The following is a 72,089-nucleotide window of genomic DNA, read 5'->3' as shown; positions in this document are numbered from 1 at the left end:
CTATCATTTTTCCAAGAGGAAATGGGGATGGAGTAGGAAGATCCAAATTTAAAAAATGGAAAAGTCAAATTATATTTATTTCCAATATCTACTTTCAGATAACATTACCTAGAGAAGGAAAGTATTGAAGCTCCAGATGACCCTAAATGCTTGGTCTCCTCAGGCACTGATTTGCATACACACACACACAAAATGATAAAAGTAATTTTTAAAAACAGCACGATCCTATTTATCCTACTGAAATATAAATTACCACAGAGTAAATTTAACCAAAGGAGTGCAATATAATTTCTATGCATATAAAACACAAATGAAAGAACTGCAAATAGAATTCCATTGCACATATATACCACATTTTCATTATCCATACATCAGTTGATGGATGACATCTATGTTCCTTCTATGTCCTAGCCATAGTGAATAGAGTGGCCATGAACATGGCTGAGGAAGTATATCTGAATGGGTTATTGGATATTGATTTCTTTGGGTTTTAGCCAATGAGTGGTATTCCTAGGTCATATGTTGGATATATTTTTTTAGCTTTTTGCTATTTCTTCTTACTGATATTCTGAGAGATATCATGAGTTTGCCATCTGACCAACATTGAATGAAAGTTCCTTCCCCCTCCCCACATTCTCACTATCTTTCATTGTCAATTGATCTCTAGAACTTAGCCATTCTGACTGGAGTAAAATGAAATCTCGAGGTACTTGTAATTGGCACTTCATGACTGTTAAGGATATTGAACAATTTTAAGATATTTCTTAGCCATTAGTACTCCTACTTTTGAGGACTCTCTGTTCAGAGCCATAGCCAACATTTTGATTGAGACTTTTGCCTTTTGATGCCTTGATTTTTAGTTCTTATCATCTCATTTTTTTTAATAGCTGAAAAATATTCTTTCCTACTCTTTAAATTTTCTCTTCACCTCTGACTGCTTTTTTTCCTGTATGGAGTTTTTTAGTTTTATTAGGTCTCACTTGTCAGTCCTTGAGGTTAATCCATAAGCAAATGGATTTCTATTTTATCATTTCACATGTCACATTGAAGTTTGGAGTTAATTTTGTGCAGGATAATAGACTAGGTCTAATTTCATTCTTCTACATGTCAATATTCAGTTTTCCCAGCACCATTGTTGAAAATGCTCTTTCCTCCAGTGTATGTTTATAGCCATCTTGTGAAATATCATCCAATGACTGGAAATTACTGCATACCTATTTGAATCATCTCTTTTGTTCTGTTGATCTACATATTTGTTTTGTGCTAGTAGCATACTGTTTTTACTACTGCAGCTCTGTAATATAGCTTAAAATCAGGTATGGTAATCCCTACCTCCAGCACTGTTCATTTTCTTCAGGATTTCTTTGGCCATCTGGAAACTTTTGTGATTCAATATGTATTATAAGACTTTTTTTCTATAAAGAATGTCCTGACACTTTAATTGGGGTTGTTTTGAATATAAAAATTGCTTTTAATAGAATGGTAATTTTAAAAATATATTCTACCAATCCACTTGCATAGAACATCTTTCCTTTTTCCATTTTTTCCTCAATCTTTCTTCATTGACTTAAGTTTTTATTACAAAAGTCTTTTCCCTCATTGATTATATTTATTCCTAACTTTCTTGATGCTGTTATGAATAAGAGTGTCTCCATGGTCTTTGTTCAATATGCTTGTTACTGGTATTCAAAAGGCCTATATTTTATTTATTTAATTATTTTATTCAGAATACAACTCAATTGTTATCCCATCACTTGTATCCTCACATTCCTCCCGCCCTCCCATTTTCACCCTATTCCCCTCCCCTAGGTCTAAAACCAATGGAGACCTCCTCCCCAATTATATGGTCATAGTCTATCAAGTCTCATATATAGGCCAAAGAAAGAATAAGCAGGCTACCAAGGCCTATATACTTTGTATTTTTGTCTATTGATTTTATATCCTGATATTTTGTTGAAATTCGTTCATTTCTAGAAGTTCTCCGCTAGTATTTTTTTAGCTCTCTTGCATGTAATATATTTTCAAATGGGTATAATTTGACTTCTACCCTATTTCTAATCCATTTAATTTCCACCTGTTATCTTATTGCTCTAACTTGGACTTCAAACACTATATTGAAAAAGTGTGGGCATAGTGGACATCTTTCTTTTCCTCCTTAACTTTAATAGTAATGTTTCAAATTTATTCTCCTTTTAAGTTGAGGTTAGCTATGTGGTTGTCATGTATTGTGTTTATCATGCTAAGGTACATTTCCTCCAGTCCTACTTTCTCTATGACCTTTATCATGGAAGTACATTAGACTGTGTCACAGAATTTTTTGCATTGAGATGACCATGTGATTTTTGTCTTTATGTTCATGTATAAGGTTTATTGCATTGTCTCTCAGATAAAGCCATCCCTGCATCTTAGATATAGAGCCATGTTGAATGTGGTGGTTGTGATTTATTTGATCTCTGTTTATATTTAATTTGCAAGAATTTTGTTGAGAATTTTGGTGTATGTTTGTCAAGGATACTGAACTATGTTTCTCTTTCTTTGTTATTTCTTTATATGACTTTGATATTAGAATAATCCTGTCTTCACAGAAGGAGTTTAGAAATATTTCTTCTGTTTCTATGTTTTGAATAATTTAGGAAGTGTTCATTGTAGTTCTTTTTTGAAAGACTGGTAGAGTTCTGCTCTGAATTCATCATGACATAGACTTTTTTCATCAAAATACTTTGTGTTATTATTTCAAACTCCTTATACATTATGGGTCTGTTTAAGTTATTGATTTCTTCTTTTCTTAACTCTTGTTGTTCAGCAGTTTCTAGGAATTTTACTATTTCTTTTAGGTTTTCTAGCTTAAGGGAAAATAGAATTTTTACATATTCCTTTGTAATATTGTTCATTTCTCTGGTACATGTTATAATGTTTTCCTGTTAATCTCTCATTTTATTAAATCGAGATTTTGTTGTCTTTCTATTAGCTAGTTCACTTAAAGATCTGTCAATTACTTTATCTTTTTACAAAATCAGCTTTAGATCCACTATTTTTTTTGGTAGTGTTTTTGTTTGTTTCTATTTCATTAGTTTCTACATTGGTTTTATATCCCTGTGTAGTGGATTAGGAAGAATTTTGTTCATATTTTTCTAAACTCTTAATTGCATCATTAAGTTATTTTTTGTTAACTAAACATTATTTATTTTTACATATACATTTATATTATTACACATATATACAATAAACTACCTATAGCAAGAAGAACCATGACACAATCAGGAATTATGTAAATGTTACATTCTTAGAGTTTTGGCTATTTGTATTTGACAGCCTTGAAGAAAACATCTTTCCTACCTTGGTGTGTCTAAAATTCTGAATGTAAATCAATCTCCATCACATCTTGTCATTATCACTTAAAGCATCTATCTAGACCTAAAAACATCTTTAACCCCTAAACAACTAAGCTTCATTGTAAAACTAAGATACATGGTCTTAAACTCCATCAGAGATTTGAGAAGGAATAAACTTGATTACCCAAGTATGTCGGGAGGCATCATTACATTATTTATTGTGCTGTTTCTCATTTGTTACTATAGGCTATGTATTTTCCCCTTAGATTTTAATGTGTTTCAGGGGTTTTGGTGTATTTTCTTTTCAATTTTGTTTAATTCCAAGTTTTCCTTATTTAAAAAAAATCTTCTTTGATCCATTCATCATTCAATAATGTGCTGTTTAGTGGTCATGAGCATGTATAATGTCCAGAAATCATTTTTTTTATTTATTTCAAGCTTTACTGCCTTGTGTTCATGTAATATTAACAGAGCAGTTGTTTAGGTTTTCTGTAAATTTAGACAATGTGTGTGTGTGTGTGTGTGTGTGTGTGTGTGTGTGTGTGTGTGTGTGTGTCTGACTCGGGATGTGCTTTAATTTATAGACTTCTAAAACTGACCTGATGAGTAGAATGTTGACTTTTGGTATTTGGGTAGAATATTCCCAGACTAAACCACCAATATAGAAAATAACAATTATTAAGCAAATATAGTAACATTACAGAGAATAATATTAATTTATCAAGCCAATGAATTAATAACATGACAAAAATAAGAATTTGAATTTGAAATAAAATTGTCATTTACAAAGCACAAATTAAACTAGGGGAAATTCTAATATAGTACATGGGTCTCTCTTGAGTAAAATTAGAAAGATCAATGAAAATGTCAATGATCATATGAATACAGACAGATATTTTCTTTTCATGGGGTAGAGTTGTCAAGAGTATAAGGATGGCACTTTTTCACATATTAATCTAGATATTTAATACAATTCAAATCAAATTTTTGCAAGGTATTTTTAATATATTTACATAAACTGATTTTAAAGTTTAGTTGGGAAGACAATGGTCAAATATAGCCATCATAATATTATCAAAGAAGAAAAATTCTGTGTATTCATAGTCTCCTGTCAATAAAACATTGACGAAATTACAATACTCAATAGAGTATAGTTTTCATCACAGAATAGTGACCATGGGGCAAAGGGATGGGGGAGAGCGTAAGAGGAAGGAGGAGGAGGGGGTAAATAAGAGAGAAAGAAATGACAGATCTTGAAGAAAGATCTAGCATTTGTCACACACACAAAAACTAACTCCAAAAGGAACAGACTGGAATGGGACATTTGGTACAACAATTAACATATCTATTGTAAATTATAATAAGAAAATATAGATGACAATGAGGTTAATAATGAGTTTTTATGCATAACACTAAAAACATTATAAAAAAGGTAAGCTGTACTTTATTAAGGAAAACTTCTGAATCGAATACAATGGTGAGTGGTCTTGGAGAGTAAAAATAAACAGTGATAAAACATACAGCTGACACATTACTTCTACCCAAAGTACACAGAGACGTTTTTCAAGTCTCATAGTAAGAAAAACCACAAACCAAATTAAAAATGGGACAAAGTCCTTAGCAGACATATCCACAACGAAAAAAATTGAGTGTAGTTAAGCATGTAAAGATGCCTGCCATCATTTATAGGTTGGGAATTATAATACACAGAACAATAAGACAACACAAACCTTCTAGAGTTGTTAAAACCCAAAACACAGTAGTAGGCACTGTGAACTGCTGATTAAACTTGTGGAAAAATATTAATGCCCATTGTTTATTAGTTGGAGTGGGTGTGTAAACTGGACAACATTATGGAAGATCACTTTAATTTCCAGCAACCCTGCTTCTTCACATGCCCTCCTATGTGGGAACTCACCCAGCACTGCAACCTGCACTATGAGTGCTTCTGTCAGCTTTATTCATAGCTACTGCAGCCTTGAGGCATCCAAAATCTGCTTCTATATACAAGTAAACAAGAAAAGGGTAGTATATCTACAATCTAAAAGTTGATCAATCCAGAAATTCAAGGAAAATAGGTAAAGCAGAGTAGGCAAAACACAGGAGAATTTTTAGGGTAGTGAAACACTGTGGTGTGAGGAAAATGACAGCATGCATTTGTCAACATCCATGGGACTGCACAACACCTGATGTGTGCAGATTAAATAAAGTACCACTTAGAAGCTTGGAAGAGCTCCAAGATGTAATACAGACAAATAAAGGTGGGGCTGGGGCTGGGGGAATATAGCTATTACAAATGTTTGAAACAACCTCACCCCAATAAGGTTGAAAATATTGAGAAGTAACTTTGAAACATGAATCTAAAATATAAAGTTTAAAAAAAGGGTATGCATCAAAATGTGGTTTTATTTAATAAATTTGTCTTGTGGTACGGTGGTTTGGATCAATGACTGGATACTTCTAAGTATATGGAAATAGAATAGTTAATACTTGTGGAATGCTGGAAGCCATGCTTCTAATCATTTGATTGGGAAGTTGAAACTAAATAAACAAAGAGTAGAGACTATACTGCTCCCTGTTGTGATGGACTTGTGTTGGGCACACCAGTGTGTGCATCTGCTCAGTTTACTCTGGACACACAGATTGCCACAGATCTGTAGATATTTAGCCAATCATGTTCCCTTCTTCTGTTACCTGAGATGACTTCCAAGCAAAGAGAGCAGCATGGATGAGCACACATATTATAAACCTAAGTCTCTAGTGTTCTTCTATAATAAATGAAACAGTCAATTGCAGCAAATGAGAGAATCTAGAACCATGCATGGAACAGAATATATGTGCCGAGAGCATCTTGTTGTGCCCATAAATAAGGTTTTTTTTGGAAGAAAAGCACTCCAAAAGAGCAACTCAAAAGCAATCAATTATCAAACAATTTGAACACCAAAATAAAATATCACTGGTTTATAACCCGAACAAAAAAAGTAAAATGCATGTATAGGCATTGATGGGAAGAAGTTATAAACCAACTAAATCAATGAATAAAGGAATCTAAGTCATTTATGTAGAAATTCTGTCCATGTGGAGATGATCTAGGATTTCTTCTCTTTCAGTTTGGGTTGTCCACTGTAATTTCTTTGCAAGAAATACAGTATGGCAAGGAGTAGGCATGATGCACTGGACCATGCAGAAACCTAGGAAACCTACCTGAACCAACTGATTCAGGCCTGCATTGGGTCAAAGACCATGCACTTCAAACATGACTCCACACAGGGCATAAGGAAACTGTACTTTATACCATCACCATGAATCCCAGTCTGAACTTGAGAAAAAAACTTCTCAAAAATCCCAACTAAGAAACACAATCTACAAAATACCTGATATAGCCCCAAACTACCAAATTCCAAAACTCTGCCAAACTCTCACAACCAAGAAACACATAAGGAGACATAGCGCTGGTGTCCTGGGAAGAACCTTGGGACAGAAAATAAATTGCCTCAGAAATATGAATAAAGTACAGATTTTGATTATACAAAAAATGATTTTAAAATATAAACAAAAATTATAGTGAATGCATACTTGGGACTTCATAGTCATCTATTAAGATGAAATTACTGTAGCCCTCTACAACTTGAACTTAATTTTATAGATAAGCTTGAGGCACGTCCTGCTTTATTTGCCAATTCTGCCCCCCGTTATCATAAGTATTAATGACTTCTTAGCCCAAGAAGTAGTGTTAGATTTGGGACCATACTATTTAATTTCCATTTATGCGGCTTTCTTGCCTAATCTCTTTGTACTTATGAGATAGCTCTCAAGGAAATGTTCCATGGCTCTATAAACTTATTTTGCATAGCAACTATCTCTTAATATAATTCCAGGCTCAGATTTTGAATTGATTAAAATTTATTGGGTAATATAAATATCGTAAATGGTGTGAACAGGGATACCTTTTGCAGCTCAATGATATGACTATCAGCAGAAGTTGTTTCTTCTGTGAATAGCCTATTGGGTTTTGGGATTTATAGAACGAGCGAAGATTGGCTAGTCTTCTTTTTCAAAGGATTACACATCTCCCATAGGACTGAAATATAAAAGCAAAACTCAGTGTGTACATGATCGAATTCTTCCAATTATTTCAGTATTATCTCCTGATCGTCTCCCATGTTGACCATGAGCTCTAAACACAGGAAATGAGTCTGCCGAGAAGGTGGAGAGAGGGTAAATTAGCATGTTCTCTCTTCTGTCTTTTCTTGATGAACATTACTTTTACAAGCCAGTTTCCTCAGTAGGGCCATGCCTCATCCCTTACTCTTCCATTTTTTCAGGCTTGGATATTTTGAATCCTACCCTGTTCTGAAATTCTGTACCATGCTAGTTCAAAAAAAAAGTATGATAATGTTCTTTATGTGGATGTATTTGTGCTTGCTATGCATCTTTTAAACTATATTGAGAACTCTTCATTGCAAAAAAGGGTATTTCCTTTGCCTTTATATTCCTAGTAATCACGTTGTAGTCACCACATAATCCATCATTAAACAATTCATTTGTGGGGTAAATGAACTAACAAATACAAATATGGCATGTGCAGAAAACAATATATTTGCACAGGTATGATTGCCACTAACCTATAACCCATAGAAAGAGGCAGTATTGATACATTAGCTACAATATTCTAGGGAAAACACCAATTTTCCTAAGAAAAAGACCTTTCCTAGTGAAATCAGAAAATCTTTAAAACACGTATTCCATGGACAGTATGTTAGTTACTTTTGTTGCTATGGTGTACAGTTCACCATAGCAGTGACAGCATCACAGCTGAAGTGGTTTAGTCCAGGGTATCAAAGGCTTGTAGTGGAGCTTGTTCTGGTATTGGTGCACTAAGAAGCAGAAATTGGAACTCAGTCGGTACTTCTGCCGGTAGAATGGTGACCTGGCAAACATGACACTCTAGGTTCAACCCTTAGTATTACATAAGCCAGGTGTGATGACAAATGTCTGTAATCTCAGAACTCCTAAGGTGGAATCAGAAGATGAAGACTTCAAGGTCAGGCTTGTCTACAAAGAGAGTTTGAGGGACCTCTGAGCTATAAGATAACAGGGATCTAAACAAACTAGATATAAGAAAAAGAAGCAGGATCAGACCTATTCTCTCAATGACCATTCCTAGTGGTCTACCTCTACCAGGTGTTCCCTAGTTCCTGAAGGTTCCATAACCTCCCAAATTAGTACCAACTTCTTGGGGAACCAAAATTTCAAGCACATGAGCTTATGGGGTTCCTTTTATATTCAAACTATGACAAATAATAAGATATAGATATAACCACTCACTATGACTTTATGTTAATTATTCCTGATCCATTTTAATTTTTATATCAACTTTATAGTCTATAATTCATTAACATGGACTATCTCCACCTTGCATTTCCTACTACATAAATCCCAAGCAAAGGAAAAGTATGAAGTAGAGATTTTCACTTTACACCAACATCTCTTTGGTAGTCCGTGTGTGTGTGTGTGTGTGTGTGTGTGTGTGTGTGTGTGTGTATTTAAAAGATTTGTTTACATATTACATATATAGTATTCTGCCTGCATGTACACCTGTATGCCAGATGAGGGCATCAGATCACATTATAGGTGCCTGTGGCCACCATGTGTTTGCTGGGAATTGAACTCAGGACCTCTGGAAGAGCAGCCAGTGCGCTTAATCTCTGAGTCATCTCTATCCAGCCCACCTTTCATATTTTTTATAAGACTTCAGACTAACACGTGAAGGAGTGATTCAATCTCTCATCAGCTTCTGAATTAGCACACAGCATTTGCAGACTTGTTGACTAGAGGTGCACAGCCAGCCTCTAAAGACACAAACAGATGGTGGTTTTCAAAAGGCGACTTAGATTCACAGAATAGTACATCTCTAGTCATACTGTAGTTAGAGGGAACAGCAACTATAGGCAAGCAAAGTGCTAGGCTCGGGGGCATGATATTACCTCCTCAACAGCTGACTTTATAGATGGGAAGAAGACAGATCCAAACATATGATCTGATTAAGCTTAATCACTATGCCAATTAAAGATTGCACATGAGGCCTCCAAAATCCATTCACTAATGTTTTCAATGTAAAGCGTCTGATAGTGCTCTAAAAATATTTTTTAATAATGCTTGTACTTTCCAGAGTGCCTATAATACTAAAATTCTCACTGTCCAATCCTTAAATTAAATTCTCTCTTCTCGGTATAGCTCTTCTATGAGAAGAAACTGAACAATTTTTACTGACCAATATTTAGATGTTATTTGTTTGGGAGAATGATGTGTACATACCCTCAGGGAGGTGTGTAGACATCAGAGAATAACTTGCAAGAGTTAATTCTCTCCACCTGTAACGTGGATCCCAAAAATCCAACTCAGGTCACCAGGCTGGGTGGCAAGTGTTTTTTCCCGCTGAGCTAAATCAGTCCTGGAGAAACTAATTTACTTAAAATCTACAATACCTTAAAAAAAACGTTACTTGTTAAGTCTGAGAGCAATTGGGACAGCATAGATGGACAAAGTCCACAGCAGGGACATGCGACCAAGAGTGAGAAATGGGAGAAAAGAAGAAACATTTGTGTGACTCAACAAGGCAGATGGAAGCCAGTTACCTCACAGCCTTGCCTGGGACCAGCCGGTCCTCACACAGAGTCCAACAATTACCCATTGAAGCCTGAGCCAGAGCCCTTGGTTACTCTGTGAGAAGATTTCCCTAAATTTAGACAATTATTTCCGTCTTTGGGCAAGCATACTTGGCAAAGACTCACGTGTGACACGAGTTTTGCTGTTGCCTGACGAGCATGGTTCAGAAGCATTCCTGGCCTGAGGAGGAGAAGCAAGAGGAAGAGAGGGAAGAGGATGTTGAAACAAACAGTTGTTAAGATGCAGGCAAAAGCTCTAGTCAGACCCTAGCTATCCTGGACAACTGAAACTTAATAGGGTGGTGGTTAGGCAGGTGGTAAAGCAGCTGAACACATGATATTAAAAGAATGAGGTGAAAGCGCTCAGAAGGCTCATGTAGCAGAAGTCATTTTTCTGTTACCTTCAAAGAAACACCAGCTATTAAAATCTAGGGACCCAGCTGGCAGGAGTGGTTCATGTGAGCCACCCTGCCTTCAGAGGTTTGGTGAGCAGCATGTGTGGGGTGACTGCTGAACGCATTCAACCTCAGGCTTCTGGCAGAAAAGGACCCTTGGTGCAAGGACATTGACAAATGGATCCTGTGTGGACTGCTCTGCCACACTCCCTTGGAGCCTCTGCTTGCTCCAGTACAGAAAACAACTTCTCAGACAGTCTGATTTAAAAGGAACAAGGAAGATGGATTGGATACTCTTTGGTGCCATTGTAGTTAGAAATGCCAGCTTGCCTTTCAAGGCTGAACTGTCAGAGAAAGGAGAGATGGGGTTGACTCTTTTAACTGGAGTCTAAGAACTTACTAGAGTTTTCACTGGAATTACAGTACTAGACCACTCTGAGATCTAAAAAATATAGAAAGATGTGTTGATATCCTACTGAAGCCTGCACTTCTCTTCTTTCATCCACTCATTGCTTTAAATGTAGAAGAATCCAAATGTAGTGTTTGTGTGTGTGCGCACACACACACACACACACACACACACAGTCTATACATGGAAGTATCCATGTACCCATTATGGAGACTTAAATACTCATTGACACCCAATAATTTTGTTTCATGTCTTTGTCCCATCCCTCTCCTTACCTCTCTGGGCTATTAAAAGGAAGCCTCTGACATAGCATCATTTTATCATAAGTGACTTACCTTGGGCAGCCTTTAGCTCCTAAACTTAAGAAGTACATAGCTGGCATGGGTTATCATGCCTGGTGCTCTAGGCAGAGAGATGCTCTCTTCTCAAAGTACTCTCTTCTCTGTGCACAGATGTCTTTACTCTATTCATAAAACAAGTCTAAATGCTTCTGATAGGTAAGTCCAGTTATACTCAGAAAAGTAGACCAAATGATATCTATCCCCCAATCCATGAACTGAGATGATTTCTCTTTGGTTTTAGAAGGAAAAGAAAGCTGTTGGGACAGCTCTTATATCATACTCTGTCTGAATACAGGGTTAAGCCTAGTGGCCAGAGGTGGGCATAGTAAGAACACTGGTCAAAAGTAGTACAGTCAGCCCATGGCATCATCAGAAAACCATGCATAGGATCCCCATCAGATGCCCTATATCTTTCTGTAAGATAAAAAAAAAATATGTAAAACATACATCCTTCCATATACTATAAATAATCCCTACTAATAACAGTATTTGAATACCACCTTGTCGTTACAATGTTCTGTTAGGAAATGGTGATAAGAAATGTATGTTCTTTGATTTGGTGGTGTTTAATTTCGTGAGTTCTTTATATATTTTGGATATTAGATGTTTGTCTTATGTAGGGTTGGTGAAGATCTTTTCCCAGTCTGTAGGCTGTTGCTTTGTTCTGTTGACAGTGTCTCCTGCCTTCCAGAAGCTTCTCAGCCTCATGAGGTCCCATTTATTAATTGTTGACATTAAGGCCTGGGCTGTTGGTGTTTTGCTCAGGAAGTTGTCTCCTGTGCCAATGTATTCCAGGCTCTTCCCCACTTTTTCTTCTAAGTGACTTAGTGTCTCTGGTTTTATGTTGAGGTTTTTGATCCACTTGGATTTGAGTTTTGTGCATGGTGACAAATATGGGTCTAATTGCATTTTTTTACATGTAGACATGCAGTTATACCAGCACCCTTTGTTGAATAAGCTATCCTTTTTCCATTGAATATATTTGGATTCTTTATCAAAAATCAAGTGACCATATGTGTGTGGATTCATTTCTGGGTCTTCAGTTCGATTCCACTGATCAACCAGCCTATTGCTGTGCCAGTACCATGCTGTGGAAGCATGGGAAAATGGGGAAATAGAAGGATCCAGAAGGTCCTAGAAACCTACAAGAAGAACATTATGATGGGCAGATCTGGGCCCAGGGGTCCTGCTCAAACTATGGCACCAGCTGAGGACAATACGTGCAGTAAACTTCGAACCCCTACCCAAATCTAGCCAATTGACAGGACGTTCTCCACAGTTGAGTGGAGAGTGGGGTCTGACTTTCACACGAACTCTGGTGCCCCATATTTGACCACGTCCCCTGGATAGGGAGGCCTGGTGGCACTCAGAGGAAGGATAGCAGGCTACCAAGAAGAGACTTGATACTCTATGAGCATATACAAGGGGAGGAGGTCCCCCTCAGTCACTGTCATAGAGGAGGGGAATAAGGGGAAAACGGGAGGGAGGGAGGAATGGGAGGATATAAGGGATGGGATAACAATTGAGATGTAATATGAATAAATAAAATATATTTTTAAAATAGAAATGTATGTTCATCACAGACAAATGTTTCTAATATTTTCAAGTCTGTAGTTCGTTGGCTATAGACAGAGGACTCATGAATACGGAGAGCTGGCTTTACAACTCAGGGGTCACTGTAGGACATGGAGCTAGATAAAATGCCATGCTTCAGACTTCTGTGTGGAATTAAAAATGAGAAAGCATGGCACTGAGGTCCATAAATAACCAAAAAATAATTTCAGTGGCATATTTTATGGACTTCACAGGGGTACTATGGGGTTCTGGCCTGAGATGTTTGAACAAGGAATAAGAGTTGCTTTGGTTTTCAAAAGAAGAGTCTGAATTCTACATAGTCAATTAGTTCCAGGGTAATACAATCAAAACAGGCTTTGTGAGATGCAAAGGCTAAATCTAAGAATGAGACAATAGGATGTAACCAGATGTAAGCATCTTAATCAAACAGAACTGATTGGATAGATGCCAGGGATATGAGAGATCTGAATGTATACAGGGATGTCCTTGACACATATGAAGGGTATTACATTTGTGGATAATGCAGATCACTTTAGGTGCTGTTAAACTCCCATTAATTCTTTTTCCTGTTCCTTTGGTGTCATTAAGTTATCCCTTTGTGTTGCTCTTTCCTATGAGTAATCAAATGTACAATATCATTTCCCGTATCTTCTTCTGATGTACCTTCACCCTGGATCCTTATGGCTCTAGAGGATCAAGCTCCTCCATGATGCCTTTCCCATGTCCTAACATGAGCTAGATTTCACTCGGCTTGGAAGATGAGAGTGACAGGAAACTTGAAACAGAGGAAGAAAAGCACAGAGAGTTCCTCCTAATCCTCCTACCTTAGTTGGCATCCCCAGGAGAAACAAGGACCGAGGAGAGAGCTCTGTGGCATGCTCACCTGACACAGTTAAGGATGGGCAGGCGAGACTACAAAAAGTGACTCAGAGGAAATAAGATCTCCAAAAGAATGCATCATTTCACTTAAAAATGGGGAGGGGTATGATTAATGGTGTCAAACACTGCCTAGAAGTTGACTAAGAAAGTCACATATTTGGAGATCAGTTCTGTAAGAAGAATGGCTTAGTTGAGTTTGTGGAGAGGGAAGCTTGATCAGGAGGGATTAAGGAAAATATGAAACGTAAAAACTATTGGTAACTTTTTATGAAAACAGAAAGATGACTTACCTTGATAGTAATGTGTGATTCAAAAAGTAATAATAGAGAATTTCCAAAATACTGCCAAAACTTTTATAAAACCATTTGTGCCTTCTCCAGGTACTAGAAGAGCTGGGTGTCAACAGGAGCACCTGGAGAAGGCCGTATCTCAGCACGTTCAGGCAGCTGCTTTCTTTTTCCTTCTATCTAGAGACAAAGGAAGGGAAGGTGTTAGTGGCACCAGCATCTAGAGTCATTTCAGAAGAGTTGGATCTGTAGGAATCATGTCAAGTTGAAGCTGAAGGCCAACAGGCCCAGACTCCACCAAACGTTCTATGATTTGAGTGTCTTCCTGGTAATAACTCAACAATGACTTGGGGGATTATTATACCTTTGGGCAATGGTTTTTAATATCTAATATGCTTGTGACAGTTTAAGTCTTGAACATCCCCCAAAGGTCTATAAGTTAAGATGTCTATTCCTTGGGGTGGTGGTGGTATTGGAAGGTAGCTGAACCTTTAGGGAGAATGGGCTTCAAGGGGGGTCTTTAGATCATTAACAGTGTGATCCTTTGAATGGGATTGTGGGGCCCTAGACTCTCTCTTTTTGCTTCTGGTCATGATGGGAGCACGTCTCACCACATCGCTCCTGCCATTGTCTTCCAGTGTCTCCACCAGAGGACCAAAGCAATGAGTCCCTCCGGTCCTTAAGTGGAACCCTTAAAACTGTGAATTACAATGTACCTTGATCCCTTCTATGTTAATCGTCCCAAGGGTTTCATTATAGTGATAAAATTCTGACTAACACAATATGAATCATCTCACCAGCTCTCAAAATGGTAGAGTTCAGATAGCTGTATCTCTGCTGAATAAGTCATAGTTCTTAAATGGTGAAGTAAAATATTTTTAAAGATTTACCTCCCGCCCCCCCCCCCAAAAAAAAGTATAGATGGGTTTGAGAAGAATGGATTTTTAAAAATCTGCATTGCAAAACAATTGTAAGTTTCTCTTCTCACACAACCTCCTGGACTGCATGAACCCAGAACTAAGGTGTCTATTATAACCACAAATGGTGAGAGAAAGCCCCAAACCTGCCAATCCTGTTGGGTTAATTTCCATAATGAGTCAGGCTTCCTGCATGCTCTTTCTCTTTTACACTGTTTTGAGGCTGTGAAAACAAAAGAGGAAAAGCCAGAAGCAAGAGATTGTTTGCTTTCACTGTAAACAGCATAATTAAGTGATACAGTGAGTCACATGACATTGATGGCATGTTTTCCAGAATGCTGTAATCACAAGTGACCAAAGCAGAGGGGCTGCATGCTGGGCACTAGGGTGAGGGCATTCGGTCACTTCTCAAACCACTGAAAAGCCTCTCAGAGTAGCTCCTGCTTTTGCTCTTCGCTAGTTGAGGTTGAACTGTACACCTCATAATTAGAGACTGTCCTTTTCTTGGAGCCCGAAACATTTGTCACTTTTAGGGAATCAAAATCCTGAGTCTGTGGATCAGAAATAAGCTCCTACTCTCTTACTGAGAATCCTGCATTTCAGCTAAGTAATTTCCCAAAGCAGCTGGGATTTAGTCAGTGTTCTTAGTTATAATTAAATGATAAATCTTCATGTGGAAGGCATCCAACACCAAATATGTCAGTTCCACCGAAGCAGAATAGAGCACAAGATACATTTACCTAGAAAAGTGATTCCTCTTTGGAAAACTGTATTCTCCTGTCAGAAGCCAGACGACAAGATTTCTTCTACCAACAGTCAATGAAAAAAAAAAAAAAAAAAAAAAAAAAAAACACAGCAAAGCCTTTTTGGAAGCTTATAACACTTCCGATGGTACCAAACATCTTTTAAATATCTAGCATGGGATGGCTAATGTGGGATTACAACACTGACTGTGACATGTTGGTTCATGTATCTTATGGGTGCTGAATGTCGGTAAATTATCTTCTAAATACCTTTAAGTGCAGCCATAGACAAAATTCATGCCCCACCCTTAATCATAGAAGACTTTTCTTGAAATGAACTATGGTGAGAGAGTATGGATGCCCAAGAAGCACAAAAATCAGTAACCAGATTTTGGCCTATCTCTGAACAAATCTTTTATACTACACCTCCTAAGGCCTAAGAAGCACTGGGGGAGAGAGATTGGAAAGTACGTAAGAGCCGGAGAACAGGGTGAAAGTCTGTAAAATGTCGTTCCCTGGATCCAATATATCTACTGTAGTCAATAACCCACATCCACTTAGCTGCACTGGGCCCACACAAGATCTGACATGTCAACAATATGTCAAGGAAGGGTGAGGGGATCATGGAGCCTACCCTTTGCCTCTTGACTGTCAGCTGTTAATAGATCCTAAAAGGGTGGATCATTGCTTTTTAATTTAATTTTTTTATTTTTTATAATTTATTCAGATTACATCTCACTTGTATCTTCCCATGACCCCCCCTCCCGAAATCTTTGACCCTACCCCCTCCCCTAGACCTCTGACGGAAGGAGACCTCCTCCTCCACCATATGACCAAAGCCTACCAGGCATTACCCAGATTGCTTTGTTTTTTTTAATTGTTCACCTTCTGTTAAGCCCCCATGGCTACAACAATTAGTTTTAAACACAGGATCACACAGATGGGCCTGGTTAATCCTGGTGGGTCACAAAACAAAGAGATTAGACATAAATGCGTGAGAGAGATTTGTGGGGAGAGAGAATAGACAGCCGTAGTAGAGCTGCAGGAAGTGTGAGCCCCTAGCATGGGAAGCACCGTATGTGAAATTGCAAACTAAAAGCATATTTTCTCTCTTCTTTTGATATTCTAATATAATCACATCATATCTTCACCTCCTTCCTTCCTCCAGACTGTCTCATTAACCCCTCTTTTTGTACTTTTTAAATGACAGGCAACTGGAAAAGTTGAGATTACTGATTTAAAGGTTCTTTCTAGTTGGCAAATGATACGGTAGTTCTGTTCACATGTGTGCACATACGTGTATGTCAAAATGCTTTCATGATGTTCTACTTGGCGTACTTCTGTACCCCATGTGCCTTAGAATGAGGTGTTGGAACTACACATGTTCCCCAACATGTGGTAGGGTGACAGCATGAGAAACCCACCAGACAGTGAAGATACTGTCTACGCTGAATATGCTGAAAATACGTTTTGCGTAGCTAACCTGAGAAACACCATAGCTTACCCACTCAGTCTGTTTATAAAGGGGAGTAAAGGAATTCCTGGATACTAGACTTTCTGCTGGTACCCAGCATCATGACAATGCCGTGTGACATAATACTAAGCAAGGGAAAGATCAAAGTTCAGAATTTGAACTTGTTCATAACCCTCTACCTATCATAAGGTAGGAAAGTGTCAAGCTACTGTAAATAGGAAATGTTGGTAGGAAGACCGAACAATCTTCTGGAAATGCGTTTTATTGATGGCATAATTACTGAATTATGATGATTAGAAACACATGATTTAAAGATTTTTTTTAATCCTAACACATGAGCTCTTTACTATGCTCAAAACATGACTGTACATAACCTAATCTCCCCAGATCACTGGAAATTCTGTTATTTCCATTTTAGGGACCAAGAAACTCATCAACACCCTTGGAGCTAATAAGAAACAGACCTCCCAACTCAGTATTATTTCCAAAGAAAACCCTCATTTTCAATGTGTGTAATAAACTACGTTTTGGTGTGGTCTGGTGATGTTCTTACAGATAAAGGAACACAAGGCCCTGGAAATGCCTGTCTTGGTAGTCTCCTATGTCACGTTGTTTTATTGGTTTGGTTTGGTTTAGTCTTCAAAAAAATAATTTTGCTTATTTGAGAATATTATGCATGAATACTGATTGTGTCGACATCCAATTAGATACATCTTAGACTCTCTCAGGCTAAAAGTGTCACTATTGCACTCTTATGGATATCTTGCGCATCCAATTATTATTGTGGCTTGTAGGTTTTGCAGCTAAGCAGGAATACTGGTCATATTCATAGGCTCTTCTAACAGGAGAAGGGATGCTCAGAGAGGAGACTTCCAGATCAGTTACAGCTTTATTTCACCAAGTGCTGTGCTCGAATTGCATGGTGTCTTCAGCAATATGGTCTTACCACTAAACTCTTGGGGGCAACCAAAGGCAACAAACAGCAATAACCTATATTGTTTGGGGAGTCTCTTGGACTCCCCTGACCAGGAACTTGAAGGGAGGTTTTTCCATACCTGGTATCAGGTCTTTTCTTACTTAGTACATGACTATTGTTGGGTGCATTATCACCCAAGATACTTAATTTTTTAAAAAAATATATAATGTATTTTTAAGTAAACATAGCATATTTCTTTGTGGCTTTCTCAAACATCTTTGATGTTCTATCTTGCCTTCCTCCCTCCTCCTCTGTCTCCCTCCCATTCTGACTGGTGTAAGATGGAATCTCATGGTTGTTTTAATTTACATTCCCCTGATTGCTAAGGGTGTTGAACATTTTTAAAGGAATATAAAGCTGCTTGCTGACCACTGTTTATCATTATGAACATTTCTGAGGTCTTCCTTATCCAGTTCGCATTCTGTGGGCTTTCTCCTCACTCAATTGTTTTCCATTGGTATAAGAATTTTGGTTTTAAGAGGCCTGTTTTTCTACTATTGGCCTTAATTCCTGAACAAATGAAATCCTATTAAAAAAGTCCTTTCCTACACATAAATCCAGTAGGATACTGCCTACATTTTTGTCTAGCTGCTTGAGGTCTCCAGTGCACTTGAAGTTGATTTTTTTAGCATTGGCTTGTGAATATAGCTGTATACTCTTCTACATGTGGACATGCAGTTTTTGCAGCACTCTTTGCTGGAGATGCTTTTTTTTTTGTCCAGTGTGCATTTTTGTAAAATACCAGATTTTAATATATACAGTTTTGTGACTATAAATGAATTTCTGCATCTAATGGAGCTTCGGTTTCTGAAGAATAATGATTAAACATATTAGAGCCAGGCTGCACACTTGAAGAAGAATCCCAGCCTCTATGACCTCAGTTCCCTTGTTTTTAAGAGTTTCCTATGGAATGTTGTATAAAAAATAGAAAGTAGCCATGTTTATTTGTATTTATGACTATACCTATACTTATGGCCTTTATCTATTACCATACATACATTTATATAATATCTGGCATCCAGTAAATCGTATACCATGGTTATTATACCACTACAGATTGTGCATTATTTTTAGGGTTTTTCTATACTGTAGATGTTATTGACATCTAGGACCAATCTTTATGTTTCACCTTGCAGTAAATTGAACCCTCTATTGTCTACTTAAGAGTTTATTCTATGAAGCACACTATGGTCCTGCAACCCCCTCTCTTCCCAATCATTACAATAAAGATGGTATAATTCTACCATGTTGAAGAAACAAATGTTACAATTTCAGTCCATTTGTTAGCCTTCTGTTTTTAATAAAACAATATTCCATTTAAAAATAGTTGTCCATATTTCTTATTGCCACCTTTTCTCCTGTAATCTATTTTAATTTTTTTATTACAGAAAATACGTATAACACAAACTTTACTATTTAAAGTATATATGTGTAAATAGCATGCATATTCATATTGATTGATTAATGAATGACTGATTGATGTCTATTTAATGACCATCTCACCCTACATCACTTTTCCTGTTTCTGTGAAAAAATACCCTAATAAAACCAAATTAAGGGGGAAATGGCATCATTTCTGAATTCTATAGTACAGTCTATCATAGTGGGGAAGGTATTGTAGCAGGAAGAACTCGAGGCAGCCGTTCAGGCCTCATCTTTGGTCATGAAACTCAACTACATTTTTTCTTTTTATTCTGTCTAGTACCCAAGCTGAAGGAATGGTGCTACCCACTTTTCCTCACATGATAAACTCTCCCTACCTCCCTAGATAATCTAGATAGCCCAGTTAGTCTAATCTAGATAATCCTTCATGTTCACACCCAAAGGCTAACCTAATCTAAATCCCCCATAGGCAAGGGCAGGCATTTGTCTCCTATGTGGTTGCAGATGCTGTGAGGTCAACAATCCACACTAACCTATTACAACCACCACCCATCTGCAGAAACGTTTTCATGTGCCAAAACTGAGTCTTTCTTTCCTCTTATAAATATTCCCTTCATCCTTCTGGCCCTAACCCCAGTTAACTCCATTGATTGATTTTTCTAACTTTGATCGCTATAATGTCTTGCCTAATGTGACCAGGATTGTGTAGTGCTTGTCTATCTGAGAAAGACTTTTTCTCTTAGAAAAATATATTTGGCGTTTGTTCATGTTCAAGCATGTCAGCTTCATGTAATTGATGGATTAGGTACCCAAGTATTTATGACTCCTATACTTGTAATGGTAAAGCTTTTATTAATTTATTGTGACTGCTCTGTCGTTAACTTTCTTCGCTAAGCATGTGTTGTCTGGTACTTGTATAGCTAGCACTATGCTCCCTTTGGTTACTATTTTCAGGTAGTATGTACGTTGAGTCTGTAGCTCTGGGTCTAAGTAAAGTCCTCTATGGACTGCAGGTATTAAAGGCACATCACTGTGATAAAACACATTTGATAAACAGAAGGAAAAATGATCAATCTGGGTAGTGATTCCAGAGGTTTCCATTAACTATGTGTTCACAGTGAGACAGAACATGAAGGCAACATGAGCACATGACAGAACGTGCCCAACTTGGGGCAGACAGGATGCGGAAAGAAAAGAAGGAAGCAGACATTAGACATAGCCTTTAAATGTGCTCCCTAAGTCCCCTACTGTCCCTGGTCTTCCACATTTTTCTACAAATTCCAAAATAGCAACACCAGCTAGGAATTAAGCATGCAACAGACAAGCATGTGGGGAACGCTTAGGTTCAAACAATAGTGCACTGAATAACATCATGGCTTGATTTGTGGTGTGAGGGTCCTGCTATGTGGCCTGCGATGGTCTCAAGTACATGATTCCTTTGTCTGGACCCTGAGATTGCTGAGATTGCAGATACATGTCATCATACATGGCTCAGATCATACTTTGCACTTGTCTGCTTTGATTTTAACGTATAATAACATCTTTTGTCATTTGATTGGAGAATTTAATCCACTTATATATAATTACTATTGAGGTGATACCTATTTAACTAGTAATGTATTTTCTGTATATTTTATATACCCCAGTCTCTCATTTCCTTTATTATTGTCTTCTTTTGTATTTTGTTAGTTTTATAGTGAAATGCTGGAATTATATTTTATTCATTCATATATATTCTATAAAATTTTTGTAGTCACCATAGAGGTTATATTTAACAATCAAAAATTATAATGTTCTGAACGTTATTTTCATCAGCTTACCTTCACCTACATGTAAAACTCTGTTCCTGATCAGCTCTATCCCCAATCATTTCAATAGCCAATGTCAGAAAATTCCAGCTTCTGTACTATGTGTCCACCATAAATTAATCATGATTTTTATACACTGTTAATCTGTTCACTAGGGAAAATGTGGATTTATAAGCCAATGTTACAATAACATTAACTATGGGGCTTAATTTGCAGTACATCAGTTTTTAGGTAAGTAGAAAAGAATGAGTTGCAAAGCATTACTATAGTAAATCTCCCTGTAATCGCTACTGTCATGCTTATCTTTTCTGAGAACTTGTTTCTTTGTATCTCCTTAAATCACAGTGTAATATCTTTTGCTTTACACCCCCAGGAATCTTTTTTTAGGTTCTAGACACTCCCTCCCAGCTTTTATTATCTAGAAATTTAATTTCTCTCTCATTTTTGAAGGAGGCATTTTATTAGATTCAGAATTCATGGCTGACTGGTTGTGTTTATGAGGACTTATTTATTGTTACTACCTTGAATGTGCAATCAATTACATTATAGCCTCAAACATTTCTGATGATAAATATGGTCACATCTAATCACCTCTTCTTTTCTGTGATGAATCCCTTTTCTTTGGTTTCCAACAGTATGAATTCATGCATCTGACAATAATTTCATCCTATGAGAGTTCATTAGACTTGATAAATATTTACATTCATATCTTTCATCAAATCTGTAACAGGCCACTAAGTTTTTGTAATACTATTTCTATCCTTTTGTCTTTATTTCATACCATATTGCTGTGACTCACTTAATAGTGTCCTGTGGTCTCTACTCATTTATTTTTCAACATTTTTCTGTCTGCCCCTCAGACTCAATAATTTCTAATACCTTATGTTTGACACTAACTTTTCTACCCTCTCAAGCCTGTCATTGTATCCCTCTGTTGAATCTGTCTATCAAAGTTACTTTTATTTCCTCATATGATGGGACGAGATGAGAACCATACCCAAGCCTTACTAATACATGGCTTGGGCTGAGTCTAGAGCTCTTTTATCTAAATATCCCTAGGCCTAGCCCGGAAGCTTCTAGCCTCCATACAATCTGATCTTCTGCAAGCCCAGACCTTGAAGGCTTCAGCTTCTAGCCTCCATCTGCTAACTGAAGCCTAGAATGTTTTCAGCCTCTGATATTTACTGGTGAAAAAAAAAATTAGTTTCCAGTTATTTCTGCACTCTGACTGATTCAACTCAGATGTTCTGCCTCAAAACTCCTTTCTAAGCAGACTGACTCAAACTGACTTCTCTTGACTTCTCACTGAATTGCTCTGCTTAGAAAAACTACCTCTGAATTCCACAAACTGAACCGAACTGCACCAAATACTGTATTAACTGTATGGACTCTACTGTATTATTGTACTGTACTCTCTTGCATTGTACTGCGCTCTCTCTCTCTTGCATTGTACTGCTCTCTCTCTCTCTCTCTCTCTCTCTCTCTCTCTCTCTCTCTCTCTCTCTCTCTCTCTCTCTCTCTCTCTCTCTCTCTCCCTACTCAAATAGCCTCTCTCTTGAAAGTTTTGTGTATCCACACATTCTGTCAAATCTTTCTCTGATTCATCACCAATTAGACATTATTGTTTAGAATTAAAAGTATATATAAAAGGCAAGTCTGTATTCAAGTTGGATCCCACAGAACTAGGTCTTTGGTTGTGATCCCTTTCCAGAGCGGCCAGGTTGCTGGATTAAAATTCCTCTACATCTTTTATTTCACGTATTGCATTTTTGTCTATAGTATGTCCTTTTGGATTCTTTTGTTAATGTTCTTATTCTTATCCATCTCTTTACTTAATTTTGTTCAGCACATTATTTTCTCAAATTTCTTTAAACCTTTCATTAGTTCTTTGAACATCTCTAAGTCAATTATTTTGAAGTGCTTTTCCAGTAAACAAGTTTTTCTCAGGGACATATCTTACTGACTTAATTTGGTTTTTTTATTTAATGAAAATGTTCTTTGTTTTTTCTTTGTATGTGTGTTATATTTGTTGTTGAAAACTGCACAGTCTAGATATCCCATGTTTTTTCCCTTTCTGGGAATGCTCTACTTTTTGTTTTCTTCATCATATAATCTTGTTTTGTCTCTAACCAAAGACAATACTCAGAAGGGTACTCTTCAGTTCTTTCTGTACCATTCTGTAAGCATGTATAGCAACTTTCTATTTAAACCCAAACACACTGTTGCTTTGGAATATTTCAGTCTTTTTGTCTGGTTCCTACAAGGAAAAACAGGACAAGTACCAGCAGCTAACAAAGGCACAGACCTTTAACTCTGCTGGCATTTGGTGATAAAGCTTGAGAAAGAAGGGCTTGTTACTATAAGAGAGACTGTGGCAGTGTCTTTTATCTTGGTGTGTATACTCCAATCAAAATCTAGATTCCAGCTGCTAAGAGAACCAACCATTTGCCATATAAGTGCTGACAAGCATCACCAGGGGCATATGGACAACAACCTACTGTGCAGCTGGTAGTGAGGATGAGAAGTTCTGATGAGCTGGAGAAAGAGTGAAATAAACAAACAAACCGGAGTTTCCCATCTGCCCCTTCACCTGCAAGTGCAAAGTAGTCAGTAGATCTGTGGTTTGAAAATCATGCACATTCTGCTGAGGCCAATTTTGTCTCCAGCTGTTCTTTTAAAAATTTGACACATTTATATCATATTTCCAGTTTGAAATGATGTTTCAAATTTTTAACAAATAGGTGATCACAAGGCCCAACATGTTCCATAGGTACTTACAGTGTCCTTGCATATTCCTAACCCTATAAAAACTGTTCACATTTTCTGAGTCCTCTTAATTTTATGTTTGTTTATACAGTGTTTTATAATTGAAATAGCATACTATGTCATTCTCTTTCTGACTTCTACTTAGAATAATGAATACAAGATTGCTGATTAATTACATACTGCAATATTCTATAGGAAAGTCCCACATGCTGTTTATCTATTCACTAATAGACATTTGGGCTGTTTTAGCTTGGAACAATTAAGAATAGTGCTGCTATCATCTTATACTTAGAGACATCAGTTCTCTCTCTCTCTCTCTCTCTCTCTCTCTCTCTCTCTCATAATAAGACTTGGGTTTGATAATCAGCAAGCTAAGGGCTTGATGAATGTTGTAAGATCACTTTCATGCAGGCACTGTTCCATACTATACACCTAACCAGGATGATTGAAAGAGTTGCTTCCTGAAAAACTATTTTAAAAGGGCAGAAATGTAATTACCTTATGATTTAATATACACTGCCTTAATGATTATTACATTAAGCATCTTTCATGTATTTATTTACCTTTTACATATTTATTGAGGTGAAATGTCCATTCTAATCATGTGTTCACTTATTATTGGGCTATCAGTTCCTTGTTGTTAAATTTTTAGAATTTTTATGGTTGTGAGCCTAGCCTTTAATGGCTGAGCCATCTCTTTTTTCTTTAGTATTACTTGGACTATGACCTTACAGGAAATAGGACATTAAACAATTTCACACCCATGTTTTCTTCCAGAACATTTATGTGTTAAAATTGTATGCTTAGAACTATGATATATCCAGAGTTGAGTAGCTTTATGCTATACTAAAATGGTACTCTCTAGTACCTTTCTCAAAATGCATCTGTAAGTTTGCATAACATTTTACATCGATTGTATTCTAAGAATTTATGTCTGTATGCTTAGCCAAGAGCTTACAAAGTATTGCTTATCAGAAATCTTTACTATCAAGTAACATGTTAGTTCTCCAAACCAAAGAGTACTTGAACAACTCAAATTCAGCTCCATATATTAAAAAAAAAAAAAAAAGTAGAACACAAAATCAGGTGGCTAGGAAAGGATGGTAGTGAATGGAGCTAGAAGGTCAAGAGTAAATATGATCAAAATTTATGAAATTTATATTTCAATTTGTTCATTTATGAAATTTTGATTTATTAAAGTATCATATAAATAATAAAATATTAGCATTTGTTTAGAACAATACCCAGGCATAGTTGACAACCACAGAACAGATTCCATCTTGCTTTTGTGTATGTTGTTTTGCTTTGTTTAGGTAGGGTTTTGGTTGTTGTTGTTGGTGGTGGTGGTGCTACTACTGCTGCTGTTTGTTGGGATCCCTGTAAACACCATCATTGGCCGAGTAACATTCTCATAAAGCAAGAAGGAACCCCACAACGTGTTGGTTCAAACTTCTACAGTCTGACCCTGAGCAATTTGTTATGAGCATATTTAAATACAGTGCAATTTAGGGAAAATTTTTTTCCCTAGAGTAACACATAGAGTAATCCTCTATGTAGAAGGAGAAATAATGGCATTGAAACTTTTCTCATAGTACCTGTGCCATCTTCCATGAAGATGGGTTCTATAAACAGGCCATATGTGTTATCTTAAGCACCTAGGAGGAAGTTCTGATGTGGTCTCAGTCATACAGATAGCATAGAGGTCATCTGGTCCATTAGCCACTTCCGGTCCTGGTGGTGGGAGCTTGGCTGGGGCTAAGGACACTAGTCATACGGATGATTCGAAGGTCATCTAGACTATTAGCCATCTCCTGGTATGGCCCGGCCCTGCAAAGAGCATAGAGCGCCAGGCTATTTAGCTCCTCCATTGCAGGTTTTCTGCCTGGAAAACTTGGTCTTTTTCTTTTGAAAATACGACACTATGTGTTTAATATATGTGGTTTCCCTAGTTCAGTCTGTGAGCTTTGTGTGTTTAATATATGTGGTTTCCCTAGTTCAGTCTGTGAGCTTTGTGCCCCCAGCAGCGGATTTTTGGAGGGATTGACAGAGAGAAACAGAAAAAGAAAGAGAGAAAGTTAATATAAAGTTGAGTTGTAGAGAGGGGGGGAGCTATGGTCAAAACATTATATGAAAAATAAATAAATAATAGTTTGTGAAGCTGTATAAATTAATTTGGGGAATGCTGATGTTCTAACACTACTTCCTTTTTCAAACAACTGTCATAGTTTCTCTCTCTATTGACTTTGATCTCATTCATTTTCTCTCAACAATTTAGTAGTTTTCAGTACATGTCCAGATTTTATTAAAGATAATCTATGTAAGTTTAGTGGGTTTGTTAACTTTATAAAACATTTTTGAAACTTCTAGTTTTATGGGTAATATATGAGACGGAAATCAACATGGTATCCTACAAAACAGCAGAATTCATTGCCTGTCTCAGGTGGGTTCTGGTGCTTTCTATGTAGACAATGGTGTATCTTGAACAGATATTGTTTTATGTCTCCATGTTCAATCAATATGGCCTTTATTTCTTTTTTGTGGCAGCATTGCACTGGATGTACCCACTTGTTTTAATGAGGATAGCATTGCTAAAGGCATTCATTTTTGCATTAAGTACAATTTTTTTAAAGTTCTAAATCTGACACTATTATTAATTCATCTACAAATTTTCAGTAAGAAACTTTCTTTAATTTATAGTTTTATGAAAGACTTTTTGTCATGAGTAAATGTTTGTTTTTGTTTTTGTTATTTTGTATGTGTTAGCATTGTGTATGTTCATTTTCTTCCCATCAGGTTCTCAAGTTTCCTTTCTTTTATTATTAAAATAAACACATGACTATAGATGCTCAACTCCCAATGCATTTCAATCCTGATGAGCATATCATAAGCTGAAAATAATCTTAAATCAAAAGTACATTTAATTCACCCACTGTACTGAACAATGTAGTTAATGAAACAACACAACACAGTGTGTTACTGGGTTGTTTTCTTGATTTGTCTGCATGCAGTGTCTCACTGCCAATACCCAGCTTCAAGAGAACATGCCTTATCTCATATTCCACATAGTGCCAGTCCAGGATAAAACTAAAATTGTAGCCTTTATTAAAGAAAAGTTAAAAGGTACCCAAACCCAGAAGTTCTGTACAAAATTATTTAAGTTTAATTTAAGGTAGAGAGAGCTGAAAGTCTCTCAGTTTTTCATCATCAGAAAATAATGAACCAGATAGAAAGTGTGCCATATAAAATGGGATACAATTCACTCATTAGAAGGAACAAGCTACTAATAACCATTGGGTAGTCTCAAAACATTATGCCAAAAGAAAGAAGTATTTCAGCAATCAGATCTTACTTATTCTATTCATAAAGGTTCTAGATTAGGCAAAATGAGTTCCTACCATGAAAAAAAAAAGGGGGGAAACCAGTGTTTTCAAGTGAAGGAAGATGTGTAAACACTGGTGAAGGAGAGATATCCCATAGTTATAGAAATAGTTTACGTTGTGAAAGAAACTTGAGTTTAAGTGGCATATGTAATTACTAACCCCTTTAAATAGTGCCTTAAAGTTTGTGCATTCTATATTTCAAGTTGTTCACTTTTAAAAGTACAAATACACTTGAGCACAAAAATCATACAATGAATAAATAACTAATCGTTTTAGCCTGCCTTATGACTAAGTAGACTTTACTATTTATTAATACTATATGACCAACAGCAATAAATTTAGATAGATATACAGATACACAACAGAACAGTGGATGAATAGCTATATAAGCAAGCAAATATCTGTAGCTAATTGTGGAAATTATATAACAGGTATGTAGGTATTAACTGTGAACTTCTATATTTTCATAACAAAATGGGGGAAAGAAAATATAAATAAAAACACCTTAAAATGTTTCACCCCATGCATTCAATGTATTGGCAAAATTGGAAGTATATTTTTCTTCTTTATTTATATTAAAATGTGTAAAATCAACGAGGAACTATCACATTAAATCTACACACACACACACACACACACACACACACACACACACACACACACACATTTGCAGTTCCTTCTATAGAATAGATGAACAGTAGAGAAGATGAATCCAGCAATTATTCTCTTATGTGGGCATGAAAGCAAGCATCATAAAAGAGTCTCCACAAGGCTCTTAACTCCTGCCAACCTGCAGTGTTGTTTCTCTATTAGGACTCTAGACCTACAATCCAGGGAAACGTATAGAAATGCTGATAATGAGGGAGCAGTCACACCCTGGAATTCTCCAGTCAAAGCCATCTGTGTTCTTGGAGTAGAAGGGGTGAGGGGTGTGGCGCCAATCAACATTCTAGCCTGATTGCAAAATGAAGGGCTGACTTCGTACAACAAGTCTGATTGCAATTTGTACAAACTGATCAGTGATTTTTTACCAAGTAAGACCTAAAAGGAAAAAACAGTGGCAAAATTCTTTTAACTTTCTGGTGGCAATATCAGAGAAGAAATGAAAACATCACCTATGTCAGAAGGACTTATACGAATGACTGCACTAATTATTGTGAACTTAACAATAGATATACACTATTATCATCTAACAAGGGATGGTTGCCTCTTTTTTTTTTTTTATTAATTTATTCTTGTTACATCTCAATGTTTATCCCATCCCTTGTATCCTCCCATTCTTCCCTCCCTCCCATTTTCCCATTATTCCCCTCCCCTATGACTGTTCCTGAGGGGGATTACCTCCCCCTATATATTCTCATAGGGTATCAAGTCTCTTCTTGGCTACCTGCTGTCCTTCCTCTGAGTGCCACCAGGTCTCCCCCTCCAGGGGACGTGGTCAAATGTGAGGCACCAGAGTACGTGAGAAAGTCATATCACACTCTCCACTCAACTGTGGAGAATATTCTGACCATTGGCTAGATCTGGGAGGGGGTTTAAAGTTTACCTCCTGTATTGTCCTTGGCTGGTGCCTTAGTTTGAGCGGGACCCCTGGTTGCCTCTTACAATCAGAGGTATTCTACATTCTTTTCCCATTTCCAATGCTCTCGTTACTCCACTTTCACAGTGCCCTTGGTGCAATATTCAGAGAAAGTAATGCACACATACATAGACTGGCAATATGGAAAGGCATTTTTCCAATAATAGTATATCAAAACCATCTCATTTGCACCTTCCATGTGCTTTAATATATGCAGCTTGCTAACACGTGGGAGGGCACCCTGCTTGTGATGCTAGTTTTCAAGTTGCTCAAGTACACCTCCATGAAAACAAGTCATTTCCTAATTTAAATTTAGATCTGATCCATGAGCCAATGCTCAAAGATTAACCTGTAAAATGGAGTTCAGAGTCAAATATCAATCAGTCATCAGTCAATTTGAATATCACAACCAGATATATTTAAAGAGAGACTACGTACAAATACGTATCTGTACACATATACATGCATTTTACACTTGATCACCATCAGTAAAGTTAAGACCCACAGTATCCTTTGGATTATCACTGTTCTTTGCATGGGAATCTTGATGTCAAATGTCCCTCATGATCCAGCCAGTTGAAACTTCTATCCATAATTCACATTTGAAACACGGAATTGATAAGAAGCAACATGGACAGCACCTTAATACGCGTGATATGATGAGTCTCTTATGGTTTATGCATATGGAAAGGAGAGAGGTAGGTGATCCTAAGAGTAACATGTAGCGTCCATGGTTATATAAAAGCTCAAAATTATTCCTCAAAATAGATGTCCACATGATCAGATGCTTCCTGGTCTGCCTTTGTCACTAGTTACTGTTATCGCAGATGTTCAGTGGAGTAAGGATATGACTGTGTCTGAAAAAGGACATTGAAAGAGACTTCTGCAGTTTTGCCATGTGACGACAGTACTCATAGACGTGACTGTTGTGTGTTTCTGAGACCTTCTTGCAATAATGAATCTCTAGCACAATGTCCACAAAAGACAGAGAATATCTTCTTCAAGAGCAAAGAATAGGGTTGTATTGTTCTCTGAATAAAAGACACGGGTTTTCAAATACAAGGTCTATCTCCAGTGACACAACTATAGCATGTATAGATAAATGTCACCTGATCTTCCTATGTCAGCTCTAAGCACTGGGGATAAGGATTCCAGTCAGGCTAGCTCTTCTTACAGTGCTGTAGATTAATCAACTAGCCCAGGTCATATGTCTCCAGACAACATACTGAACTATGTGGCAGGACAATGTACAGCTCCAGGAGTGGGTGAGATCTCAGATACTTTGCATCTTGCCCAGTCAATTGCATAACATTCTAAAATTCCCCTCCACCTAAAAAGCATCCAAAAGCAAGTAGAAAAACCTTAAGAACTCTATTCATAAAATGCACTTATTGTTGTTGGCAATGTGGAACTGCAGGCGCCGACACTGTGCAAAGCAGCGTGCTGAGCATCCTTCACAGGTAATTTGGGATATCCAGACTGGCGCCTCCCTAATCACCACCAGGTCTACAAAGTCACACCGGTGTGGATGCGGAGGGGAGCGACTGGCACCTCATTTCAGCACAGCTTCTGAATATGTCGTAGCTTCCAAACTGAGGCCAAGCTAGCTTCTCTTGATTTTCACACGGGATTTCTCACTGTCTAGTAAGCCTGGATAGTACTTAGTCAGAGTAAAAGGTGGAAGTGGGGATGCTTTGCCAATTCTGACCTCTTGGTCTCTGCTTAGAAGATCCAGATACACTTCAAACACGTGCAGTTCATCTCACAATTTGTCTTATGCAAACCTAGTATTATCTCCTTGAGCAGCTGTACTTCATAAAACATCTTAGAAGCCACTCCTCTACCAACCTGCTACACAAAGCAGGCATTTGTATTGCACAATGGAACAGCCATCAGCAATGGGAGCTTATGTAACTAAGTACAGGGCTATTGGATCCAGCTGGGTTTTGAGACCTACAGCAGTTATCTGCTCATGCTAAGCATGCAGCAAGTATCTTGAGCAGCTTTAGCCATTAGTCCCAAGCTTCCCCCTTCAAAGCCCAGCCTAAATCCATCCATTCCTTTTCAGATCATGTAAGCAATATCCACCCTGCACTGAACTAATGTTACAAATGTCCATAGCTTCAAAATCTTCAGTTACTCTGCCAAATCTGTGCTAAGGTGCACTGTGTGCACAGTAGCCTCCACGGCGCAGCTTACTGCAGCAGTCGCCTTGTTGGTGCAGGTGTGTCATCGAGTTGATTTGCATTACGTTCACAGCCAGCTGGAAATGTCAACACTCTTCCACATGAATTTCTAACAGTCAAGCTCATTACGTCCTAAATTCATGCAATTGATTTTTGTCTTTTATCTAAAGCAATCTAAACACATTGTGCTGAGTGTGCTGATGCCGTTTAGTCCTTTCTGCCACCTTCTTCAATTTTGTGAAAGTTTTTTTCATAGCCAAACCTACTGATACATTTTCCAAGTTTTATCATTTGAAAATCTGAAACAAATGGCTTTTAAGCCTTTAGCCATTATTGATTAAAACATCACAGAGAACAGAGCAAATGAAAAAATCCTTTTGATTGTCCCCTTTTAACTTCTTTCACAGTTGACGGCACCATGAAGGGCCTGTCTTCTACATATGATTATTTTAAAGGCTCCAAATATCTTTCACATGTTGCCAGTTTGGATTCATTTACTTACCTCTTTCAGAAAGCTGCAATGCCTTGGGATAATTTAATCAGAGTATTTCTAAGGTTTTTAATACTATTTCATAAATGTTATTATATAATTTGGAAACATAAAAAAATTGTAACATTGAACAGTATATAGGTCCACTGGATGACGGCACAAACATGACTAACTCATAATTAGTACACATAGTCTGCCTATACCCTACAGATAAGGAAGTGCAGATAAAGCCACACAAAACACAGCATTTCTGTATCATAAAAGATAGACAGCGGTGAAGTTTCTAATCCTGAGCACATAGAGAAATCAACACTGAATGCAAACAAGGCTGGTATTAGCTCACTCACTTGTTATCACTGCCAGCATGTTGTAGGTGGTATGCTGAAGTGGCTTAGCCAGTCACACAATTGCTACACAAGCATGAAGGTGTGAGTTCAGATTCCAAGGACCCACCAAAAAGTGAGGCACTGCAGTGCATGCCTCTAACCCCCGCACTGGGAAATGGAAGCAGACTTCTGGAGCTCACTGGTCAGGCAGTCTAATGGAATCAGCGAAGAGAGACACCTACCACCGACCATCTACACTCACGTGCACATACATATGGAAACGCACACACACACACACACACACACACACACACACACACACACACACACATATTACATGGGAATGTCAGGGACAGCTCAGCAATGATTGCATGGAAAAAGAAAAGGATGATAAATACAAGACAAATACTGTCACTATAGAAAGAAAATTCCCAGCATGGAACACAGATCTGAAACCCAAGAGTTGAAAGACCTAGATATAACTGAAGGCTCTCGGTTTGGGGTGGTGCTAACTGGTACAGCCTTTGCTTGGCATACAGACATAAGCCATTGTGTTTGATCTCCAGAATCACATAAAAGTTAATATATCACTAAATGGGAAAATGGGAGGGGGGTTACTTAGGGAAGAGGATGGGGGAAAAACAACAGAGAGAGGGTGAGGGAAGAATAATATTAAGAATGCCTGAAAAAATTTAAGGAATCATATAGTTGACTATTTACTTTAAAATACCTATAATACATGTGTGTTAGTGTATCCATGTCCACATATGGTTTCCCTGAAATTGTCCCATCTGAGCTTATTTCCTCAGAGTAAGATGACGTAAAGCAAACACTTTAAAGATAAGGCCTAGATAATATATGTAATATTTTAAAGCAAAATCAGACAGTAAGAAAAGAAATAAATTAATTGAAATCAATGAAGAGATTAATGAAAAAGACATACATAAAAATTAAGGGAGAGATAATTAATCAAAAGTGAAAATAACTGGAAGTTTCACTAGGAAAATAAACAGGAACAGATTACAAAGCAAACGAAATGAGTTGGAAAGAAAGTGATGAAAATGGAGCACCGATAGAGACCTAACATAAAGATACTTAATTCCCTGAAGGAGATTGTTTTAACAATACGATATCCAGAGAGTTCTAACCCATAGTCCTACTTAAGGCCACCTTGCAGTCAGCAAATCCAGGCTTACAATCCTGCTGTGTCAACTGGAAAACTGAAGAAAATGGATGCGACAGCTGCTCAGTGGGTTCCCTGATGCCCTACACGGTGTTCAGCTAATGCCTGCACCATCGAGTAAGTTTACCTGCAAAGAGAGCCTGTGTGCTTCTCTTAGCAAACACCGAGAGATCTGAGGAAGCCTGGCTTGAAAGCATGAGATGGAACTGTTATCAGATAAAAATGGAGATACCAGGTTTCATTTTGGTTTTGCTTCCAGATAGAGTCTTATACAGCCTACACTGGCCTCACTTAATAGGCCAGGCTGACCTTGAACTCACAACTCTCTTGCTACAGCTTCCTCATTACTAGGATTATAGTATATACCACCATGCCCTACAAGACATCAGTGTTTTAGACTGTGAGGGAGGCATTATTTACAGCTTCGGGTATAATAAGTGATTTTGAGTATAAGAACATAATTCCTTTGAGGAGGCCAACAGAACCCATCATCATTGTAACGTGTTGTCTACACTGTGCACTTACTGTTGACAGTGGCGAGGCATACAAAAGTAAATTCAAAAGGAAGCATAACCCATACACCTGGAAAGGCCAGTCAGTTAAAACATTCTGAATGGAAGCAGATGCCAAGTACAGTAGAGACTTCAAAGCTTCTTTTATAAATGCACTCAAAGAATTAAAACAAAGCACTCAAATCATCAGTGGGAAATGATGAACATGGGTAAACTAAGAAATATGAGCAAATGACTTATAGCAAAATATAAGACACACACATATTTATACATATATATATACATATATATATCTTATAGTATATACCTATAAATCTAATGACAGGAAATTAAAACCCATTAAATGGTTGCTAATAGCTAATTGGTAGACTTACACCCCTGATTTTGACTTTGAGATATAAATAAACAGCAATGTTGAGCCAGAGTAAATACATCCAGGTCACTATAAAAAAGATGAAAGGAGTTACTTCCACACTGCTGATTGTTCAGCACACCTGGTCAGACCAGGAAGCATCATAGCTCAAACAATGTAGCTCAGTAGTAATGTTGGCCTAGCATGTGTGAGGTTCCATGTTCCACTCCTCACACTGCAAAACAAAGCAAATGGGTTTTCTGAGTTGATTCAAATGTTAGTCCATAAAGGACCAGATCCAGGGACAAAGCATGGTAGCTGTCAGTAGCGGGGCTGAATAGCCCTGAAAACAGTGTTTTCCAGACCTAAGAACCAAGAGCATTTATGTAATGTAATAAGTGTACATAATCTTGAGTTGACATTGGCTCTATATGAGCGGTCAGGTGATGTCAAAGTGAGAGTTTTCACCTTCAGACACGAAGTATTTGGATAAAGACTGCAGGAGGAAGACTTGTTACATCCCAACTGATTGAGACTAATAATCTAAAAGGCCAGTTTAGCAAAATGGAGCTGGAGGTCAGATTTTAACACTTGCTGAGGAAGATGCACAATAATTGTCTAATAAAGACACTTTCATTTTGTTTTGTTTTGCTTTGGTTGTGATGATGATGATGATGATGATCATGATGATGATAACGATTATGAATCTCTCTTAACTTGACTGCTTTTAGATTTACAAGGAACCGCACCACTGGGTGTTTCCAAAAAGGTTAATTGAGGAAGGGAAACTCATATTGAATGTGGGTTGCACCATCCAATATTCAAGGGAGAGAAAGAACTGAGTGTCAGTATTCAGTTCTCCAAACCCTTCCTCCCTTAAGTGGCATTTGTCAGGTGGCTAATCCAGTGGTTCACTACTTATCTCTCTCTGCCTATTACACTGTTATACCAAGGTAAGCCACAAAAGAAAGAATGAACATCTCAGTCAGGAGGGTTTGTTCAAGTGGATAGTCACCTGGAAAATGTAGACCTTAATTTCATATTCTAAACAAAGTTAATTCATAATAATTCACAGGCCTCTTGCAAAAATTAAAGCCATGAGACTTCTAGAAGCTAACACAGGACATGACCTTGGCAGCCTTGAGGCAGGCTTCACTCCCAAAGATGCCACCTAGAAAACAGAAGGATAATATAAAAAATGGATGAATGAGATCTCATCAAACTTTAAAATGCCTACTTTTCAAAGATACACCTAAGAAAATTAATAGGCTACCACAGACAGGGAAAATTCACAGTACATTTATTTGAGGAAGGAGTTGCATTAAGATTTTTTTTTTAATTTTACAGCTCAATACTAGTAAGATAATAACTACAGTAAAATTTAAGAACAAGTTTGAATAAAGACTGCAGGGTGGAAGAAAGCAGTATGAAAAGTGTTCAACATCATTAGTCATCAGAGAAATTCAAAACAGAGGAACACCAGATACCACCACACAAGCATATGTTAGCTTAATATAATCAACTGCAAACAAAGCTGGAAAGACAAGTGTTGGCAAAAATCCACACATTGTTGGAGCTAGCAAACAATCCTTCAAGACCTTTGTAACATATGAGAAAGTTTCTTACACAATTAAATGTACACTCACCATGTAATTCAGAAATTCTTCTCCAACACTCCAATTATTCTAAAGAAAAAGTATCTCCACACAAAAACAATCCCAGTGGGTATTGACAGAAGCTTTACTTAAAAGATAGAACGCCAGCCAGCATGAATGTCTATCAAACAAAGCCTGAATGCAAAAAGTATACACACAGTTGAAATAGTAACTTTTTCAATGAAAAAGAATAGACTATTGACACATGAAAAAGCATGTATAAATTCCAAAGCAAAACCAACAGAGAAAGACAGAAAGTCAAATAAGACTAAGCAGAAGTCAGACATAATGTCCTCCATGTATCACTATTTTTATTGTTGTTATGTGTGCATGTGGCATGTGCATGTGTATAATGTGTGAGCACAGACGCATGTATACCACAGCACACGTGTGGGTATCGGAAGATGACATTGTGGAGTCAGTTCTCTCCTTCTACAGCATGTTCTAGGGATTGAACATGGGTCATCAGGCTTGTACAGCGTGGCCTTTCATGCACTAAGCCATCACTCTAACCACATACCCACAGGGTTGTTCATGTTGCATCACTTAATGTATATGAGCTTCTAGAAAAGCATCAAATCAGTGATAGCTAGAGATAGGGAGTATGGGCTGTGGGATGTTAAAGGTGTATAGGAGAAGGAACATTCTTGAATCCTATGTCTTGATACTGGCTATAAATGCACACACACACACACACACACACACACACACACACACACACACACACACATCACTTCATCACAAACCATAATTTAATTCCCGTGCTTCTTATTTATTTTTCAACTGGATCACCTGTCTAACTGTCTTGTATAAAGTCAACATCTTTCAGTGACTGGAAATATTCTGTGGCTTTCTGTCCACTCATCCTTGTTCTATATAATTGAGTGTGTGCCCTTATTTGGTGCACATATGTTTAGAATTGTAATATCTTCTTGATGGCTTGTTTCATGGGAGAGTATGAACTAGCCTTCCTATCTCTTCTGACTATTTTTGGCTTGTTCTCTTTTTCTCAGATATTTGTAAGATACCTATTTTGTCAAACTTGCTTGTTTCTCAATTCCATTAACTTGAAATACCATTTCCATACTCTTATCATCAGATAATGTCTGCCCTTTGGGATCAGATATACTTTTTACAGGCAGAAAACGATGGGCCCTGCTTCATGATACAGTCTGCTACTATGTATTTTTTATTATGAAATTGAAACTATGAATATTCAAATCATTATTGAAATTATGCACTGATTCCTGTCGTTTTTGCTTTTTTAAATATGTTGTATATACTTAGACCTCTTTTGAATAGGTGTTTGGGTATTTTTTTAAATACTTGATCTGTTTTTTCCCAGGCCAAATATTATTTCTAATATCTTCTCCTCTGTGAATTAGCTCGATGATCATAAATTTTCTTAATGTATTTTTATCTTTATTTTGAAAACTATTTCCTATAATTTATTTTATGTGTCTGGGTGTTTGGCCTGCGTGTATGTATTTATACCACTTGTATGCCTGGTGCCAAATGTCAGGATCAGATTCTCTTGAACTAGATTTATAAATGGTTATAAGGTATTGTGTGGACCTTGAGAATCAAACCTGAATGCTCTGGAAAAGCAGCCAGTGCTCTTACTGCTGATCCATCTTTCTAGGTTCTTCTGCAGGCTTAGTGGAAACTATTGTTGGGTATAGTAGTCTGGGTTGTTGTTATGATATTTCAAAGCTTGAATGCCTATTCTGGGCAATTCTGGCTTTAAAGCTTTCTGTGGAACAACTAAGTGTTGTCCTAATAGGTCTTCTTTTATCAATGACTTGGCCTTTCTCTCTTATAATTTTCTATATTGTTTATTTTGTCTGCATTTTTAGTGTTTTAACAAATATAACATGGGGGAATTCCTTTTCTCAGCCTGTTCTCAGATGTTCTTTGAGCATCTCATACTGAGATAGGCATCTCTTTATACTTGGGAAAATTTCCCCTATGAGTTTTTAAAAATATATTTTCTATGCCATTAGTGGAGCATTCTCCATTTTCTATGCCTATTGTGATGATTAGTTTTCTTTTAGAGTTGACATAAGGTAGAGTCATTTTAAGAAGAGAGAATTATTGAAGAAGTATTTTCATTAGATTGGCATGTGGCATGTCTGTGGAGCATATTTTTTAATTTGATGATTGAATAGGCAGGGCATATCATGCTGTGAGAAAGTGAGCCATATAAATATACTTATGAAAATAGGTCATATAAGAAACTAGACCAAGAAATTTATGGGCAGCAATCCGGTAAGCAGCATTCCCTCAAGACTTCTGCTTCAGTTCCTGTCTTCAGGTTCCTGACAAGAGTTTCTGACCTGACTTCTCTCAATGACTGACTTCTATAAACTGTAAGCTGAAATAAACCCTTGTCATCTCATGCCACTTTTGGTCATGGTGTTTATCACAGTAATAGAAAGCAAACTAGTACACACATGACTTTAAAATCTGGTCTTCTCATGGTGTCCCAGAAATCTCCCATTCATTACTGCCCTATTCATAATAGATAGAAAATTAAATCAACCTAGATGCCCATTAACGGATAATGGATAATGGATAAGAAAAATGTGGCACATATACAAAATAATACATTATTCCGCTACAAAGAAAAATGAAATTATTAAATTTGCAAGTAAATGGATGGAACTGGAGAAATTGTACCGAGTAAGATAACGAGGACCTAAAAAGACAAATGTGGCATTTTCTCTCTTTCGTGAAGAGTTCAGCTTTAAATCTTTTATTTTGTTTGTTCAGCTGGGAGCTCAAGTAGACACAAAAAAATGATCAGGGCCTTTTGAGGATTAGGGATAGTGTATTACAGGTAAAAGAAAGGCTGAGAGGTAGAATACTGGGGGCAAAAAGACGTAAGCTAGGGACGAGTTAGTTGTGTGAATATGAGGAAAACCAAGGCCTGCCAGAAAAGGATAACCCAAAGGAAATGTGTATGCAGGGCCATACGGAAGCTTGCTGTCTAATAACCCAACTAAAAGCATAGTTGGAAAGATAATTGAATACATATGAAATTAAAGAAGAGGGAGACTACACAAAATTAAATATTCAGTGGGGGAGGAGGAAGAGTAACCAAAGAGGAGAGAGTTTAGCAGGTTGGTTAACCAAAACTAAGGATTACAAAAATGCCTTATGAAAATACCCTAGTTAGTGAATTAATTTCAAAGCATCATTTTAGAGCAAAAGACTTTGATTAGAAGTGTTCTACATAACCGTGAGCTCATAAACGGTAATGTATTAAGCCGTCAAACTTGTAGCAACAAATTATTCAATTTTCAGGCTTAGGAATAAAACAACTACTATTGTCATAAAAAAAAAAAAAAAAAAAAAAAAAAAAAAAAAAAAAAGGAGTGTTCTCCATGAGTACACAGTGTCACTCCCAGAAAGTATAGGTTATTAAATAAAAATTAATTGAATTCAATTAAAATTAAAGTACAAGTCATAGGATACCATCCTATCAGATTTTCTGATGCAAAACTCTCAAAAACAGCAGAAACTATTGTCATTGCCCCTGATTACCCACCATAGCTAACTAGTAACTTTCCATTACTGAAGACACTATACTTTTGGCTGCAGGACATAGAAATCTCAATCTTAAACCAACCAGGAGACTTTTTCACTGATGGATAGCTTTCATAGTTTCTGTGTGTGTCCTGTTGGAGGAGACAGGACATTAGTGGTCTTACCCAGCTCCGAACTTTACACCTTTCACTATTAGCATGTCAGGTATGTCTACTTGTGTAGTGGTGGTTTGACTGTTGTGGGGGTAACCATTTATTGGGTAGATTTGAAACATGTTCCAGAGGAAGGAATTTCATGTCCTGTACTGTAATCCTGATCAAAAGCCCATGGTTTAGGAAGTCATAGACTCTGGGAGAGATCCTGATTTTGTTAATTTGCTAAGTGGTCACATCATCAACAGTCTTCTAAATATTTATGTTTATAAGCATAGACATGAGCTGCTCTCAGCTTTGGTCAATGCTGCTCTTTTTGCAGTCAACAGAGAGACATAACTTGCCAAAGTACTGAGATTAAGAGATTGGATGTTCAACCCTAAAGGAAACATCTGTGTCAGTTCCACACCCCTATACGATTCAAGGAACATCTTGGAAGAGGAGATAGTGATAATATAAGGGCCATAGCATGTGGAGGAGTGCTGTGAAGTGTTGACAAGGCATAGGCATCACACTCACAAACTCATGGCCTCTGTGACTACCTGCATAAGATCAAACTAGCTAAAATTCCAGCACAGGTAGGGTTGATGGTCTCTAGGTCCTATCCCTCCTTACCAGAACACTATCAGAAATTGATAGTTTCTCACAGAAGGTGAATCACTATTTCTTGAGAATTTGGCCACTGATAGGATTCCCATGCTTGAGTGGATGGCCCCACACCAATGCACATATTCATAGCACTAACTGGCCTTATGAAATTCTCAAATAATCTCTAAAAATAAAATTCTAAAATTTTAACAGTTGAGTTTTAATATGTAAATTATATGTCAGTTCAATTCAGTTGTGGGGAAAACGTAATCAAAATAAAGTCCTTGTGAAATAAAAGTCCTGCATGTTCCTATTGACAGAGATCATGACATCTCTGCAATAATGGACTCAGTTTTTTAAAACTCCATGACATATTCTAGTAATATTATTTTATTATAAAGATAGAAAAATGCTCAGAATTTATACACTAAAAGATTCAACACAGAAAATAATATGAAATCAGATTCTAAAAATCAACATAGATAAGAAGGCAACAGTGGAACATCAATTTCAGAACAGGAGAAAAGAGTGAACCAACGATGTTGTAACCCACTAAGCTCCCCTTACTAGGGAACTTACATGAAGACTATTATTGTTAGCCTCAGATATTTGATATGAGTTTTTTACTTTTGAGTCTTATGTGTTCACAGAGTTTTTATTTCTCTAGGGTGTTTTATTTCTCTTAAAAAATGATATCCTTGTATATCTGTCTATATAACACATAATCTTATAACAAATAGTATTTTAAATAGAAATTATAACTTAAGCAACACCAAAGTCAATGTGTTCAGAAAATTACTTTATTTAGACAGATTTTTACTTACAAATAAAATAATCATTAAGAATCAGCTTAATTTCCTTTTATCATAAAATGCCCCAAGAGGCAAATTTAGAAATACAGAAAGTACTGGTCTCCTGGGGATGTGGCCATAAGAAGATCATGCCAGCTTTCTGTTTAAGATGATAGAAACGTTGTGGAATGCACTGGGGTAGTCCTCAGCAAATCTACAAATAAACTGGAGGCCACCAGAGTACATACTTTAAATGAATGAATTGTGTGGCTTACAAATATTATCATAATAATGCAATAAAATATTCTTCTTGTCATTCTCACTGTTACTTAATGAATTTGCTGACATTGTTCCTTTCCAGAATCCAGGAGCATCTTTCCCTTATCCCCAGGCCTTTGCAATTCCTCTCTTCACCATGGTTTCAAACTTAAAAGTACGAACTAGATCAAAATCCCATCACCAGAAAGCATTTCACTCTCACCTAGCTGGATATAACAACATGGCCTTTTAAAAATCATCTCCAGTACTTACACTTGTCTGTATTTCTGTTGCCTGATGTTATGTCCTCCCCGAACTTCCATCCCTCAGCCGAAGGAGCTCTTTAGGATGGATCATGTTCTGTGTAAAGTCTCACACACACTGTGGCCAACAGCAAAAGCCACATTCTACAGAAACTCGACTGTGATAGTCAAAGCTTTCAATCAATAAAACAAACAAACAAGTTCTAACAATGAAATTTAAGGGGAAAAAAGGACATGGAGAGGAGGGACCCTTTGGGGAATACAAACAGATTTTCCAAGTCTTCTGAAATCAGGATAACCTGGTGCCTGCCAGACATGCCTCTTTCTTATGCTAGCTGTTGGGTGCCCTGGTTTGCTAGTTTGTTCTCTTTCTTTCTTTCTTTCTTTCTTTCTTTCTTTCTTTCGTTTTTGTTTTTTGTTTTGGGGGTTTTTTGTTTGTTTTTCAATATAGGGTTTCTCTGTTTAGCCTTCAGTGTACTGAACTCACTTTGTACACCAGACTGGCCTCGAACTCACAGCGATCCACCTGCCTCTGCCTCCCAAGTGCTAGGATTAAAGGCATGTGCCACTACCACCCAGCCTTGTTTTCTATCCTCTTCCCTATGGCCCACTCCACTGCAAATTATAGATGAAAGTTGTTGAAGGCCAGTGGGATGAGAAAGGGATATATTCAAATAATTCCTTTTTTTTTTTTTTTTTTTTTTCATTTCTATTACATTGAAACCTTTTGTGAACTTTGGTATTTTACTTCTCTTTGTCTAAGAGGATGCTAAAAATACTTAAAATTTCAGACAAGGCAAGAAGGCTTAGAAAGAAAAATAAGATTACAACCAAAGGAAATATGCTTTAAAAAAAAAATCAATCATCTGTGTTCTTCTGGGCAAAGTACAAGCGAAGGACACATAGTTTAACAAGTTAATCATCCATATTCCTCTGGGATATTTTGGTGGTATTGGTAAGATTTATTTTTATTTATGTGTCACATGTCTGTGTGTATTGCATATGAATATATGAGTACAGTTGCCCACGAAGCCTAGAAGAAAGTGTTGGGTCCCTTGGAAGCTGGCTGATTTGAGCTGTCCCAGGCGGTGTTGTCTGGTCCTCTGAAAGTCAGTAGATCCTTTTCATAGTTAAGCTGTCTCTACAACCCCTATTTGGGGTTATTATTGGTAAGCATGAGAATATATATATATCATATAATATATGTCATATACAAAGATAACTTTAAATGAACTTAGCACCACATCTCATCAACATCTGGAAGTCATTGGAAATGAAAGTAATATGGTGACACCCATAGTCTACATCTGGCTCCATCTCTATGGGACCTTAATAAGAATGACCAATGGTTCTGATGCATTGATGGGGCTTCTAGAGATACTGGCACTGAATTGTCCACTTTCCCTAAATCCAGCTTTGGAGCTGTTAGGGCTGTAGCAGTCAAAGGCCCATGAGGGAAGATGTAACCATCCTTTGGAGGAAATGGTACTTTAGTCCCTGGAAATCTGCAGATGTGTTTAAAAAAAAAAAAAAAACAATTTTTATCTATTCCTATTTCCAGTCGGTCTGAACACTCACTTGCTCCCAAATGGATGCCCTTCTCTTTTTCTGGATAGAGTAGAAAGGAGTGGATAGCACCACTTTGTGGATATCAAAGCTGTTTACTGTAATATCTCAAGTTCAGTAGCAATCTTCCTCCTCCTTCCTCAGTCTTTGTCAATTTTCGATGAGTCATGAGCAAATTCTCCAAAATCTTCACCTCCAAATCATGCCCCGGAGTTAAGAACTGCACATCCTGTCCTGATGCAGAACTCACACCAAGGGCTCGGTGCCCCTCCCCCCCCCCCACCCCGCCCCGGAACTCCCACCCTCCTCCCGGCCCCCAGCTGTGATGACTTAGCGCACCTGCTCGGTCATGCTTGTTTGTGGACTCCGCTTCCCCAGCTCCCATTTAGCTTGTGTCCACCAGGCCCTCTGACTCTTGACCCCTCTCCTTTGAACATCGCTCTTCATGTAGGACAAACTTTGGGTTGACTTTTCAAGAATGACCTCTGCTGTCCTTCCGCAGCTTTTCAGAGAGGCAGAAGTTGACAGCCATTCAGGTGGATTTTAGTCATTGACCGATCAGGCTTGTCTTTCCCTGGGGAAAGGAAGTCTGCCCTCTCATGTTTGTGCTGCTGAGGGCAACGTCTAAGACATGATAAATAAGGAACGGCCCATGATGAATGTCTGATCCTCCCTGGGCCACACAAAAGAACCTCGGTCAAAGCAGCTGTCACCTCTAACAAGACACTGTCACCACAGCGCCAATGTGGAGCCAAAAGCAAGGACTCTGAACACCCATTTTTCCTACATTTGAAAGAAGATGGTGGCAGGTTTGAAAGAAGATGGTGGCAGGTTTAATAAATCCTAAGTTGTGGGACATGTCTCCTTCCATCCGTTTTCCGGCCTGTTTTAAAGATGAGAGCCAAAGTGAGAATGCCTTTTGGGAGCCTTAGAGGCCTGATCTTGCTTTGTCATTGCAGGACTCTTAGCCACCCCTGACTCTCTGTTCTTTAATTTCTTTAGTTATAAAGCAGATATTTTCAGTATAAACATACCGTCTCCTTTATATCACACCATTCTAGTGATAGCTCAAACCATTTGAAAATGTAAAAACATAAGCATTGATTAGTATCATTATAACAAATATTTTGTTCTGAGGGTTTGGTTGTGTTTGGTATTGTTAACTACTAAGAGGGTAGGCATATTCAGGAACAAAGTGTTATACCATGTACCTTAAACGTGTTTTTTCCTTATGTCATAAATTTTATAAGCCTGAGTAAGCTAAACATGCCTACAGTCATTCTTGACAATTCTTACCCTTGAACTTTGTGGTCTGATTTTGAGTACAGCGAGCCCCATTATATGTGGACTTCCTTTTTTCCTTCCTTCCTTCCTTACTCACTTCCCTTCTTTCCTTCTTTCCTCCTGTCTTCCTTCTTTGTTGTGAGACCTTAAACTGAGTATGCTCTCTAAATTCCTCCCTAACTTACCACACTCAAGAATATACTCTGCCTTAAGGTACTTTCCTACACGAGTATGAATAAACTCCATTCAGTTGCTCAACTTCCATGCTTCCTTTGTTTGGGCAGAGTATTTCTTCAGAACTAATTCCTGGGATCCCCTCACCTGCTAAAGGTAAAACCCTCCCTCCTCTATGGCTGAACCATGCTTGTTTGAGCCATGTAACCACCCAGATGCCAGCCCCTGGAGTCTGGTTACAATGCTAAGAATTGACCCAAGTCCTCCATAAGAGGGTGGTACATGCCCTCTAAGCTGAATCCTCATTGTTTTATTTGATCTTTGCTTCATGCTCAATGAAAACTGAGACTTCATTTTTTCTCGCTTTTAACATTCCCAACATCCAAACAATACCTGTACAATGAAAATTAATTACTGAATACTTAAGGATCAAATGAATGAAGAACTATCTGCCCTGCAGTTGCTATGAATTAAACTGAATAATATACAAGTAAATAATATACAGCTGCTGCCATTCATGGTTTTGTAAGAAATGTAGAATATGTTGGTCACAGATACAAAGTTGTCCTAAAGTTAGATGGAACTAGGAGACAGAAACCAGTAGAAAGAGAAACACAACATAGCTAATAATTAAAATGAAATTTTAACTCACTGAGATTGAGCATCCTTCTTTTTTATAGTGTCATCCTCCCTCTTGTCTGTCTGTCTAGAGTTGCCTTTCACTGGCCCCAATGGCTACTTTTGATTTTATTCTATTTGCGATCTCAGGAATACATTGGTGATGTTCACAGTCATTGAGTGCCTCAGGCTTTCCTTCTGTAAGATATCAGTGTGTTTTTCAAGTAAAGCAGACTTTTGACGCTTAATAAGATTATAAAACACTCCAATAAATAATATTAAATACTGTGACATTGAAAGAAGACATTGCCTCCATAAATAAAGACATCAACCTACTTTAGACTTATTAATTTTATTCACTAATATTTGTAGCTTTTAATACAATCTTATACTTTATTGACTAAAGATTTATGTACATATTTTATGCCTCTAAAATATTATAATTTATATTTAAACAGTTTTATCAATATATAGAAACATAATTAATTTCTGTGTATTATCATAATTATCTCCCAATTTTGACAAATTCATTTCCTGATAGTTGTTTTGTCAATTCTGTAAGATTTTCTCTGGAGACAATCATGACATATGAGAATAAAAGAAGTCTAATTCTTTCTTTCCAATAAATGTCTTTTAGTTCTATATATTTTACTGATTTCATTGGCTTGAGCACCAGTTACAGTTGATTCCTTTGGTTTCCAGATTATTGTGTTTTCTCTGGAAATGTACTGCACATGCTAACTTGTGGCCTACATATAATGAGATGATAATGTTTTGTGCTTATTTTGTTAATATGTTGAACATTCAAGCTTTCTTTCTCAACATTTCAAGTGCTGGAATTCCCGATAAGTGCCACTACATCTTGCCCAATAAGTTCCCAATTACTAGGAGCTTTTTTATTCAAATTACCACATTATCTGGCATATGTTCATGATCATTTCCTTGTGATAGCTGTACATTTACTCTAATCAATCATATGATAAGGAAATATAATAAAGGCCATTTATGTTTCTTCTCCCTCCATCATCCTCATGACTTGAGGGCTGGGTATGTCAGTTCCTTAAACATTTTCAGCATTTGACTTTTTCATTTTGTTTTAATTTCACTGGTGTCTACTCTGACCTGCATTACATCCATGCTTCCTGTTACCTTGTGTTTACTTTGTCTTTGTCCAGATTCCTGATATGTCTTTATTGATCTTAAAGTCAGACCTCGTGTTTTCAAATATACGTATTCAGTGCTGTGAAAATTCATATGAGCGTCTCCATTTGCTTGGATGTTTTACCTTTTCGCTGTCGTAGAGCACAACTAATCCAGGGTAACCCTCCTGACTTGTTTTTTGACTTATTGGAGATTTTCAGCTAGTTCAGTCTTTCTAATTTGTATTCCAATTGCCATTTCTGGACAAAGACTATCAAACTTCCAACTTTCAACCATTTTAAATGCTCAACACTTTTATCATATTGAAATATTATTATGTTTTTAACACAATAAGATGTCTTCTATAGTCCAAAATACAGCCTAGGTTTGTTACTATGAGAACCAAACACATCCTCGTCTAATGTTCTCTAACAGTTCTAAATAGCATGTGCTGTTTTTCAGAGTATTGGTGGTTTGCTGATTCTTTGACTAGTTACAAAGACATAGAAATTAAAATTTTTTATATATATATTAAGATATGTGTATGTATGTATGTCATATATATATATGAGATTCTTATTTTAAGTTTTGTCAGTATGCAGAGTATGTTTTGAGTCTTCATTATTAGCTACATACATATTTATGGTGCATTTGTCGTCGTGGGGAACAGATACACTCATCATAGTGAAATGTCCCTTTCTCCTGTTGTAGCCATCCTTATCTTAGCCAACACCATCAGAGGTTTATACAGCGTTTCCTGCTTTCTTATGCTTACTAGCCTGCCAAGCATAGGCCTTAGGATAGTTTCTCCCCTTTTACCTCTGATTATTGCTGCCACTGCAGAGTTTTCTAATCTTTTTGATAGCCACTCATTTTCCTCATTTCTAAGTGTGATAGGTATTGCTGGTGCATTAGAAATATGGCGCAATTATTTCCAAACCATGGCAATATTCTTTAATTGGAAGTTTAGTCTACCTCTGTGCACTTTAATTACATACCTGATGGAGAGGTAGGTGCCATTTTCTCTCCCTCTTCTCTTTCTAGTTTGTTTATCCACTGGCCCTAATTCGCACTTTTTTAGTTAATTTATTATATTTTAGTATTCTCCTTTAATTTTTCTACTGTTTTTGATTCTATGTTTTTACCCATATTCTTAGTAATTGTGTCTTACATATTGGAATTCAAGTCCTCACTATTGCTTGTGCACTCAAAGTATGATTTTTGCTTTGTTATTTAATTACATGAAAATTGGGCAAAACCTGACTGATATTTACATATATACTTCTGATGGTCATTCTTCATTTCTTTATTAAACTTTGTTTTCAATTATAATCATACCAACCAGTCTCTTATTTTTAGATTTTGAGGGATTGGCATAATATTTGAATTTATTTTTATAGTTCAATGTTACATTTTGACATGTGTGTATAATATATTAAATAAAACAAGTAATTAGCATTTTCTTCCAATAAAGGCTGAATATTTCTATGTATTGGAAACTATCAAACTTTGTTTACTTCTCTGTCATTGGAACTTAGGAGAACGAAGCATAAGAATGAGACAAACTAAAGTGTCATGCAATAGCCACTTGGAGTCTCAGACAATTTACACTGTGAGGGTTAAGAGAAGTCACATGACTGAAGTATACAATCACAAGGATAAGCTGCCATGACAAAAACGTATTTTCTCCTAGAGGCACATAAATAGATAATAGTAGCCAGTTGTAATAATTAATCTAAAGTAAACCCACTCTTACATACTATACCTGGGAGGAGCACAAAATCACATTCTAAGGACAATTGCATGATTTTGAAATTCTCCCCGGCACTCAGAATTCCCCGTTCTTGGACCACAGTCCAACAAAACTGTCCTCTTCTGGTTATACCAAGATGTTTAAAGAATACGTATAGAACATGCTTACTGTGTAACTTCTTCCTCTTATCTGATTTTTGTCTGCTCAATATCAATTCTCCATTTCCCCTCTTGTATCCTGTTAGCAATCTTTATCTACTTCTGCGGGATGAACTATTTTAGTCTCCACAAGTACAGAGACTATGAGGTGTTTATCTTTTTGTGCACTGAAACATAATTCTGTCCACATCCAACCATGTGGCAGAATTTCACCCAATGGGTGAATAATATTTCATTGTACATACGTACTACATTTTTTTATTTATAAAATTTTTTTAATGTATTAGTTTAAAAAATGTTGAAATGGAAACATGAATTGGACATCTTTGTCAGATTAACAAACACACACACAGGTTGAAGCAGCAGACGACCTTTCTCTCACTGTGGAGGGACCTGTTCTTATGATGGGCATTTTACTAGACCCAGGAAGCAGTTGACAACAAAGCTTCTTGCAGGGGGTAAGGGGGTGGGCAGGGGTGGGGCATTGTTGTCAGCATCATCTGCGGAAACAGCTGACGAAAACAATAAGCATCACTAGAGTGGGCAACGAAGCTCATCTTCCTCAACGTACTACATTTTTATCCATCCATTCAGTGTTGAATCTCTCAATAGATTCCAGATCTTAGCTGTTGAAATATGGATCGTGCCTTGCTTGCATAGGGACCACGTGAGTCTTCTGTGCATCATTCCATGTATGTGAGCTTATAAAGGGAGCACACTTCTAACTATCTTTCAGTGCAAGTAAACTTAGAAGGAAATCTATTGACATTTAGTTATCAGAAAATTATTTAGCCTTCATTCCTTTTTCCTCTTAATTTTTCTTTTACATCTTTGTTCTTGGCTAATTTCTTTTAAATCCATTTTTTTACTACTTAATACAATGTATTTTATCATCATACACCACTCCTGCACCTACTCACAGATCCATACCCCCTTCCATAAAGACCCAGCTTGGAACCATTTTCCTAAATGGTGTCTAATTTGGACATCATCTGTGGGAACATGGGTCATACGAATAAAGAAATGGACTGCATCCCTCCAAGTAGCTATCAATTACCCATAGCTCCTCAGCTAGTGGTAAGACTTCATGGCACCCATCATCCCACCCCATTCCATGCTGGAATTTGTCCTGAACTTGTAAAAACAAAAGTCTACTGCATTCTTTAAAACTCCTATGAATTCATATGTGCAACTACCCTGGTCTATTTAAAACAAACAAAAAGCACACTTTTGTAGTAGTTATTCACTGCCACCTATGATTCTTATAATCTTTCCTTCCCCGACTTCTGTAATAATTCGGGAACCTCGTGACGAGGGTACATGATTCATATGTAGATATAGATATATATATATCACATGTATATATGTACATATGTAGAGATATATGCTAGAATATGGTTAACCAACCACCTAGGGGTTATACTATTAAAGAAATTGGCCATCACCCTATATAGTCCTAATTAAGACTAAGTGTTCACAGGTTCTTAATCTCTATGGCTTGACCAGTTGTGAGTTTCTGTATTAATCAATATCTCCTTCAAAAAGAAACTTCTTCAAAGATAGGTGAACTAATCTATGAATTTAATAAGTCTTTAGATGTATTTAAGTTGTTTTAATATTATGTCCATTTAGCAGTATATTTATAATAGGCTCTCACCTAAGATTTATGTTCAATATGGCCTCAGGCTCTTGGCCCTAATAGCAGTACTAATCATCAATATATCAAAAGCAGACAAAAATAAACAAAAATGGAAAATTATAGTCACTTATCTCTGATGATACAATACTTGCAAACCAAATTTAAGATCACATAAGAAAGATAATATACCATGATGAATTGGGATTTATCCTACAGATTCTGGGATGGGCAGTTAACATACATAAACCAAAAAAAATCTAAAACAGCGAATAAACAGACTCAGGATAGAAATTTCATGATCATCTCATTAGATTCAAAAAAGGTCTTTAACAAAACCCAAAACTTGCACATAATCTAGGGATACAAGAGATGTATCTCAACCTAATAGAAGTAAAATCAGGTAGCTCATTCCTAACATCTTGCCAAATAGAGAAGTCAAAGGAAAAACAAGACAAGAATGTTTTTTCTTCCTATTTCAGTTAAATATAATACTTAAAGTCTTACCAAAGCAACAAGACAAGAGACTTAAATAAAGGAGTGAAAATGGGAGACAAAGATGCCAATGTGTTCTTATTGGCAAATAATATTCTATACATAAAAGATCCAAAAGATTCCATCAGGAAACTGATATCTAATACTCATTCAGTAAAGTAGTAAGTTACAAAATTAACACTCAAAAATCAGTAACCTTCCTTTACATAAATGGAAAACATCCCAAGAAAGAAATAAAATATTATTTACAATAGCTTCAAAAATGTCTTGAAATAAATCTAACCAGAGAAGCACATATGTACATCTGAAAACCTATACACTGAAAATAGTTACTGAGGAAGATACCACGTATGAAGACTTCCCATATTCATTGATTGGTAGAATTATTATCTTGAAAATCTCTCTCTCTCTCTCTCTCTCTCTCTCTCTCTCTCTCTCTCTCTCTCTCTCTCTCTCTCACACACACACACACACACACACACACACACACACAAAGATTCAACATAATAGCCATCAAAATCCCAATACAAGTCTTCACAAAATTGAAAAAATACATGAACTCTGGTGCCCCATATTTGATCACCTCACGTTGGTGGGGAGGCCTGATGGCACTCAAAGAAAGAATAAGCAGGCTACCAAGATGAGGCTTGATAGCCTGTGACCACATAGTGGGGGAGGAGGTCTCCCTCCCCTCGGTCTTAGACCTAGAGGAGGGGAATAGGGTGAAAGCAGGAAGGAGGGAGGAACAGGAGGATACAAGTGATGGGATAACAATTGAGTTTTAATCTGAATAGATTAATTAAATAATAAAAAAGTGATAACAAAAAAACATGTTTTAAATATACAAATTACAATTTAAAAAAAGAGAGAGAATACAAAACACCCAGGATAGCTAAAATATTCCTAAAAAACAACAGAATTTGCTGGTGGTATCACAATCTCAGATTTCTAATTATACTACAGAACCATAGTAATAAAAATATCATTATAATATACTACTATAGTACAGCATATTTAGTACTATAGTAATAAAAACAGACACATTGACCAATGAACTAGAATTGAGGGGCTATATCAGTCCATATTCCTACAGACACCTGATTTTTGGCATAGGGGCTACCAATACGCATTAAGAAAAAGGACAAAATCTTCGATGAAAAGCCAGGGTTGAACTGGATAGATGCATATAGAAAAATGTAACCATACCTTTTATCTCAGAAACTTCACTCCTTCAGTAGAAATGAACAGAGGCTGTCAACATAAGCCTTGATGCCCTGATTCTGACAGAGTACAGTGTGGGCAACAGGAAAGAACTTTCTGAAGAGTAACCTGGAAGTGTAGTCAATTCATAAATTAACAAACCAACAAATAAAAAATGAGACTCCATAAAACAGAAAAAGCTTCTCTCTGTCAAAGGACTCCATAATTTGAGAGAAGAGTCTTTCTACAGATTGGAAAAATAGCTTTATCAACTCCACATGTGACTGAGGTTCATCATCCAGAATATACAAAGAACTCAAAAATCTAAATGTCAAGGGAAAGAACAATTTAAAATAATTCTAAACAAATTTCTCACAAAATATAATATAAATAATCGATAAACATGTTAAAGGATGTTCAACATTCTTAACTACCACGGAAATCCAAATTAAATCTACCTTGAGATTTTTATCTTACCCAAGTAAAAAGAATTTTTAAAAACTGACAATGCTACCATTGATATTGGGGAAGAAGAACACTTATTCCTTAACATATACAGAATATTATATGTGTATTATTGCATGTATAACATATAATACACACATAATATTCTATATAATATAATAATATAGAATATTATTAGTATGTTGTATATTATATATTATATAATAATATATTATATAATAATATGGAGCAATAACATAATATAGAATAAGATATTTATATATAATATGTAATATAACTAGGATTCTTTATATAATAGTATTAGATATATATTGTGTATAGAATATTATATACCATATATGTATATATGATATTTTATGCATGTTATATATATATGAAATATTATGTGTGTTGTATATAATATATAGTATCATATATACAAATATATCATTGCATATATTTATATATTTAACATATTATTATAATATATTGTATATAATACATGACATTATATATTATATGGATAATATGTATGTATATATTTAAAGAGAGAGAGTGTATGTGTACTTTAAATAGAGTTATCCTATAATGGAATGGCAAATGCCTCTTTAGACACCAAAAGCTAATAAATAAAAAGCCCAATGGCAGAAATGGATTACTTCTCTTGGAGGTGTTGGCCAGGTGACCTCCAAAATTACAGGTTTTTGCCGGTGCTTTTGGTCTCCCTCCGGAAACTGATGGTAAAACCCTATTGGTGAAGACACCTCATAATGGAGTCACACAATGTAGAGAAACCAAACTATTTCTGCTTTTAAATAGTTATAATCTGATATCATTATATAGGTCCCCTAAAGTAACTTCTTACTAATTACTTTTTGCTTTTGGTTATCGCTCAGAGCAGTAATAATAAGTCAAAAATGTAGTTTCATACTTGACTTTGGAGAAAGCATTTTGCAGAGATTCTTCATTTGCTTATCACCCTCAACAGGTGTAGAAGTTATTCTAGTAGACACTGAGATTACTGGTAGATCACCTGCTTCTGGCAGCTTGGTGTTTATCTTACATGGGAGTTCTAGTTCAGCTTTGCATTTCATCTGAAGGATATTCTAAGGCCCGTGATTCAGTGTTTCCTCTTTTCTCATACCTCTAAAAGGGGACTGTAAAACTAGAAGGTTGTTACCAAAACTCCGCAAGTTGACAAAAAGTCCTGTTGTTCTCCTTGTGGGGCTCCTGCCCTTCAGGTCCTTCTATCCCTCAACTCTTCTATAAGAATCCCTGCACTCTGCCCCAAAGTTTGGCTGTGAGTCTCAGCATCTGCTTTCATCCCCTGGTGGGTGGGGTCTTTCAGAGGACCTCTGTGGTAGGCTCCTGTCCTGTTCCTTCTCTTCAAGCACTTCTGCTGTCTATTCTGTTTGCCCTTCCTTAGCGTCCTCCTTGTTAATTAGTTTCTTCAAGTCTGTGGGTTGCAGTATCTTTATCCTGTATTATATGGCTAATATCAGCTTATAAGTGAGACTATGCCATGCGTCTCTGTTCTCTGGGTCTGGGTTACCTCAGTCAGGATGATCTTTTCTAGTTACATCCATTTGCCTGCAAATTCCATGATGGGCTTGTTTTTAATAGCTGGGTGGTACTTCATTGTGTAAATGTACCACAGTTTCTTTATTCATTCTGCCACTGAAGGACATTTAGGTTGTTTCTGCATTCTGGCTATTATGAATATATCTACTATGAACATGGCTGAGCAAATCCTTGTTGTGTGGTAGAGCCCCATTCAGGTATATGCTCAGGAGTGGTTTAGCTGGGTCTTGAGGTAGCACTATTCCCAATTTTCTGAGAAAGCTCCAGATTGCTTTCCAAAGTGGTTGTACAGTTTGGCACTCCCACCAGCAATGGAGGAGGGTTCCTCTTTTGCCACATCTTCGCCAGCAAGGGCTGTCATTTGAGTTTTTTATCTTACCCATTTTGACTAGTGTAAGATGGAATCTCAGAGTTTTTTGATTTGCATTTCCCTGATGACTAAGGAAGTTGAGCATTTCCTTAGGTGTTTCTCGGTCATTTGATATTCCTCTGTTGAGAATTCTCTGTTTAGCCCTGTACTCCATTTTCTAAAAAATTATTTGGTTTTTCGTTTTGAGCCAACAAATCTGGGCCCACGGGGACCTGCAGAGACTGATGCACTAACCAAGGACCGTGCATGGAGAGGACCTAGGCCTGCCTCTCAGAGGAAGTAGAGAGGCAGTACAGTCTGCATGTGAGCCACATAATATGGGAACTAGGATCGACCTCTGACATGGACTCTATTGCCCACTCATTGATCACTTCCCCCTGGCCGTGCGGCCTTGCCAGGCCACAGAGGAAGAGGAGGCAGGCAGTCCAGAGGAGACTTGGTAGGCTGGGGTCAGATGGTAGGTGAGGAGGACTCCCCTTTCTAGGGCTAAGGAGAGGGAAAGAGAGAGAGAGAGAGAGAGAGAGAGAGAGAGAGAGAGAGAGAGAGAGAGAGAGAGTAGGATTGGGAGGAGACAAAGGAGGGGCTACAATCTGGATGTAAAATGAATAAATTAAAAATAAATTTTTTAAAAGAAAAAGGAGTTCTGCCAATTGTATCAGCAGAAATATCTTAGCTTTCTAGCTGTTGGCTCTTGGGAGCTTAACACATATAATCATATCTTTAAGGTCAGGTAAATATTTGAGGAGAGTTTAGGTCATATGTGGAGATTCATTGATCTGTATATCCACTTTGTCTGGTATCCGAGTACTCAATTTTCAGCTTCTTTAATAGCTCTAAAGTCAGTTCTCTCGCGCTGAACGGAAATAACCTGAAGTTCTCAGCTTAAACTCTAGTTGCAGAGTGATCCTTCTGTGGAGCAAGCAACAGGGTTGGGTGAGAAATGACATAGGTTTAGTTGTCACACACTGTGGTTCACTTCTCTCAAGGGTTGAACATATTCCGTTTCATTTGATTTCAGTCATTCCCTATATGTGAGCATGGGTGTATGCGCGTTCTTGTGTGGTAGCACCTGCTTTCATCCCCTTCCTAAAGGACTTCACGATTTCTGAGGTTAGAACTTGGAGAGGACATTTCCTGAAACTCTGGTCTGTCTTCTTAGATATTCTATCCATATCATCTCCATCTCTTGAGAAAGCACTCCAAACTCGTCATCACGATTAATAGCCTATGCTCACTTTTCATTACTGTTTGAAACTGTAATTTTTTTTATGAGATAAAGGAATATTTATTAGGACAATGAATCCAGCAAGTGTGACTTAAATTATTATTGAATGTAACTTTGTATTTTATTATTCTCAAATACAAAACATGAGCATACATAAGCATGATTACGGAACAGAGATAGTTGAATTCTCTCTAATTTTCAGTAGTACATGGGATTTGCACCAAATATTATCATCATAAATGTTAAAAACAATCGTGGGACAATCTCCTCTTATGTTCATTTTTATATTTTCTCCTTATAAATGGAATTATCCAACAAATACTGAATACATACATCTAGATATTAGAGATTTAATAGTATTGTTAAAAGTCCACTAGAAGAACTGGCCAGTCTCAGAGACCTTAAGGAGAACTGAAGGAGACAGGCCGGCCAAGAGCCACTTCTGCCACCATCTTGCCGGAGACAGTGGAGCTCCCCACTCTGAAAGAGCTGAAAGTGGAGGAGGTACAAGTCAGGACAGCTGCTGCTGGTGGCTATGAGACTCAGCGTGGTAAGACCAATATGGAGTTCATGCTGGGTGCCTAGAAAGAGAAGGATCCACTGGAGGTGCTGTCCGAAGGAGGGCAAGCTGGTCAACGAGTGTGCGCTGAACTTCCTCAGGGAGGTAAAACGCCACTGTGCAGAGCCTCTCTCAGAGCATTAGACTTGCCTTAATTATTGAAATCTGCAGCTGTTTCATCACTGCCACAAACAGCAAGCAGTTTGAAAATTATGCTGGACTAACTGGGCTGGGTGTTGCCTGACCTCGGAGAGTTGTGTCGGATCAACAAAGTGAAAACAGAGCACTCTTTACCACAGATCCCTTATCAGCCAAGAGCTCAAGAGCGAGGCTGCAGCCCAATCCTGTGATGGAGGGGGATCTGAAACCCGCCAAGCCCCGCAGCTTCTTTCTTTCCTGGACTATGTAAAGATGGGTCCACAGCCCACAATCGGTCACCTTGGTCATGTGCCCAGGCAACAGAGGGAAAAACATGTATGACGGTCTGTATTCTTTACTGGATCACAGATGTTAACAAAAGAGTTAATTTATAGCCGGGCATGGTGGTACATGCCTTTAATCCCAGCACTCAGGAGGCAGAGGTAGGAGGATCTCTGTGAGTTACAGGCCAGCCTGGTCTACTGAGTCCTGGGCAGCCTCAAGACTACACAGAGAAACCCTGTCTCTTCGGGAAAAAAAAAAAAGTTAAATTATGAGACTTGACAGTTATTCTATACATTTCCTACCCATTGAATTTTTTATAAGGAAAAAAAGCTATAACATAGTAAGGACAGAAAAGAAAATACTTCTATCCTGGCTATGTTTTGCCTCATAACATCTGCTTAATTTTCTTTTACCAAACAAAATATTCCAGGATGGTTTGGGGACCACCTGGAATGATTTATACAGCGCCTGCTTAATTATTATACAGTACAAGCACACGATTCAGGCCAGTTATGGGCTCATACAGAAAGACACTTAAAATAAGTCAAAGGGGTTAATATGCCATATTGGGAGGATTAGAGTAGAGCAACAGTTGGAAGCAATCTCGTGCTTCTCAATCAACTACAATTATACTACGGCTGAGACATCTTCTGAAATATGCATCCTAAAGCAGATGAATTTCAGATGGTTCAGGCATGTTCAGGGGATGTATCTTCAAAGCAGCTTTTCAGCAGGAAATAATTGATAGAAATCATTTGTCCCAATACATAGCTATTGCTTTTCTGCAACAGGGACCCCACGAGTTCCCCTACCTCCACCCTGCCCGACATCTCCCTTCTGTCAAAGGGAATCTGTATATTTCTCTTCTAAAATGCCTAAAAATGGATTTTTCTCTTCTCACTGGATTTTACCCTTGGAAGCAGAGACTAAATCTCATTGGAATTTAAATATACCTGGAGTTCGAATTATTTTTTTCTGGATAAATTGAATTGATGAGTAAAAATTTATTCTCTGAATAACAACATGCAATTTGACCTACTCGTTGATTCTAACAAAAAAATCATTGATACGTATTAGTACATGCTATTATCTATTCTTGATTCTGGTTCTGCAGCCAGGAAGGGGCCATTCTTCAACTCTTCCCCTACACAGGATCTTACAGGTACATTTTCCAGAGAAACTAGCACATCTTTTAAACAGCCCTTAACTTGCTCTACTTCATTAGGCATTCAAGGCAATCAGAAGGTTAAATTACACCGAACAAACTCCAATAACAGATGCACATGCAACCAGGGGAGGGCTGTCCCCTGGAGTGCCGAGAGTGGCATGACCAGTAATTTTGTGAATTGTATCATTAATAAAATATATTTTATTCTATTTGATGCTGACTTTAGGAAGGTTCCTGTGTGATGATTACATTTTTAAGCAGGTAATTTTTTTTATGGCTTTACCCAAGGCTAAAGGGAAATCTAATGCAAAATTCAAAAAGACTTTGCTGAATTGCACATTAAATTTTTAGTTGTGTCCTTTTAGGAGTTTTTAAGATCCATATAAACTCAAAACTGCCAAAGTGGCAGGAGGATGTGTAACAAACTATTGTGTAATGCATGGTGGGAAACTGATCAAGGGAAGTATGATGGCTCTACATTTATGTAAAAAATAATTTCTAGAAACTTCTGTTTTTCTAATTGATAATATGCAAAGAATGTGTGTGCTTAGAAAGAGACAGCCATTCTAGTATTAGTAACCAGACTATTTAAGTGAACTGGAAAAAGTTTGTACTATCCTTTTACCACTATAAACATACATGAGGGCTTTGCCATAAATTAATTATGAAATGCAGAATCTACATAATTATACATTTGTTGACATCAGTGCCTTCTATTTTTGAGAGGGATTCAGCAAACTGTACACAATAAACATTTGGAATAAGGTAAACTTGGCATCATACTAAGAAATATTGTCTCCAACTTCAAGCAAGCAACGGAGTATAGAGATGAATTGAGAGGAGCGGGGTAGAAATTGGAATGCCTCCCTGCTCTTCAAAAACCAGCCCTCTAAAATGTGAAAATGCTTTTTAACTCCACTTATGAAAGTGTCACATATTTGTCTTCATCGTTCATAATGTAACATTTAATGAGTTCCTCCCATGTGCAAGATCCTGTGGTAGACTTACAGTATTGTATATTCAAAGATAATGAAGCCAGGTTCTGTCTCTCTGTGTTACATGGGGTAAGGAAATAATATTTATGCACAAATATCTCTGCCAGCATCGAAAGGGCTGGAATCTAATTCACTCAGAAAACAGAGAAAAGATCAATGTCAAACACAGATACAAGGGTATGGGAATGCCCTGGGAGGGCTGGGCTTGGGAGGTGGCTCAGTCAGGAAACACCTTCTATGCATGCATGGGGAACTCAAGTTGGATCACTGGCAACCGCAAAAGAAAGACAGGTTCATGCATATCTGTAATCCTAGAGCAGGCAGAGTGGACACTGGGATTCTTCAACCCTCAGTGGCAACCTGTCTAGCCAATCCCAGAGCTCCGGGCTTAGTGAGAGAACTTGCCTCATAGGATCAGGTCAAAAGCAATCAAGGAAGACATTCAATGGTAGCCTTTGGCTTTCACAGGCATAGCACGTGCATGCATGCACACACACACACACACACACACACACACACACACACACACACTTATAAAAAAGAAAGAAAATGCTTAAGTCAAAAACTGTCCTTTAGAGAAAATGGGTTTTTTTGTTGTTGTTTTTATGTAATGACATTTACAGATATGGGTTGCAATAATAATTAAGGAAAATGTATGCATGAAACTCTTAGTCTTGACAATGACATATTCCAAATATTCAATATGTAATGGCTATTATAATTATTAAACAATGAAAATTATTTAATTAGTCACATTTCTGGCTGATTTTTATGTATGTGGAAAGATAATTGATATTAAATAATATATATTCACACAATAAAGGAAAATTCTAAAGGCAGGAGATTAAGGAAGTAGACAATCCCAGTTATAAAAGAAGGACAAGAATACCCCACTGATAATGTGATAAAAGAAAGATCTGGAAGGAGTAAAAAGTTGGCCTGGACAACAGTGTGGGAAAGCATCAAGGAGACTGGAAAGGTTAATCCAATAAAAAGACAAAACATATATAGACTATAGACTATAAAGACTATAGATGAACATAGTAAACATATCCTTTACTCACCATTAATGGAGGAAAGCTCAACAAATTTCCTGTAAAATTGTGGAAATAGAAATCAAAGAATTCTATTCATGCCAATATAATTCAATATAGTGTGTTGGATTACCTAAAGCAATACAAAAAGAGAAATAAAAGGAGAGCTGGGGAGATGGCTTAATGTTGAGAATACTTCCTGGTCCTCTGGAGGCCTGAGTTACCTTCCCAAAACCCTCATTGTGAGACTCATAACCAACTATGACTCCAACTCCAAGGGATCCAGCCCTCTCTTCTGGCCTTGGCAAGCATCTGCACTCATATACGCAAGCCCACACTTAGATTTTCACATATATGCATAAGTAACAATAAAACTTAAACTAAAACTTGAAATGGATGTGAATGGGATGTGAAGAAATCACACGATCCTATGCACAGGTGGTGTGATTTTATGTTTGAGTCCCTCAGTGTTCCATCAGAAAACACACAGAACTGATGAACTCTGTCAGCAATATACCAAGATCCAAAAGTTTTCCTCAAAATTAGTGACAAACAAGCAGAGAAAGAAATCATTAATATTACTTCATACACAACAGTCTCAAAGATTAAAATGCCTAGATATAGTCATGATGAAAGAAATGAATTAGGTCTACAATGAAAAAATGAATATAATGAAGAAACTAAAGACTGTCCTAGAGGGCAGAAAGTTCTCCCATGTTCATAGATCAGCAGGATTAATAATCCTGAGAATAGAACTATAGATTCAATGCTATCCTAGCAAAATTCCAAAGATAGTCATCACTGACATAGAAAAAATTCTAAAATCCATCTGGAAGCATGTAAGCCCCTCAATAAACAAAGCAGTCCTGAGTAAAAAGGATGATAGAAAGGTGTCACAGTACCTTATTTCAAATTATACTACAGAGCTATCATTTTTTTAAAAGAAAAACCAGTATGGTAGTGGTACAGGAAGAAACATCCAGGTCAGAGGAACAAAATAATAGAACCAGAACTAAATCTGCACATCTATGGCCACCTGATTTTTTTTTTTTTTTTTTTTTTTTTTTTTTTTTTTTTTTTTTACTTAATTAGCAAAACCTTACACTGGAGAAATGGCAGACTATTCACCAAATGATTCTGATAAAACTGGATATCCACATGTACAAGGGTAAAATTAGCTCACTGTATATCTCACCCTGTACACATCAATTCAGATTAGTTAATGACATCAAGGTAATGCCTAAAATTCCTTAAAATAACATTAGCACAGCCAAGAATTTTCTGCAAAAAAACCTAATTGTTCCTGAAATAACAGAATTCACAAATGACATTTCATAAAATTAAGTGGCTTCTACACAACCAAAGATACCATTAAACATAGAGATAGGTATATATTGGGAAAAAATACAACCTAAATACCACAAACGTGAACAACTCATCACTAAGTGGATAAATCAGCAAACAGTTCTCAGAATGTGACACACAAATTGTCATAGACATATTAAAATATGTCCAACCTTAGATATCAGGGGACATAAAAGACAGAAGCTCCACAAGAAGACCAACAGAGCCAACTAACCAAGGGCCAGGGGGCCTGCAGAGACTGAGGACCAACCAAGAACCATACATGGACTGGACCTAGGACCCCTATACAGATGTAGCCCATGGGAAGCTCAGGCTTCATGTGGGTCCCTTTGCAAGGGAACAGGGGCTGTCTCAGACATGAACTCTCTTGACTGCTTTTTGATCACTTCCCCCTGCCAGGGTTGCCTATCCAGGCCATAGGGGAAGAGGAAGATGTGCCCAGTCCTGATGCAACTTGATAAGCTTGGGATGGGTTACAGAGGCTCCCTTTTTCTGACGAACAGGAGAAAGGGGCTGTGGGAAGAGGGAGGGAGGTTGAAACAGGAGGAGAGGATGGAGGGGGCTACAATCGGGATGTAAATGAATAAATAAATAAATAAATAAACTGCATAAAATTTTCATTGCACTACAGAAAGAATAGCTTTTATAAAGGAAACAAATAATCATTAATACTGGGGAGGATGCAAGAAAAACAAGCACACAGTGCTGGAAAGAATGTTAACTAGCTTAGCCACTAGGGAATAATTATGTTGGTCCCTCAAAAGTCTGAATATGGACTACCATACAGGCCAGCTGTGCCACTCCTGAGAATATTCCCAAATGAATCTAATAAATGGTCTAAAAGAGACCTGAATACCCATGTTTATTACAGTTCTGTCCAAAACATATGTTATATAACCAGATAGTGTACATCACCAGATGAGAGATAAATAAAATGGGACACACAGAGAGACATGGGGCTGGGGATGAGGAGACAGAGACAGAGACACAGGAGAGAGAGAGAGAGAGAGAGAGAGAGAGAGAGAGAGAGAGAGAGAGAGAGAGAGAGAGAGAGAGAGAGAATATGGATATTTTCCAGGCATAAAGATCTAACGAAATTGTGTCATTTGCAGAAAAATGGTTACAACTGGAGAAAGTTGCATCATTATAGAAAGACAAACTAGACACACAAAAAAAAACAAACAAAATATCACATTTTTTCATATGTATAAAATCCCAATATATAGTATGTGTGTGCATGGATATATGTACATACATATACATGTTACATGAAAATAGAAATGGCATAATCTGGGAGGAGAAAGAAAACTAGCAGAAAGGGCAAAGTGTATGTTTTACTTGAATACATGTTCTAGTTGAACTAAAATGTCTTTCTGAAAATTATCACTATATGCATGCAAATTTCAAAATAAGAGGATACAAACAAACAAGACTGACAAAAAAATGTCAATGAAACGATGCCTGATATTCTGCTATACTTATAGCCTGATGCCTAGCCCAGTTGTCATCAGAGAGGCTTAGTCCCACAACTGATGGAAACAGATGCAGAGACTCACAGCCAAACATTAGGTGGAGTTTGAAGAATCCTGATAAAAGAGGAAAGAAGGGTTGTAGGAAATGGAGGGCTCAAGCGTGGGGGAACCGTGCATCCTGACCAGCTGGCAGTCAGAGCGCTGATTTACTTACACACAACTCTGTAAGCAAGGATAGGTTCATTTTGTTTCAAAACATAAATCAATATCATTTTGTCCCCAGACATGTGTTTTAACTTCTTGGTCATAAGTTTAGTCAACATTGATAAACCATGACAGAATAGAGTTATCTTCTGCAATCTTTTTCCCTCATCAACTGCACAGCCCAACTTCTAAGACTCTTGCAGTTTCAAGGCAGCAATAAAATCTCCAAGCAATCCTGGGCAGATTGTTATGTCCCAAGCAGTGTACCATCAACTTTTAATGGTCAGAGTGCCAACCATCATTAGGACTGCACAATGGTGATTGCATCACACGGCTCAGCTTTGCTGGCTCTCTGTCAAGCAGCTGTGCTGGCTTTATGACTTTTGCTCTTCTCATTAGATATGGCTGTGCCAGTCAAGGGCAAGAAAACTCACAGAATCCACAAAGCTCGCCTCACAGGGGTTGACAGAAACTAAACCAACAACCAAGGAGCCTGTATGATCTAACCTAGGCCCTCTGTCTATAAGTTATAGTTGTGTAGCTTGGTGTTTATGTGGGACTCCTATCAGAGGTCACAAGGGCTGTTTCTGACACCTCTGCCTGCCTTTGGGACCCTTGTTCTTGTATTGGGTTGCCTCATGCAGCCTTAATATGAGGGAAGGTGCCTAACCATATTGCAACTTAGTATGCCATGTTTGGTTGATATCACTGGGAGACCTGCCCTTTTCTGAAGGGAAACAGAGGAGATGTGATGGGGAGGGAGAAGGTAGCAGGGACGATTGAGTAAAGTGGGGGGGGGGGCGGTGGAAGGAGAAAGGGGAAACGGTGATGTAATATATGAAAGAATAAATTAATTAAAAATAATAAAATACTTTGACAAAAAGGAAGAAAGGAGTGTGACTGTCTGGAAGGAAAGGAAAGGAAACATTTCATACAGCAAAGAATTTAAACCACTGTTAAATCAGGCAGGTTACTAAGACCTAAGAATGGATCATTAGGTACAACCATGGAAGGATCTGATAGAAGTGATTTGAATTAAGTACTACCGGCAATCTCCCACTGGATTAGATTCATAGACACCAGGGGAACAGACTTGAAGGAAGAGGGTAGGTTTCTCTCAGTCAGTTCTGTTTACAAAGAGAGACAGGGGGCAGCTGAAACAGCTGAAAGAGGGCAAGTCAAGAGAATGATTTATGCATGTCAATAGGAAGAGGAGCTATAAAATAGAACATATTAGCCATAAAGTTGAAGGTGGATTTTCTTAGTAATATTCTCTGGTAGATCCAGCGAATTCTAATTCTCAGAGCACATAGGATGGTGAAAGAGGTTGAAGCATTGTGGAAGTTTTATTCTGATTATGTCTGTTTTCTCAAATAAGGCAATAAGCTGTAATCTGAGAGTGTTTAAGAGATAGTATGTTAGGCCCCTTCTAGGAAAGTGCCAGTTTTTCTTAATCCCAATAATGCGCTGTGTGTTGTTGGGAGCTGTCTGCCAAACTAGTTTTTTATCTAGCTATCACAGTTGACATCTCCTCCGCTGAGATAGCTCCATATCTGTTTCAGAAGAGCTCTGCTTGCTGAGAAAAGAGGCCATGGCCCCGCAAGCCTGGTTCCTATCTCAGTGAGTGGCCCACAATGGACATTTAATCAATATTTAATAAATTAACAAATCCTCAATGACCTTGTTGTTTCTATTAATATTTTTTCATTGTGTGTCTTGCAAGTATGTGTGTCATATTAGTTCGTGTGCTTCTCCCAACACTAATTATTCAGTTCCATCCAAACACTCTGTTTATCTCCTAAAATTATATATGTGAAAAATAATTATGCTGTCTTGGGGGAATATTTTAACAGCCCAGACACTGATGGTTTATGTTTAGCAATCATTTCCATCTCTCTGTAATCTGGGGTAGAAATTTCAACAGTTCCTAGTCTGCAATCCATGTGCAGCCTTCTGAGTCAGAAAAAAAAAACAAACAAAAAAACAGGTTGTTATGTAGGCGAGACTGTACTTGGGAATTGCGGTGTGGCTTAAGTAGCCTGTGCCTTCAGACTTGGATTGCACATTAAATGAGATATTACAATCCAGCATAGATTAGGGTATTGTCAGAGTGCAGTCAGTCTACTGCAGGTCAGTGTCCCAGAGCTTTGAGATTATATTTCTATATTTAAGACAATATGTCATTAGAAGTTATCAAAATGGAGACCACAAGTTTCTAGATAAACTGTGTTTTGAGCCAGGAGGTACGGCAAGGATTGAAGTGGAAGGAAGCCCACTGCTATATAAATATACGTCAGATAAACAGTAACCTATGGGAAAAGAATGTAACTAGGCTTGATTGCAGAGAATAAGTGAATAAGGCCAATCAAAGGTCACTGGACAAGCTTTGGAGAAGTAGGCCCACATACAGTCACGGTGTTCAAGTAGCGGGAAAATGACATAAAGGTGGAAACATTTCTTGCAGCTCAGGGTTTCAGGGGGTTCTGACTGTGGCAGCTCAACCTCCTGTCCTTAGTGCATCAAGGCAATGGGACCCTGAGATGGACCACTGGTCTACACTTTCTGGCCTGCAGGAGCAGATGGATGTTCACTTGTAAACCCCAAAGAAACTTCTATGTGTTGATGAAAAAAGACAGCTATAGAGTGGCCAGGCCAGTGTTTGACTGACTGGCCAAACGTCTACTGGAATAGTCATCTTCTCTCCTCTTTAGACTTCTTCAGTGGTAGTACATTTGAGCAGAATAAGCTACCTTGGTTTCTCAGTCAATTTTGACAAACCATCAAATGAAGACTCAGGGTAGGTTTAACTTGAGAGCTAAGTAAAGATTCAGCTGTATTTAATGTAGCTGGCAAATTACATCATGTAATTTAGAGGACTGCCCACGTTCACAGGGTAATGTTAAGAGAGCATCACACAGGCTGACTATGAAGCTCTTTTACCTAAGCAGGAGAGAGGGCCTAGCTTCTGGACCAAATCCCCACCAGTTATCAGCTAACAATGCTGCCACGCTTCCCGAAGCATGGCCCATGCAGAAAACTGGTAAATCTTTCCGCCCATCTTTGGAAAAGTTGTACGTACAAACTTCTTAGCTTCCATACTAACTTTCTGAAAAAGCCCTAAACTTTTGAAAGTAAGTACAGTAGTCTGTTCTTTAAAAATAACATCATATAGTATATTTTGATATTTTTCCTTACTTAGCCCCTCCCAGGTCCTCCCAACTCTTCCTCTCGGTCCTTCATAACACCCAACACACTAAGTTGATTTACGATGGATGGCTTGGTTGGTTGGAAAAACCACATTTTTTACAGTGGGTAGTGAACCCAGGAATAAAGAGAGAAGTCTGTTCAGGTTGATTCCCAGTATCATCATGGTGGAAAACTTGACTGTCCTACTTCTTTACTCATTTGACATGTTTATTTCCCATCAGTTTTATCAAGTGTTATCGTGCATGTTTCATTCTCTCTGATGTAGAATGTCTTTTACCAGCTCTCTTTCAGGAAATACTGAGAATACTGTTTATCTTGAATTTTTTTTTCTTTTTTTTTATTTTCTTTTCCTTTTTTCTTTTTCTTTTTTGTTGTTGTTATTTGTTTGTTTGTTTGTTTGTTTGTTTTTCAGAACAAGGTTTCTCTGTGTAGCCTTGGCTGTCTTGGACTCACTTTGTACACCAGGCTGGCCGCTAACTCACAATGAACCATCTGCCTCTGCCTCTCCAAGTGTTGGAATTGCAGGCATGCGCCACCACACCTGGCTTATCTTGAATGTAGAAATACCAAAGTTCAAGTTTTGAAATTTAAAGACTGCTTAGCAAAAATAACAAGAAATTGGCATTAAAATCTTTGATGTAGCCTTCCTGCTTCAATTAACTCCACATTTTTTGAGCCCTTCCCTCTCACTGTTGTTACTCTGTTCTATAACAGCAACTATATTTAGGACTTAGAAGTCTCTCTCTCTCTCTTTTTTTTTTTTTTTTAAGTGAAGAAAATGTTAATTGTGCCAAAGGTTAAGAATCATTTAATTGTATTTTTTAAAACCGCTCTAGGCATTGGAAATATTTAACTGTCAGGTAAACTTCAGGAAAGCAGTAAGATTACACAGTATAGTGTTCCAGTTCAGTGAGCAGCAGCCTGCAGTTAAAGAACATAAGTGAATAGAAGAGAAAATATGATTAAAATGTCAGCACTGCCAATGGTCAATTACTTTTCCCCAAAATATACTAATAGAGTTCCTCTGGCAGTTTATTGTGTCTCTTATCTCCACCATCAGCCTCCTTTCAGGGGCAAGGATGTTCTTCAATACAGTTTCCCAAATAGCTATTACTGTTGTAGCAGAGGTAAGCCTGCAAAAATAATGTAATTATTATTTAATAACCAACAGCTTGAATCTGCTTCTCTGCTTTTTATCCCTAATGGAAATTTAACTCCTAACATTTTCAGCATGCAGTTCTCTGCCTTAGACCCTTAACATTAAAAGAAAGAAAGAAAGAAAGAATTGAATGTAAAATTGGACAATTGGGCAGAAATGGCTCAAGTCTGTTGCAATTATATCTGAGTGAGATAAAACTTCATGTACAGATTAAGTCCTAACTCCAAAGAGCAGGCTCTCTTATCCATTTTCTTCCTTTGGAGAGAGTTCCTGAACACCAGGCTCCCCTTTGTCAGCTTCCCCGTTTGCAATGATTCATCTCCAAGTTATAGTTTTAAGTCTTTGACCTTGGTACAACACATTTTCACCAATCAAATATATATGTATGTATGTATGTTTGTATTTCTCACTGCCTGTTGCTCAGTTATCATGTTAGGGAAAATGAACAGAGAAATGGAAAAGCATATGATGTCTTTCCAAAAAGAACCAGTAAGTTTTCCTGGGTCGTCTTTGTAAAAATAGAGAAAGCCCTATACCAAATGCAATGGTGCTTTGAAGAAGGATCAGAAATGTCCCCAGAGAAACCAACAATAGGCATTGCAGGGGAGGAGGCCTGAGCTGATACATGAAATGTACAGGGAGGTCAGACCATTAAAAAGAACCAACGTGCATTCCCCAAAACAAAACACTACATCCGGGGAAGTGCCTTTGCTGGAGTGGTAGAGTCACAGAGCAATGTTAGAGATTACAGAATTTAAAAAGGTGGGCACAGCCATTAGAAAATGTTATGAATGTGTAGGGAGCTGTCAGATAAGAATTTATAAATAATGAATATATATTCTGGAGAATAAATACAAACAAGGGAAGAGCCAAGGAAAAGAATGAAAAGCCATTAATATTTCTGAAGAGAAAAGATGAAGGCCTTTATGAAGGCAATGGAAACTGTAATGAGGAAAGATATTAATAGGAGTTAAAATTACAGAATTGAATTTCACTGGAATATCTAAAAGACAGCAAAGAGGGAATTACAGGCATTTGCCTTCTGCCTTAGAATCAGGTGAAAGTACCACTAATAAAATTGAGAATGTGGGAGGAAGAACAAACTGGACTACAAAAGCTATCACCCAGATCGAACTGTGATTATTTTGTGTTGTTCTTGTGATTTCTCAGGCATTAGCATCCCACAGACACTTAAAACCAAGTGCCTGCATTCATGGAGAATAGGTCTAAAGATCAGATAGGAATCATTAACTCCCAGGTGCTAACAGAAGCTGGGTGAGCTTTTCTGTTTGTTGCTGTTGTTTTTGTGTTGTTGTTTGGGAAGGGTGTTTGTTTTGTTTTGTTTTGTGAGCAGCTTTTAAGGTCTGCTATCATTCAGACCTTGAATGTCTCCCAATGGCTTGTTTTGTAAAAAGCTTTGCTGTCCCCAGGGTGGTGACACTGAGATGTGGTGAAAATTTTAGGAAGTAAGGACTAAGAGGAAGAACAGGAAGTCTCACAGGCATCCTACACTTTTTCCACTCTCTTTTTGTGTTCTGGCCTTGGAGTAAGTGGTTTTGCTGTACCAGGCTTTCCAGCCATGATATCCTGTCTAGTCATACACAAGTGAATCACGACTCGAACCTTCAAAACTGTGAGCCAAAATGTGCCCTTTCTGTCAGCTGACCCATCATCTCAGTTGTTTTGTTATTGCAACAAAAGGCTAACACAAGGTCCCTATCGGTCCTCTTGGGTCTATAGAATTCTAACAGTCTATGATTGCCTCTTTAACCAATACCTTTCCTATGAAGCATAAACTTTATGCTGTCTCAGCACAAACACGTTTGTATTTACCCTGTGTTCTTGTTCATTCTACTGTCGGCTCATAAAAGTGCCCTTCCTTCAGGAATCAACAGCAAAAGGCTGATGAGTAGAACAATGCAATCTTCTTCTTTTGTGACTAGTAAAGCACACAAATGCTTATGACACCTTTGTTGTATATATGAAATGTATGTTCTAAATCTCAGCATTCTTCACTAGTCAGTAACAATATATAATAATTTTATATTAATTTATACTGATGTATAGTTGTTATTAATTTGTCATTTCTAAACTCCTCCTTTCCTACCTTCAACTACTTCCAGTCCCTCTATCAAACCCATAACTTTTCTTTAATTATTATTGATACATATAATATATATATATAAAACCTACTGAATCAATTAATGTATAATTTTAATGACTATTTCAATATATATGCATTTTTATTGCTCCCCTATATATATTACATTAATTATAATACAATACTAAATATAATTTTGTTTTATATAACTGTAATTATATATATACATATATATAGTTATATCTAACATGCTATGTCACATTAATATGACAAATATTTGCTGCCTTTGGTAAATGAATATTAGAAAATTTATAATAATAATAGTACTTCTGGGTACTGTCTAAAAACTAGTGTGAGCTTTACCTGAAATGATTTGTGATACAAAAGTAAGTCAGATTTTGAAAAAATATTATATTATTAATTACATGATAGATGTATGCTGCTAGTGTCTTTTAACAAGTTTCCTAAGATGTGTTGTGTCACCTGATACGACATTAGGAGACAGACCTTATGAGTTTGGTTTTTTTTTTTTTTTTTTTTTTTTCTTTTACAGATTAGACATTAGCTGGTAAGAGCAGAATGGCAATTTTCTGAAGTAATGGAAACCTTTTTGTTCTGAACTATCAAATTAGGGAAGAAATGTCAGGACCACACTCACTGTACAGAATGTCATGTCAATTATTTCTTCTTTAGAATTATGTTTTAAAAAAAATAAGTATCCACTTGTCAACAGTTTTTACACTATTAAAATATCTGTAGAAAATAACTTTGAAATTACTAAGACAATTTTCTGTACATCTTGGCATCTACAGCAATTATGTAATTTTAGTAATAATTTTATTGGGGTATTGCCATGTCCTAGAAATAGGGAGAACGGTGAAACTGAATAAAATATCCCCAAATGTACTCATGTGACCCATTCTTTTTTTATTAATATAATAGGACAATTTTTTGAAAATAGTTTTCCATAACGTTTCTGCACCAGGGATATGCAACATGTAAGAAATACTTACACCTCAGGAATTCAAAAACTAGATATGAATTACTCATGGCAAGCCTATATGGTACATTAAATTCCAAACTTTTACAATAAACAGATGAAAAATCCCACTAATTTGGGGTTTGAAGACAGTTGAAGTGAGATAAAATGCCATCAACAATAATTACAAAAGTCATAAATTCAACTTCAGGAAAATTAAAATAAATGTTCAAAAAATCACAAATAAGAAATGGTGGCCACACTCAGAACAAGTATGTGTAAAACATATATTGGACCTAAGTTTGAATTCTAAAGTAATTCTTTAAAGGTATTAAGAATACAACAAAAAGCAATGCTAATGTGAGTGGGGGGAAACCATGAGGCCTCAACCCAATGCAAAGGCGATGAAGGAATGCTGAGATTGGGATAAATGGTCTTCACTGGGGAGAAGCACAACATCTGGTTATCCAATACCAAATATCCCTGAAAAAGTGCCTACTAGTAACATTATACAGACTGGGCAGGCTATATTTATGAATAGATAATATGCATATGTATACATATCAGCAGTTAATGCAAAAAGATGCCATGAGTTTGCAAGAGAGAAAGGAGAAATATGTTCATTTGAAGGGACGAACAAGAATGTAACTATATTATTATCTCAAAATTAAAAGGATTAAAAAGTATTCACAACACAAATTATGGAGCCCATGGACATGGTTCAGCACACACTGCACACCTAGAGGACACACCTGTAGAGATGTGTCATATAAAGCATAAGTCTAGCAGTACGTTACATGAATACAATTGTTTCCAGTGTCCATCAAGTCAATTGAAGATGGAAGCATCTATAGCCAATGGTAAAGGACTCAGTCTTCCAAGGAGGCAAATGGGAACATAACTTGCCCTCCCACCTTCAGTGGAATATCTTGTCCTTAGCATTGAGGAATCACCTTGACCCTCTACTTGAGTATGTCTTGGCCACAGGCAGCAGTGTGTGAGGAGATACCTAACCAAGATGGAGCAGTGTCTTAGACTTACCTTTGAAATCTGACCTAGGTGTCCTTGTTAAAGACCTGGGCTCAAGTCACCACTGTGTATTATCTGGTTTTATGGACACTGAGCTCTACTCTATTATAACGACCAAACGATTAACAGAAATTTGAAATTTTTCAAGTAATAAAATAACAGTCTAGGAGATACTTTGGCCTTGACCTCAGCAAATGCATTTCTAAAATGGAATGCTGACCACCGCCTTCTTAGTAAGACTAGCCGCATCCCTTGTCTACCGCATGTTCCAGGCTATACCTTGAGGGACTGATTCCTCTTAACTTTCCCAGTTTTTCACTGCACCAAAGGCTGGGTTCTGATTCCTGTTATCTTCCCTCCTAGACTGCTACCAGTATTCCATAAATCTTTGCATTTTATCACCTGTAACATTTAACCATTATCGCCCTCAAAAGGCTTGAGAGGTAAAATTTCTAGAACTTTAAAACATATGCTGGCACACTGACACAGAGGAAGACATTGTAGAAAATGAAAAATTTCAGAGTGCTGGAGGATCCATTCATCTATAGTAACTGATGCTAAAGACAGAGGCAGGGTAATGATCGGATGCACAGGTGGAAAGACGGCAAGGATGGGGCATAAGGTGACTCTAGTGCAAACAGAATGCATGAGAAAGTACTCCGATACACAGTAAAATGTTGAAGAAAAGACAGGAGATCATAGCAAAGTTTTATGACGTTATTCTAAGTATAGTTAGAACCTTCAGGTGACCTGTATAGGTCTGAATAAAATTATAAGGAATAATATGTTCCAGTTGCCATGAGAGATGATTTCTTCCCCCATCCCTCAAAGACACACATGTATACACACACACACACACACACACACACACACACACACACACGTGCGCGTGCACACACACAAATGAGAGAGAGAGACAGACAGACATACAGACAAAGAGAGAGACAGAGACAGAGACAGAAACAGAGACAGAGAGACAGAGAGAGGTCACTTCTCTATGCCCACATTCATATTACACTTTGAGATAGACACAGCCAATCCTCCTTTAAAAATATTAATGAAAACTTTCAAAAATAAATAACACACAGTTTTTTATGTGTATGAGTGTTTCTCTGCAACTATGTCTATGTACCATGTGTGCCTGGTGCCCACAGAAGCCAGAGGAACACAACTGACCACCTGAGACTGGAGTAAAGAATAGCTGTAAGCTGCTATTTGGCAGCTGGGAATCAAACCTGGGACCCCTGACCAACCAATGCTCTTAACCTCTGAGCCGTTTACACAGCCCTTATGCATAAGTTATAAATAAGATACAACCCTGAGCAGCCACCACCCTCCCCCTTTGCTCAGAGTGTCCTTGGTGCATACGATATCTGCCCACTTTCCACTTGGTGGGCATAGGGGTTAGCCGAATGATTACAGCAGCATGTCAGTGACTGTGCTCAAATAATCTTTACCGCAATTGTTAATAGGCTCAAAGTGTAAGAAAAATGATGCTGCCAATTCATGTATGCATCCTTTAAATGCAAAGGT

The 72,089-nt window shown here is 37.4% G+C and overlaps 1 pseudogene; it reads left to right on the top strand.

Moving 5' to 3' along the window:
• Window positions 1-30,315: 30,315 nt before the first annotated feature.
• Window positions 30,316-55,829, top strand: LOC127209830 (NADH dehydrogenase [ubiquinone] 1 alpha subcomplex subunit 8-like; annotated as a pseudogene).
• Window positions 55,830-72,089: the final 16,260 nt, after the last annotated feature.

The sequence above is a fragment of the Acomys russatus genome, chromosome 27 (assembly GCF_903995435.1).
Source record: "Acomys russatus chromosome 27, mAcoRus1.1, whole genome shotgun sequence".
NCBI lineage: Eukaryota > Metazoa > Chordata > Mammalia > Rodentia > Muridae > Acomys > Acomys russatus.
The sequence above is the reverse complement of the archived record's forward strand: the minus strand, read 5'-3'. Positions and strand labels throughout refer to the sequence as shown.